This window comes from Vigna umbellata, chromosome 3, assembly GCF_029865625.1.
Source record: "Vigna umbellata cultivar VRB3 chromosome 3, Vumbellata_1.0, whole genome shotgun sequence".
NCBI lineage: Eukaryota > Viridiplantae > Streptophyta > Magnoliopsida > Fabales > Fabaceae > Vigna > Vigna umbellata.
The window spans coordinates 43,137,774-43,209,862 of record NC_142167.1 but is presented as its reverse complement, the minus strand read 5'-3'; the positions used below and the strand labels follow the sequence as shown (position 1 = coordinate 43,209,862).

General features: G+C 33.0%; 7 protein-coding genes and 1 non-coding gene across 9 annotated transcripts; 7 read left to right on the top strand and 1 right to left on the bottom strand.

Moving 5' to 3' along the window:
* Nucleotides 1-4,651: 4,651 nt before the first annotated feature.
* Nucleotides 4,652-7,646, top strand: LOC148202561 (aspartyl protease AED3-like). Its single transcript, XM_088110894.1, has 3 exons — nt 4,652-5,185; nt 5,927-6,401; nt 6,995-7,646. Exons 1-3 carry the CDS (start codon nt 4,715-4,717, stop codon nt 7,357-7,359), a joined length of 1,311 nt encoding a protein of 436 aa, XP_087967020.1. The 5' UTR covers nt 4,652-4,714; the 3' UTR covers nt 7,360-7,646.
* Nucleotides 7,647-20,274: 12,628 nt separating this feature from the next.
* LOC124837839 (U-box domain-containing protein 17-like) lies at nt 20,275-22,072 on the top strand. The gene has a single exon (XM_047313294.2). The coding sequence runs from the start codon at nt 20,474-20,476 to the stop codon at nt 21,455-21,457; it is 984 nt and encodes a 327-aa protein (XP_047169250.1). The 5' UTR covers nt 20,275-20,473; the 3' UTR covers nt 21,458-22,072.
* A 6,214-nt stretch (nt 22,073-28,286) lies between these two features.
* On the top strand, nt 28,287-28,360 carry TRNAN-GUU (transfer RNA asparagine (anticodon GUU)). The gene has a single exon. It is a non-coding gene; the product is annotated as a tRNA-Asn (tRNA).
* A 2,213-nt stretch (nt 28,361-30,573) lies between these two features.
* LOC148202560 (uncharacterized) lies at nt 30,574-31,389 on the bottom strand. Its single transcript, XM_088109655.1, has 2 exons — nt 31,190-31,389; nt 30,574-31,087 (listed from the first exon to the last, which is right to left on the bottom strand). Exons 1-2 carry the CDS (start codon nt 31,387-31,389, stop codon nt 30,574-30,576), a joined length of 714 nt encoding a protein of 237 aa, XP_087965781.1.
* Nucleotides 31,390-33,871: 2,482 nt separating this feature from the next.
* LOC148202559 (uncharacterized) lies at nt 33,872-34,712 on the top strand. The gene is made up of 2 exons (XM_088109654.1): nt 33,872-33,948; nt 34,004-34,712. Exons 1-2 carry the CDS (start codon nt 33,872-33,874, stop codon nt 34,710-34,712), a joined length of 786 nt encoding a protein of 261 aa, XP_087965780.1.
* A 7,658-nt stretch (nt 34,713-42,370) lies between these two features.
* On the top strand, nt 42,371-44,631 carry LOC124837841 (uncharacterized). Its single transcript, XM_088108609.1, has 2 exons — nt 42,371-43,206; nt 44,038-44,631. The coding sequence occupies exons 1-2, from the start codon at nt 42,598-42,600 to the stop codon at nt 44,428-44,430; spliced, it is 1,002 nt and encodes a 333-aa protein (XP_087964735.1). The 5' UTR covers nt 42,371-42,597; the 3' UTR covers nt 44,431-44,631.
* Nucleotides 44,632-58,126: 13,495 nt separating this feature from the next.
* On the top strand, nt 58,127-62,482 carry NUDT16 (nudix hydrolase homolog 16). The gene is made up of 4 exons (XM_047313298.2): nt 58,127-58,498; nt 59,998-60,106; nt 60,958-61,041; nt 61,997-62,482. Exons 1-4 carry the CDS (start codon nt 58,428-58,430, stop codon nt 62,249-62,251), a joined length of 519 nt encoding a protein of 172 aa, XP_047169254.1. The 5' UTR covers nt 58,127-58,427; the 3' UTR covers nt 62,252-62,482.
* Nucleotides 62,483-65,222: 2,740 nt separating this feature from the next.
* LOC124837844 (mitochondrial ATP-independent inner membrane protease subunit 1b-like) lies at nt 65,223-67,520 on the top strand. Of its 2 annotated transcripts, XM_047313301.2 has the most exons (5): nt 65,223-65,473; nt 65,986-66,125; nt 66,192-66,464; nt 66,983-67,093; nt 67,200-67,520. In XM_047313301.2, exons 2-5 carry the CDS (start codon nt 66,051-66,053, stop codon nt 67,239-67,241), a joined length of 501 nt encoding a protein of 166 aa, XP_047169257.1. In that variant the 5' UTR covers nt 65,223-65,473; nt 65,986-66,050; the 3' UTR covers nt 67,242-67,520. The 2 variants fall into 2 exon arrangements, with proteins under 2 accessions (XP_047169257.1, XP_087964890.1); XM_088108764.1 differs by lacking the exon at nt 65,223-65,473 and having other exon boundaries at nt 65,989-66,125; nt 66,206-66,464.
* Nucleotides 67,521-72,089: the final 4,569 nt, after the last annotated feature.

The following is a 72,089-nucleotide window of genomic DNA, read 5'->3' as shown; positions in this document are numbered from 1 at the left end:
AAAATATCCATATTTAATCTCAATTATATCACTTCCACTCTTAAATAATTAACTATTAACCAGGTCCTCAACTTTTACGGGCCAATATCTTGCATAAGGTTCACAATTTAACTTATCACATATATAAATATGAACATATTCAATTCTCAAATAATTAAATAACTATAAAAATATTGTTAATAAAATGTGTAAACAATGTTACTTATAACATTTAAAATAATAATGAAAAATGATGAAAACTATTATTCAATATTAAGATATACGTTTTTTTTTTAGAAAAGAATAAAACAATTATCTTTATAATATATAACATGAAAGATAAATAAAACAAATGTTCAAAACTAGAGCTGTGAAAACGGATAATCTGGCTCGACCCACCACGGGTTGGCCACTTAGTGAGCCAACCCAGTCCGACTCATTTATTAGCGAGCCAAAAAAATTCGATCTTGACTCGACCCACCACGGGTTGGTGGGTTAAACGGGTTGGCTCATTGGCTCACTTAATTAACTTTTTTTTCACCCTCTTTTTCTGAAATTCTTATAACATGTTACTCTGATCGATCAAATTGAAACAATAATAATTGGACCAATTGATATAAAAGAAAATGAAACAAATGAAATATATTGTTATATATATTCTAAGCTATCAAGCATAAAATTTTGCCAATTTAGTTTAATGAGACATAAACAACCGTTTGGCCAAGAAACTACATATAGTAATTAACAAAAATATATAGCACAAGATAAAACTGTCATGCTTGTAGATAGGTCTAAAAACAAGATAAAACAAATGATATATTCCTGAATTATCCAATCTATAATATTATCCATCTATTAAATTGGAGTCCTGAATGGATAAATTCATATTATTATGCTCTCTTGAAGCATTTTCTTCTTTATCTCCATCTATAATATTATTTAATCTATAATCTTAGGGTTTTATTTGTAGAGGATAACTTTTGGAAAAAGAGACATGTGAAAGGCTCTATTGTTAAGTAAATGTTGTGCGTTTTGAATAATTAATTTAATTAATTTGATTTCAATAAAAAAATAGGATTTGAATAATTAATTTAATTAAAAAAATAGGTGGGTTGGTGAGCCAACCCGACCCACCACGGGTTCAACCCATGTGAGCCGGGTCAAAATTGGCTTGCATCAAAATTTTTACATTTTTTTCCAACCCAACCCGGCTCAAACTCGTGGTGAGCCGGGTTGGCTCATGGGTTTCAACCCATTTTGACGGCATTATCCAAAACGTAAAGGATATAACTAATTTTATAATAAAAATTAACAAAAAAAATGTTCATAAATAAAGAATAAATAAAACTTAGATATTGTTGTCCAATTTTAAAATAGAAATAGTTACCCTATTGTTTTTTTCTTTTCATTAATTATCCAATTTTGAAAAGCAAAAATTGTAGGGCACCATGGCTCCCCAAAGGAGAACGTGCCTTATAGTCCCTTATTTCATTCATAAAAAAGTTTCGAATGAGACATTTATAAAAATACTCCTTCATTACCTTTTGCTGTTTTTTATTTTCATTTTTCTTGCAAATAAAATTCAATGTTCAGATCAAGATCTCACTTCAAATATTATATTAATGGGTTTTATAAAACAAACAAAACAGATTAAGAAACAGATCACCCAATGTTTTAATCTTGTCCTCTAAGTTGGTGTCTCATAGTGGGAACATGTGTAAGGTAGTAAATTCCATAAGATCACGAGAGAGACAATGAATCATTTAGCATTATGTTGAAATATTAATTAGCATTTGCGGAATTGATTTTAAATCTAAAATTATCGCTGAGTAAAATAACTTTAAGTAATCTCAATGTTAAATTGACAATTTTGTACTACTTTTTTTTAGTTTATTTTTTTAAAATAAAAGTATTCAAATACAAGTTATATTATTTTAAAATTCATTTAACTCGAAATTATTTTTTATAAACATTCATCCAAATATACATTTTTATTTTATTTTATTCTACCAAATGTAAACCTATAATCAGTCTCGGATAAAATTTGAGTAGTATACTGAAAAACTTAAGTAACCGAAATCTTTACAATTTTTTCATTTTGCTTTAATAATCTTGATACAAAATGACAATAAAAGTAAATAGAAAAGGATAAAGATAAATTGTTTTTAGAAATTAAACAATTAGCAGAAGATTTGAAAAAAGAACTCCAAAATTAAGCTATATAGTTTGGAGAAATTATTTAAAGTCTCATTCATGAGTATGCTCTTAGATCTATAGAACAAATTCAGATTTGTATTGAATGATTAAATCTTAATTTTTGGAGGGTCCTACATTGCAAATAATAGTGGTCTTTTGAATCGTATTACCACTTTTATTTAACCTAAAGCTATGATATATATAACTGAGATTCTTGTTCACTTTCTGAAACCAACCTCGTTCTTTGGCATAATATTTTTGGCTCTTAGGGTTTTCGATTTGGTTTCATTTTGCCAGCAATGGTGCACAACCCTAGGCATCACTTTATCCCTTTTGTTATGCAACTTTATTAAAATATTCCATGGCGTATACTCTCACTAAATAGAATATATTCTCACACCTTCCACAGCAAATGTAACTCAGATTTTTACACTAAATTAAACCCACTCATCTAGCTTCAGAACTTTATATTAATTTCAGTAATGATTTCTTATTATACTAATCCATCAAATGTTTAATTATGTGTAATAGATATTAATCGGCTTCCAACTCTTTCGTCAGATTGACTATTTTTTTAGTTTTTTCCTTGAAAATAAAGATAAGCATAAGTATTGTTGATGATTAAAAAGAATATAATTGTTTCATATATTTTATTTACGTATTTACATGTAAGGTAATAATGATTCAATATCCATGGTTTACAAAGGAAGATGTTATAAATGAGATCTGAATGTAACTATATAAGGTATTGACATTATTTTCTATGCAAAATAAGGTAATAGATTAATAAGTCTTCACTTTTATTTGCTGCTTCATTTTCTCATTTTTATCTGATGTAAGACTTGGACTCATGCTTGAATTCTCAATAGAAAATCATTTACAATGACTAAGACACTCAAATCAATAAAAGAGTTAAAATCTATAAGTGAAAGTGTAAGTAATTATGAAGTAAGTATTAATACTAATTGTTTTTGTATGATCAACACGAGATGTGATCTTATGTTAATATTAGAATAATACTTACCGATAAATAATAACTAACATACCAAACTTTACTAACATGTCAAACATTCGAGATTTAGTTATCACTCAAATATATAAATATTATCCTAATAAATGTAAGTTTGGGGTGTTCTATAATTGGAAAACGTCTTATTGAACTTTATTATTTAATATGTTTATTGAGTTGGATAGAAATATATATTAAAGTTATACTTAATTTTTGAATATATTAATTTGATCTTTCCAAAATTATTCATGTGATCTTATACAAAATATAAAAGCGATAGATTTAATAGTAAATACATAAAAAGTTAGACATGTGGAAAAAATGTTGAGTAATAAAAATTGTAAAATAATAGTTGTGTACTAAAATGCATTAACATGAAGTTAACATTAATGTGAAAGAAAGTTCATCATGCTAAAAAAAAAAGAGCTAATATAAGTAGTAAAAAAAACATAGAGCATTATGGTACTACATCCACAATCTCACATTTGCTCCATTGTTTCTGAGCACTTCATGATAACTCTTCCACAAGACAACACCACTTTAACCCATAACATGACAATACACAATGTCTTTTTCTTTTGAGTTCTTGAAACTGCAAATTCCAACAATATTATTTGCCATTACTTGCTTGATTTCTAGACAGAGAGATACCCAATGTGTGCCCTCAAATGATTCTGCTATTAGAAAGCATATTATTCATCAGTTTGAGGCATGCATTCAACTATTCATGCTTTAACCTCATAGTTGCCCACAACTCACCTTTTCTTTTCTCTCTTTAGTGCAAAACTCATGCATTATAAAATCACCTTTACCCAAAGTACTTTTTTTTATTCTTTAGCACAACCTCATGCAATATACAATCATATTTTACCCAAAATACATTCACTGAATTTATATTTATATTAGGGTTGCTCCAAGTTCAACCTTTTCTTACACACTCAAATTTGTTTAGCACAACCCTCCAAAACAATGGAATACAGTCTGTTATCCCCCACAGACTTCTATTTGTCACCCCACTACATTTTTGTACTTTTATATTATTAAGATTAATTATTATATTTAATATTTGTCTATTTTAAAATATGGAACTCCAATCAATAGATTAAAATGGTTTTATAAACTTAATTATGAGAATCTTATTTAGATTTTATATAGATAAAATGCCAACTAATTTTGTGCATGGATTAAAAAGATATATATGACTAATCACTTTAATAGAGTTTCATTTTTCTTACATTTGTTTTTTGTTCATAATATATAGAGCCTCTTTAAACAAGAACCTTGGTATATATGAAAGTGTGGTAATTTGCTAAATAAAATCTTTTTTGTTTTCATTTTTCATCACATTTTACCAAACTTTGTCTCTTTTTAAAGCTTTTATTTTTATCTTTCTCTCAATTCATCACACACCTCCAAAATCACATAAAAGTTTCCTAGAAATAAAAGCTGCCATAAGGTTTTTCACTATATATATACAAGACGGAGTCCATAGGCACCAACCACACAGCAGTCTCAACCTTAGCCATAACCATGAAAACCTCACCTATGCTCACTCCTCTGGTGCTCTTCCTCCTCTTCTCCCTAGCCAAAGGGCTGAACCCTAACTGTGATGTCCATGAGCATGGCTCAACCCTTAAAGTGTTCCATGTGTTCAGCCCTTGTTCCCCATTCAGGCCCTCAGAGGGTCTGTCATGGGAAGAGAGTGTCCTACAGCTAGAGGCCAAGGACCAGGCCAGGATGCAGTACCTTTCCAACTTGGTAGCTAGAAGGTCAATTGTCCCAGTTGCCTCGGGCAGACAAATCACACAGAGCCCTACATACATTGTTAAGGCCAAGATAGGTACCCCAGCTCAGACCCTTCTCTTGGCCATGGACACCAGCAATGATGCTGCTTGGGTCCCTTGCACTTCCTGTGTTGGTTGCTCTACACTCAAACCCTTTGCCCCTGCCAAATCCACCTCCTTCAAAAAACTTCCATGTTCTGCTCCTCAGTGCAAACAGGTGATCAGATCAACACAAACACTTTTCATCTCTACATTCTGTAAAATCACACACATTTTCTTATAACTCTCATCATACCAAACACTACTTTTTCTCATCATGAATTCTTTAGATCTCGTAGTTTTTTAAAGGATATTATTACAAGCTCAATTACGACTGTTATCAGTTTATTTTTACCATCATAATGTATTAGTTTTTCGAGTTAAAAAAACGATATTTTTGGTGGATGCAGCTATACGACATTTGAGTGTTTGTCCTGTTCAAAAGTGAGGTTTTTATTTGTAACAGACATTAATCAAATGTTTGGAATGATCGAAAAGAATGTATCTTTTCTTGGTCCGATAACGACAAAAGGTCACGTGAGCTACCACTAAACACTGCATTAACGAAAAATAATAAATATCTTTTTGTAGTGTTTTTTTATTTTAATCAAACTTTATATGGAGAATCAACGCAAAAAGATTCAGTATTAATTTAACTGATTTTCATTAAAATATTACGTACAATTGATGTTCTCAGCTTTATCAAAATTACTATTACAGGATTTTTCACGCGCCGTCCACGGCGCGTAGGAATAGCGTAGTCATGAATATTCCAATTGCATTAAAAGCTTTATCCTACAAGTAGGTGAATTAAGTTACCTTGGGAGGCAAAAATAAAGTTCACGAGACTTGCGAACGTGGGAGTTTCCAATCTTCTATGGTCCACTTCACATAACTCTTAAGTCTGTGAAATTTTCAGGTACCAAACCCCACTTGCGGTGGAAGCGCGTGTTCTTTCAACTTCACCTATGGCACTTCCTCTGTGGCAGCGGGTCTTGTCCAGGACACGGTTACCCTAGCCACCGACCCAGTTCCAGGCTACACCTTTGGATGCGTTCAAAAGGCAACAGGAAGCTCATTTCCAACACAGGGGCTATTGGGCCTGGGCCGAGGCCCATTGTCACTATTGGCCCAAACCCAAAATCTCTACCGATCCACATTCTCCTACTGCTTGCCCAGCTTCAAAACACTCAACTTCAGTGGGTCACTGAGACTTGGGCCTGTGGCCCAGCCCAAGAGGATCAAGTTCACCCCTCTTCTCAAAAACCCTAGAAGGTCATCACTGTATTATGTGAACTTGGTGGCTGTTAGAGTTGGCCGGAGAATTGTTGATATCCCGCCGGAGGCTTTGGCGTTCAACCCCGCCACCGGTGCCGGCACCATTTTCGATTCCGGTATGCACAATCAGTATATAAGTTTTACTTTTTTTTATATAATTATAATAAAATCAATAAATTTATCATATAGAATTAAATTTTAATTGTTCCACAATTTTTAAATAGGAAAAATGTACTGTGAGCTGTCATTCATTACAGTGGGGTTCTATTGTCTTAATCTAACACTATTATATTGACCAAAGTCATAGTGATATGATAGAGTGTCATCAAAGGTTCATATGATTACTTTTGTTTATTTTGGATATTTTCTCTCAGAGAGTCTCCTGAATAATTGAAGCCTTTTCTTTCCCATTTTTTAAGAATAAACATAATTATATGATGTTCACGTGAAGACAAGATGGTCAATTTTAAGACAAAATTGGAGTCAAAATGACATAAAAGTGATTTGACATGGTCACTTTCATTCATGCTCCACATGTCTTTGTTTTACATTTCTAATCTAATTTCACACTCTCTTTTTATCTAAAGGAGAAATTATAGTAAAACTTTATTACATATGTCACTCATTTTCATTATTATAAAATGCTACAAAAACAAATAAAACTTACGCTAATGTTTTTCCGTTTGATTTTCTAATTCAATACTACAAGGTACGGTGTTCACCCGGCTGGTTGAACCGGCCTACACCGCCGTCCGGAACGAGTTCCGGCGGCGAGTCAGCGTCGGGAAGAAACTCACCGTGACAAGGCTAGGAGGGTTTGACACATGCTACACGGTCCCCATAGTTGCGCCAACCATAACGTTCATGTTCTCCGGCATGAACGTGACACTCCCGCCGGACAATACCCTCATACACAGCACCGCCGGCAGCATCACGTGCTTGGCCATGGCGGCGGCGCCCGACAACGTGAATTCGGTGCTGAACGTGATCGCCAACATGCAGCAACAAAACCACCGTGTGCTCTACGACGTGCCCAACTCAAGGATCGGTGTTGCTCGTGAACTTTGCACCTAATATGCATGCATGACGATGAGTGGTTCTAGGTCAAAAAAATTTCATGATTTGTGGGAACAATAATAACGATAATAGTGTTGCATTGAAATTTGAAGTTACTCCTATGTTGGTGTTTGATCTATATATGATATGGGTAGGGTTTTGGCATATCACTTTATTGCTAAGTATATTTATAGGCATTGCAAAGTTATATTTGTAGCATGAAAAATGGTTATGTTTGGAGCTTTGTAATGGTACGTGTCACGGGTTCATATATATATGTAGCAATTAATTTCTTGTGTCGTTTATTGAGGTTGATTGAACTGATAATGACTTCATATTTGGTACAAGTTCACGGGCTGTGCCATTATCATTTTACGAATACGGTCTCACTCTTTTCATGTCTTTACCAATATCAACATCATTTTGTATTTTTATTTACTCATTCGAAGTAAAATTTCTATGTATTATTAAACTAATCAAGAAACAAATTTTCAACACATAAATTAGTTTTATTTTCAATTCTATGTTTTTAACCCTTTTTTGTTCTAACATCAATTGAACTTCATAACTTCTAGGTAAGTTCCATGAGAAAAGTTCATGATTGAATTCAAAATTGTATCCCAAAAACGAAATGATGGTTTTTCAATGGACAAATATAACCCAAATTTAAAAGATAATGAACTAAACAAATTTGAAAGATTTAAAAATCAAAACGAATCTTAAAAAAATAATATAAGGAATAAAAGTACAATCTAACGTTAATTGAATATAATATAAAGTTTTTTGTTTTTTTCACTAATTATGCAAATGCGGGCAAAAGTGTAGCTAACTTGGAGCAATTTCTCGCCCAATTATTAAGTGGGTGTTACTCCCTCCACCCCCACACGTCTCTTCCTCCACCTCCCCAATTTTCTAAAATGCCAATTATATCCTTCTAAAATGACAATTATATCCTCAAAAGTTAAAATTTTTTATTTTTATTATTTTAATATTTTAATTTATTTAAAACTTCTGATTTACTTCCCTCTGCACCTCTTCCTCTCTTTCATTTTCGTTTACCTTTCTCTCTTCCGTTAAGCTTCTTCTCCACCTATAACAAATTCATATTTTAACAAATTCATATTTTAACAAAATTATTACGTTTAAAAACTAACCATATATAACATTTAAAATTATAAATTTAAATATAAATTACTGTAAATAAAATAAACAAATAAAATAAAAACGAAACGTAAAAGGAACACTGCCTCTGGACGGATGACATCCTTCAACGGATGTCAACATCCGTTGAAGGCAAAACGGATGTCGACATCCGTTTTGCCTTAAACGGATGTCGACATCCGTTTTGCCTTCAACGGATGTTGACATCCGTTGAAGGATGTCATCCGTCCATAGGCAGTGTTCCTTTTACGTTTTGTTTTTATTTTACTACGTTTTGCGGCTCATGCAAGGATTATAGGCTTGGATATTAAAAGGATTATTGGAAGTATGGGAAGGATTTAGGGTTTAGGATTATTGGAAAGATTATGACTACGTACCTAGAGAGGAACCACGACAAGGACACTACACCATAAACGCACTGCACCACGTACTGCACCGAGAACAAGAAGAAGATTGTTTGATAATTCTTTTCACGATCACCAAGCTTTGTAGAAAAATATTTTACTCATACAAGAAACTACGTAGGTTAACAGTGAAATATGTTATAAATGAATAAAATTAAAAAACAACAATTTTAAAAATAAAATTTTACTGAGGGGCAAAATAGTAAAGGAAAGGTGGAGGAAGGGGCAAAATAGTAAAGGGGAGGTGGAGGAAGAGATGTGTGGGGGTGGAGGGAGCAACACCCTTATTAAGTTGGACCAACAATTTACTGGCCCAAATTGTATTCGGCCTATCTGTATCAACTCGTGGATTAGTTCTTCCCGCACCACCATAATTTGATCCTTCACCCCCATACAGACAAAATTTTCAAATTTATCCTTTTAGTTTAGGGTTTTTATTTTAAATTTCAGAATATATAATCTACAGACATTCCAAAATATACAAAATAAAATTTTTTGTATTTCAGATTGTATATTGTACTGGAATATAAAATAAAAAAAAATACATTTTAAATTACACAATCTAAAATATAAATTTTATATTCTAAATTCTGTATTTCAAAATAAAAAATTTCATATTTCAAATTGTACACTGAAATAACATGTTTAAGAAGAGGAGGCATTAAAGAAAAATAAAAAAGAGGAATCCTGGGCGAAGAGAGAAGAGAAGGATAAATTAAGTTATTTCATATCCTATTTAATTATTCACCTCAAAAAGTAAGTAAACGGGTACTCTCAAAATATAAAAGTTATTAATATTTATGTTTTAAGTGATTAAATAGTATTTGTTTTGGGTATAGAGTCGAGGATTACCACAAAACACTCATTCACATTTTACTTTAAATCAGCTTAGGTGACTCTAAATGTTCTTAGTCAAAATCATTCTTTATTCACGTTCCAAATTGTCTGGTGTACCGGTTAAAGACATTTCGACACTTAAGTTAGTAATTAATCCGATCGAGGGCACAGTAAAATCTTAAATTCACAACACATACCTTCTTACCTTTGATATCTATTTATAAGTTTCATAATGAGCCTGTGATTAGTGGAATTCTAGTCATGGTCGAATTACGGCTCATTATCTACTAACTAGTTCTTACCAGTAATCTTGATTAGAAGAGATGTTTAGGGATAGTTGTTGTTGGAGGTCGTCCGTTCAGTCTCTCATTCTTCCATAATGAGCTTGTGATTAGTGGAATCCTAGTCACGGCCTAATTACGGCTCATTACCTACTAAGTAGTTCTTACCAATAATCTTGATTAGAAGAGATGTTTAGGGATAATTATTGTTGGAGGTCGTCCGTTCAGTCTCTCATTCTTTCATAACCGTGTGATCAATTAATAAATAACGTTTATTTATATTGGTTGTCTGACATATGATGGTGCTAACTTCACCCTATTCGGTCGGTCGCTCCTTGGTGGTCCTATCTGGTAGACTCCTATAGTCCATAGAGTACGATATTTAATATTAAAAAGAAATTACCAAATAGTGTTTAAATATTTTAACTTGACTACTATTTAAACTTGTATTTTAAAATGAAGTTTTATCGTAGACAAAAATTGGATTCCTTTTTTTTGTCAAAATAACAATCTTATAATATAAAACACTTGAAATTGAAATCCATGTCCATGTCTTTAACCATGCCCACGGAATTAGGTAAATATATTAATAGGAAAACTACGTGCAACATTGACCTATTATAAAAAGGGAAAATGAAGATTATTAAGAAGGTTCCTTGCAGCCAGAATGAAAATATTGAAAGATAAAATGGAACACTCATCGTGTTTCTTCACTTGTATAAAACTATAAACAAATTTGGACATGTCGGTCTAATAGAGTATATCATTTTCATTAAAATATGCATTTACATGTATTGTTGACTATTTTGTATACAACTAACCAAATCTTCCACCTTCATTAAAGACTCTTTTTATCCACTTTAATGTTTGGGTGTTATTTAAATGTCCTTTTGATGTGACACAAAAGTTCAACAACTACTTGATTATTTTAAAAGTAAAATATTTATGTTTCTACGAGTAATCAAGTTTTAGTTATGGTTAACTTAAAAAAAGTAACTTATATATTTGTAAAATAATTTTTTTAACACATTTTAAAATATTAAGGTCCATCAATATATCTTAAAACCTCAGTCCATGACAACATAAAACTCACCAAAAGAAAACTTAACTAAAAGGTTTAATCCTTTTTGACGTCCTTATTTGTGTAGGAATGTCTCAGATAGGTTCTCGTTTTCTAAAGTGTATCAAAATGGTCCTTAATTTTGAAAATTGATATCAATTGAGTCCTTTCCGTTAAGTTGGCTGGACGGCGTTAAAAAAATTGATGAGTGGGATGCTGAGATGACGAACGAACGCTCGTCCACCACCGAACGAACGCTCGTCCACCAGCGAACGAACGCTCGGCGACCAGCGAACGAACGCTCGGCGACCACCGAACGAACGGTCGTCCAGTGTGGAACGAACGGTCGTCCAGCGGTAAGAGGTCGACGAGCGTTCGTTCGCTGGTGGACGAGCGTTCGTTCGTCATCTCAGCATCTCACTCATCAATTTTTTTAACGCCGTCCATCCAACTTAACGGAAAGACTCAATTGATATAAATTTTCAAAATTAAGGACCATTTTGATACACTTTAGAAAACGAGGACCTATCTGAGACATTCCTACACAAATAGGGACGTAAAAAAGGATTAAACCTAACTAAAAAGTCAAATGCATTATCCAAACACTGTTACAAAATTAATCATAAAAAAGTGTTATATTGGTGTCTCACAATAAATAACACTTATTTAAATAAATATTATTTATTAGTGTTTGATAATATATAACAGTTATTTAAATAAGTATTATGAATGTTCGATTATTAATAGAAAACTTTTTTTAGACAGCATTCACATAAATAGTGATTATTAAGTGTTATTTATGATAAAAAATGTTATTTATGTATTTTTTTAGTAATAAAAATTTTTATTTAGTATAAATTTTAATTACATGTGAAAAACGCCAAATGAAAAAAAAAACTTCCTCCAATCAAAGTTTTATTTATTTAGATTCAACCACCAAAAATGATCTTGTAAGGAGACTTAAGAGATTTTTGTAAAAAATTAAATAAATGATTATTTTTAAAGATGTAGAATAAAATGTTTAATGCTTAATTATATATTTTTAAAGGGATAAATTATATTAAATTAAACTTTAAATACATTTTTTTTTAGTTTTCAAACATTTGAACACGAATTTAAATCTCATGTCCTAGATATTAAAATTAAAAGTCTGGTTCAGGTATTATTTCTGGACTCAAATATACACATCATACATTTTTCACCTAGTTCATGAGTTAGATTACTTTAAAAGTAGTGTTTTCTACCTAACAAGAATGCATAATTTTCATCATGAAAATCATACAAAGCCAAAACTTGGGTTTATATCAAACCAAGTTTATAACACAATAAAATAATAAAGAGTACACAAGCTTCCAAAGACTTTGGCAAAGCTATTACCAATCTTCCAAGTTTTAACATTTTTTTTCTCCAAAGATTGGCAAATTCCAAACTTGATAGTTCTTAAACTATTTATAAATCACGATTAAATTTTATAACTAATATTTAACACAATCTTACTAAATTAATTTATAAAGTAATATTTGCATTTCCATTATCTATTCCGATTTAACTATATTAATAATTAATGTAAGATACTAATAAATTTAATAAAGATTATCGAAACCGAAATATTTTACAGTTATTTTATATTAATAAAGAGTGACTGCTACCAAATTGTTGATCTAAGTCTTAGCAAGCTCACTTTTCTTCAATTAAGATATAAAAATAAAGTTTAATAAGTAGAAAAAGAAAATGGAATGATCAGTCAAATTCTTCAATAGAAATTAATTATCAACGGAAGAAATATTTTGAATCACTATTAACAAGTTAATCAATATTGTGACTTTTGAATAAATTTTAGATTAAAACCAACTTATTTTCCTACATACCCTACCTAATACCATGAATATATATTGAGATATTGTTAATTATTAAGCTATATTAATTCATCATCTTGTGGTATAGTTGAAAAAGAAAACATTAATTATCATTTTTACAACTATTTAGTCGTTATCAATTGCACGGTGTGTGAACTTATTTGAAAAGTGATAATCAAATTTAAATTATGTTTACATCATAATTTATTTAAATGTGTATTTAAGACATGTGTAGGTTGGTTTTAGGTTTGACGTAATGTTTAGGATAGTTTAGGAGTAAAGGTGATTTTTTAGCTTGATTTTGGGCCGCTGTATGGCTATGATTCCAATCTTTAACATAAAGGATTTTTTAAATGATTGTCTTTTACTTTGCATTCCTTAGGGTACAAAGGGAACATAAAATGATGTAACTTAAGGAAGAGTTGTTTAAGTAAGGATATTATGTATTACAATTGATGATCCAATAGACTCCATCAAACAGTTTAATTATAAGAATATTATAATGTTTTGCAGAAATTTTCTATAGGACTCATTTAGAGTGTTTATAAAACTGAGAGTGTGAAAATCATTGTAGTATTTTTCAGTGGAGTTTTTCCTTTAAGCTCTTTTCAAAGAGTACTTTTTTTTTTTCAGTATTTGTACCAGATAACCCCCGGACGGTTTCAGACAAAGCACGTTGGACGTCCGGTTGGACTCGAGCACTCAGTCGGACGGTCATGACAGGTAGGTTTGTAAATGTGATTAAGGTAAAACACTGATTAGAGGGTTGGGCTCGAGATTGGGCCGTGATTAAGGCCCTGCTAATCATAGGTCCATGACCAAAACTATAAATACAAGTCAAAGGTAAGAGGTAGGCAGATTCATTAATTGCACATTTATTGCAGTACTAAAACAACCGATCGGACCTTTTACTGACTTAAGCATCGGAACACCTTTAACAAGTACCCTCCTAGGCGCACAGGACGGATGAACATCGACCTACAGAAGGAAGGACCACGAGAAAGACTAGACGGACGTATAAGAAAACGTGCGGATTTAGGACCCCATATAGGAACAATACTTAAACTCAATAAGAGATTAAGAAGATGTTATTTTAAGAGGTGTGACTATTTGTTATCATCTAAAGAGATTTATGTATTCATTATAATTTGAAGAGATTGGTGTATTTATTGTAATTTAGAGAGGTTTGTGTACTTATTCTTTTATCGGTAGAACTCTTAATCTATGTATTTGAGAGAGAACTGAAAGAAAAAAAAAATCTTTTGTATACTTAATCTTTCTGAAAATAGACTATCTAATTTAGTATTGTGCTAAAAAAGTTTAAGGTTTTATTCATTCCCTTTCCAAAATCTACTCTTTCTAACATCATGATATTGATTTTTGCATAATTGATTGAAAAATTAAAGGATTCAAAATATATAAATGAAGATAGTACTATGAATTGGACAAACATCTCATGTCACCTAAACTCTAAGATAAACAAGATTTTGATTTACTACTTGTGTTGTGATAATTATCATTATCATTGTTTTTATTATGTTTATTTTCATTTTTTATTAATATTATTATTATTATTATTATTATTATTTAGATAATCAAGATTTTATTAGATAACTTTGGAAAAGATAAGTAATTGGCTTTTATTTGTGAGATATTGTGTAGATAAGTGGAAATATCATAAGATTGAGGAATATATTAAGATAAGTAAAATTCATTCAAATACAAAATTCATACTCAGTCTAGTTCGATCCATTCGTCCAATGAGCAAGGTTAATTCGCCCAATGAGAAGACCCAAGTTGCTTAACAACTTTAGCTCACCCAACGACCTACGCGTTACAAAAATCTTTAAATAAAAAGTGTTAGAGAAGAAAATTATCTTTTGGAAAATAGGGAACAAACCTTAAGGGAGAGATGACAGAGACACATTCTGAAGGCTAGAGACACTCATCATTACCATTATTTTCATCATCTATCCCTTTTCTAGTGCTTAAAATGTCTAGGAGTAACTAACTCCCTTACTCATTGGGGTTGGATGTAATGTATATTCACTCTTTGTGATTTCTGTTATTCAATATACTTCTTTTCCATTACTCGTGTTCTATTCTCGTTCCTAATTGCATGATTTATTGATTTCTTATTTATGGTATCTGATTATTAGAAAATATATTAGAACCTTGATTTGGATAGAACAACTAATAAATTTTTCCTCTAACCATAAAGTTTTATTAATTAGGCAATTTAAACATCTTTACTTAATGTGAGCTTTTAGTAAAAGTATCTAAGAGATTATAGTTTTTATTAGTAAGGTTAGATTTGCCTATGAGGTATTAGTGCTTGTTAGCTTCTGGTGTAATTGTTAGAGAAAAATTTGGAAGTATATTGTTTAATGTTTTTACATTGAATTGGAACATAAAATCCAACCCCGGATGAAGTCTCTACCGCATTTAATTTCATAAACTTAATTACTTTCTAGAATTTATAATTATCTTATTAAAAATCAATCATTTTCATTATTTTAAACTTTTTAGCTTTGATTATTAAATAGTTATAGTTTTTTTGAAAGTCTTTTTAGAAAACAATATCTGAATTTTTTACTTTATTACGTACATTTGTTAATATAATAACATGTTGCAAGATAATAATTAATAATGCTAGTTGTACCAAAGCGAGTTGATTGTCGACTCGCTTGGTAACGACAGAAGTTACAAACAATAAAGACTAATTAAGAGTCATTAATGGATGGTTAACACACATCTTAACGGCTTGTAATAATCAATTAATAGGTTTGATTACTATAAACTCTATAAATAAATGTTTAATGTCGAGGTACAGACATATTTTGACATTTTCTCATTACATTTTAGACCTTCATGAGAGACATATCTGACTTGAGTGTCAGAGTACTTTTTGTAGGTCAACCCCCAATCAACAGTAGGAAGAGTGAAGGACAAGCAAACGATTGAATGCAGACAGAACTGGAGTAAACGATCGTCCATCGACCCCATACATCGAAACACTAGTAATTAGGAAGAATATTGTTCAACTTAGCTTTATAAAATAATACAATATTGAAAATAATTATATATGATATAACTTACAAAAATATGTAGAATCGTCATTTATGATATAACTCACAAAATATAAAGAATAGTCACCTATGATATAACTCAAAATTAAAAAAAAAAAAACAATATAAGAAAGAAAGCTCTATATTTTTTGAACATTGATTAACCACCAATATGTCACACAAGATATAAACTAATAAGTGTCACTTTAAGATAAAGAAAAGAAGGAGTAATAAGATATGTTATGTTATAATAACCAATAAGTATTTTCGTTCAACAAAATCTTATAAAAATAAGTACATAAGTTCTATTTTATAATGTGACGAGAAGGGATTAAATAAACACTTGATATTATATAAAGAATATTTTACTGTATAACCATACAGTCGTACCATGGGGTCGACCGAATGAAGCCACTGAGAAGGGACGACCGACTAAATAGGTTAAAGTCTACCACCACGCGCCAGACAATCCAGATAAATAGTGTATTAACCGCACGACCATAGAAGATGGGAGACTGAACGGATGACATCCAATAATAATCATCCCTAAACATCATCTTTAATCAAGAGTACTGGTAAGCATTACTTAGTAGGTAATGAGCCATGATTGGGTCAGAATTAGGTTTTCATTAATCTCATTCCCATCTCGAAACCTATAAATAGAGGTCAAAGGTAAGAATGTAGATGATTTTATTTATTACAGATTTAAGATTTTACTGTGACTTCCCGATCGGATTAATCACTGACTTGAGCATCAAAATGTCTTTGACAGGTACACTAGAACAATTTGGAAGACAAGTGGAGAAGGACTTTGAATAAGAACATTTAAAAATACCTAAGTGAATTTGGAATAAAGTTTGAAGGAGTGTTTTGTGGAGATATTTGACTCTACACCCGAAACAAATATATTTAAGTTACTATAAGCAATTCAATTAGAAATATTACATTAAATATAAAATATAAAATATAATGAACATGTATCTTTGACATTTATTTAAGTATTTATTTATGCATGTTAATTATATATTGATTATATTATTTATGGTTCTTTAGTAAGTATTAATGTATATGTAATACTTATTAACTTATCTTATTTATTTGTATTTGTTACATAAATATATTATTATGTTTTGACACAACATTACCATCTAATCTTGTCCAAAAATGATAATTCTATTTAAATAACAAATACAATTATTTTATATAACAAATAAAGATAAATAAGATAAGTTAATAAGAATAAATGTAAGAGCTTAGAAAATTGTTTTAAGTTTGGTAGTATGTTTTGAATAATGAGATTTGATTAGTTTAATATTAAATGTTTAAAGTATAAATAGGATTTCTGTAAATGAGTTTTATTGTCCCAAATCACATTTTAAAACTCTTTTCCTCTATAGCTCCCTCACTTCTTTCTAGAGTTTCTAACTTCCTGTTTGGTTGTTTGAGGATCAGAGGCCGCTAGAGTGATCTTTGAGGTGAGCTCTCCACTTCTATCCAATCACTTTTCTCAATAGAGTAAGTTAGTTTATTTGAATTGTTTACTCTTCTTATACATGTGAACCATCTAGGATCGCATGTGGTGTACCTTGATAATGTTTGTGTTGTTCATAGAGGTAGATAGAGATTTTGAGTTTCTAAAGGTGTTTTGGGTTTATTTTTTAGCTAGTTGGTCATCTTTTATGTAAGGAAACATATTTACCTTGTTTTAAAGCTATAAATTCCTTGAGAATGTTAATTTGCATGTTTAGTTTGTACGAAATTGGTTTATTTGCTTATATTGGTGTTTAAGCGGCTGAAATCTCGATGTTTGTGTGTGTGTTTGTACTATTTGAGTTGGTGTTGAATTGAGAAACTTGGGATTTGATCATTTGAGCAATTTTTGTAGGGTGAAACCCATTGACTATAACTCTGCAGAGCAATAGAGACCACTACAAATGCATAACTTGCTAGAGTCTAATATTAATACATGTATTTAGATGATCGAGGCTAGTATAAATGATTGCATGTATTAGGAATTGTTGATGTTAATGTTTATATGTGTTAATACCTCTCTACATGTTGTGTGATTGTTCTTTTTGGTATATTAGCTTACCTTTTTCTTTTTTGTTCATTTGTTTATTCATTATTCCTATTTGCAATGATCACCTTAGTGGTGTCAGCAAATAAAGATATTTCTGTAGATCCAGTGCAGGACGAGAATTGTGCTGAAGTGTAAATTTAAGATGTTTAATTCTTATTTATACCAAATTTTGAAAAACTTTATTATGCTTTTTAATTAGTATAATAATACTTTTTAGAATTATATAACATTCATACATATATTTTTAGTGTTATAATTATATTTGAGATGTATTGGATATATGATTTTTCTTTTAATAGTTACACAATTATCGAGATCTCACAATAAAAATAGAAACTATAATCTCATCTAATAAATTCATATAACACTTTAATTTAATAAATTTTATTAATATTTGGTAAAATGAAATAGGAGATTTTGTTTATGATTAATTTAAATTTTTAGGTTTAATAAGTAATTCTTGTTGAGAAATCAGATTTCTAACCGGCTAAGCATATTAATGCTCAAATAAATTTTTCTTTAATTATTTATATGATAACGCACTCTCGGAACCTAAAAGCTATTATGTATGAAAGGAATTTGCACCAAAAAAAAAAAACTCTTAAAAGGTTAAAATCTTATTGTTCAAACAGTAAACTAAAAAAGTCAGTATGAAAGGAATTTACACAAAAAAAAAAAAGAGTGAAAAAGGATCTTAAAATCAGATTAAAAAAATATAAGCTTGTGATCCTCATTTGGTTAGTATAAGGTGTTTTTTTACAATATAAGTATTAATGTTTGCTGGTATAACATATTGTGATTAATATGACAAACTGAAATTTGACATCTTTAATATTTTACAAGTTTGTATTTTAGTATGCGCACTTCAACTAATCTTAATTTCGTGAGTCTTCGGTATGATGCTTACAAAGTTATTCTACACTAAGAATACATCGTAAATAATAAATATTAAAATAATGGAATTATATGTCACACTTCGTGAGTAAATAATGTCTATTTACAGTATTTATTATTTATATGAACTTTGATCTTTTATACACTTAAAATTCATAGAAATATCTAATCTTAGGGTTTAGTTATCTTAATTATTTGTTAGTTACTCTAAATCGTGCTTACATCAGAAGTCCCTTATCTCATAACCTGTTTCTGTATGGATGTGGAAACCCAGATAGGAACCTAATAAACCTCAGCTGCTCCTTCCTGTGATGCCGCTACTATGATATCTCCCTTCCTGCGCTATACTCTCTGATGGGAAAATGGGCTGGGTACCTGCAAAGGCACTCCGACGCTCAAGTCAAAAAGGGATCTACTGAATCTTTTCAGTTCAAAGTGATGAAGAAAAAGAATAATTTCTCTCTCTTAATTTCTCTAAGGGGAAAAACGTACCTTTTTTCTAGTGTGATCTTCATATTTAAAATAGTAAAATAAACCGTATACCTGAAAATCCGGTCAGTTATCGAAGTTGGTTACCTGGAATGTTGTAACTGTTGGATCGTGTTTGACACTGGGTCAATTATTCTCGTGATTCGTGGCATTGACTGATCTTTGTAACTGTTTACTCTTAACTGCTAAATTAGGAATTGCTCACTGATTGTCGAGCGCCTGGTGAATCGACACAGACTTGTGAGTGTTCTGTGTCGTGTGTTATATGTCGTGACACCGCTGTTGTGTCGTGTGTTATATGTCGAGACACCGCTGCTGGCTTATCGACTACCAGTGTGTCGACATCAACAAACGATTGACGTTAAGAAACGTTCGACACTCCTGCGATCGTGACATTACGATCGTAAGATGGATCGACAAGCTGTCGTCCGTGGTAATCGTCGACCGTTGGTGAATTCAGGTATCCTACGGTACATAACCCATAAATTCTAAATCTTAATTTGATATATCATGCATGCATGGAAATTTATATTTTATTTTAAACATAAAATAAAAATCTTTTAAACTAAAACAAATTATGGCATTTATAAGAGATGCGAACTTTTTCTATATATTTATTGTTTAAAAAGAAAAATCCTTTAAATAACATAAATATTACATGTGATATATAACTTTTCTTTTAATTAAAAGGTGTATGAAAGGAATTTACAGAGAGAAAACCGTTCTCCAAACCCGATCAAACCATTGAATAAAAAAGCCGGTGTGAAAGGAATCAAATCAAAATTTGTGTAAACCCAAAATATAATTACCCACTTGTCCACGCCACCCTCACAACGAGTCAACACCGTGCGAAACCGCCAGGACCGAATAATCTCCTCCGAGTCCTACTCCCTCACGCCTCCAAGCATCCAAACACGCCCTTACTTATATTCCTCCCACGCGCTTTTCCCTCTCCCTTTCGTTTCTTTTCTCCTTATCCCCCGAACCTCCCTCCGAACCACCATGGACTCTCAGCGCCGCACCGTCCGCACCCTAGTCTCCAAGCTCAGCTCCGTCTCCGAAGCCGCTCGCGTCGACGCCCTCTGCCAGCTTCGCCTCATGTCCAAGCAGGACCCGATAACCCGACCCGTAATCTCCGAAGCTGGCGCAATCCCTTATATAGCGGAAACCCTCTACTCTTCCTCTCACACTTCCCAAGAGAACGCAGCGGCCACGCTGCTCAACCTCTCCATCACTGAAAAGGAGCCTCTCATGTCGACGCGTGGCGTCCTCGACGCGATCGCACACGTGATCTCTCACCACGCCACCGCCTCATCACCCGCCGCCGTACAGTCCGCTGCCGCCACCATACATAGCCTCCTCTCATCCGTCGACGCCTACCGTCCCGTCGTCGGCTCGAAGCGAGAGATCGTGTACTCGCTCGTCGATATCCTCCGTTGCCACGTGTCCTCGCCTCCGCGCACCATCAAGGACGCGCTCAAGGCGCTCTTCGCCATCGCGCTCCACCCGCTCAACCGCGCCACCATGATCAACCTCGGCGTGGTTCCCGCGCTTTTTTCGCTCGTCGTTAAGGATGGTAGGGTCGGCATCGTGGAGGACGCGACGGCGGTGGTTGCGCAGGTTGCGGGATGTGAGGATGCCGCCGAGGCCTTCCGTAAAGCATCTGGCGGCCTCGGCGTGCTCGCCGACCTTCTTGACCTCGCCACTGCCGCCAGCATGCGCACCAAGGAGAATGCCGTCTCGGCTCTCCTCAATCTTGTGCGCTGTGGTGGGGAGAAGGTCGCCGCAGATGTGCGCGACGCGGTGGCGTTCGGAGCGCTGGACGGAATTAGGGACGTTAGGGATGGCGGTAGTGGCAAGGGGAGGACAAAGGCGGCGGAATTGTTGAAGGTCTTGCTCGGTGAGAGCAATGGCACTGTCGATGTGGCGTTGAGTAGTGATAACTGTTCTTCCTTTGGTTCCTCGAGGAATCATGATTCGGATTGAGTTTGGTGACCCTTGTGCTGATACGGTTTCATGATTCTTTTTGTTCTTTGTAGACCGGAAATGGGTTCTCTCTGTATTTACACATTCTTCGCGCATTCGTGAATTGGAACCAATGGATGAAGATAAGATGGTTCACTTTTGGATATGTTTAGGATGAAACTCAGATGCAGTTACTTATGTGATTTTTGGCTATGTTTCTTAGTCAGAATTGGAGTTTTACTTAGAAAATTTATGTTGACAAGTAACTAGAATCTAGACTGTGCAAATTACCAAAAGAAATCTTCAATTCTGATATTAGAACATAGCCCATAATAGCATTTAAAGATTTTTGTATCCAAGTCTGTTGGTGTATTTGTTGAGAGAAATATGAGTTGTGAGATATTCATTCAGTGGTTCTGATTAGCTGAATGCGTGAATGCAAGGATGTGGGATTGTCCTGATCAGAGAGAATCCCGGTCGAACTAGGGTTTAGACTGGCACATTTGGTGTACAAATTAGGTGATAAGTTTGTTTTTTATATCATATTCTATTCATTATTATGTTATGATATGAACAATATCATGATGTGTTGTACATTTTTACAGTGTTGAGTAATGGATAACAACTTTCGGGTTATTTAGTTCTGCTGAGGAGTACTTTTGTTTTTTCATTGGTTCTGATTGGATTTGAGTTTTAGCCTTTAATCTGTTAAACTAATGACTAGTGAAGGTTGCATATGATGTGTCTCAAAGTACATCAGCTAAGTACACTTGGTGGTAAATACAATGATTTTGGTTTTATCTCTGATAATTTAGATGCAACTGTTAGCAGTCATGTGCATGCTGTAAGGTGATTTCTTTTAGGTGGGTGGGTGTGATCAATTGGTTGTTGATGAAACAGTGTAGCTTTGTTTCTGGTGGTAATAGAAGCCAAAAATGGAGGTTGGTCTGTACAGCAGCACTAGTTGTTGTGATAGTCCTATTTATAGATTCATTCCTCATTTGCATCACATGTTCTATGTTTTTATTTCCACCCATAATGTATATTATGTTCGTCTTTACTGGAAAGGTTTGATGTTGTATGCTAAGTGCATTCTGTGATAGAAAAAGAAAACGGAGTTGGGCCCTAGAGAACATGTATCTACATTTGAAGGATTTAGTATTTGATTTTAGATTCTGTAAACTACTGAATATGCATCTCCATTCATGAAGTAGGTGGAGTCCTTTTTTGTTATGGATTAGATTAGTCTCATTGAAAATTAAAGCGTATGTCCGTTTGAATATGGGAAGACCATCTTAGTTGTGATCTTCTATGATTTAAGTAAGAAATTTTTCATTGTGTAGGAATATATAGTCAATATTTATGTTGGTTAGATTAAAAGTTCATTCAGCAAGTTCAATTCTTTTCACTGTGACTGTGCAATAGCATCATCACCAGTCTATTTTAACATGCAGCATGGTTCACAGCACATGTTTTTAGTTCACATCTGGTTTGGCATTTTAAAAATTTGTTGTTGCTGTTGCTGCATCTGAATGATGTTGCTAATGCTATCAGCAGAATTCTATATTGTTTAAAAGTATTTAGACTTATTGATGGAGAAAGATTAGCTATTACTGAATATAAAATGATTACTGATGGCTTCTATAACATGCTAACCTTGATTCTATGAATCTTCCTAGTTTAAATATTTTTGTTACACCAACCTGTTGAGTCACTTGAATGAGAATTGAGGATTAGATATCTGCGTGAGCCTTTTCTTTCTGTACAAGTATTACATTGCAAGATGTGTAAGTTTTCTTTTGAATGGCAGAGGTGAAGAAGGAATAATCATCTGAATTCAAAGTTACAACTTTCTACAACATTGTCTTACCTTTTTCATCTTTCCGATTTCTTTTGGTTTAACTCTGACTATAGGAGTAGTTCTAAAATAGTTGCACTTTTGGTTTAACTCTGACTATAGGAGTAGTTCTATAATAGTTGCATTTTTTTAAACTTTAGTACACGCTCAAATTAATTTTCACCTACTGTTTTGTTTTAAGAAAAAATTATTATATTGCTTTAGTTTATGCTTAAATGACTTTTTCTGTTCCCAAGTAAATTTGAAAATTTTGCATATATAATTTTGCTCCTTTCGGTAGATATTCTGTAAGACTTAGAGACTAACCTTTCTGACGTGTCTTCCTTCCGAAAGTTGGAATCGCTTGAGCTGCTTGCCTTTCTTCTGTCTGAGCCGTTCGATTGACTTTACTCTAGATCTTTCGGTTGCCTTCTTGCTCCAGAGGGGAGGTATCTGCAAAAGATACTCCGACGCTCAAGTTATGCGTGAATTTGAAGAACCTTGGTTCTTAGTTGAGTATTTAGTGAAGAATTATCACTATTGAATGTTTGGGTGTTATGAAGTATGAGTTGAACGTAACTGGAACGTACCTGACTTTTAGCCTTGGCCCTGTATGTATAGGTTATCACAAGCCTAATAAAATATAAACAGACTTACCTTAAAATTCGAGCGGTTGCTCATAAACAGCTTTATGAATATCTTTAATCAGATATCTTTTATTATTTTAATTTATGCTGGACCTTTGGCCTCATAACAACTAAAGCGTTGGTTCAAATACCATTTGAAGCAGCTGATTAGCGATGTGGGCCCAATTACGACCCAATGACCTTGAAAACCATTTGACCAGGTTGACTGTAGTGGATGAACCAAACGATCCTGAGTGGATGGATCAAACGGTGCTGAATGTTAACCGTTCGGTCTCCACTAGGTACGACACATTATGCCCCCCAAAACCCTAGAGTAACTCATTTTATAAGGTTGAATGGCCAAGCAGGCGAGAGTGCTTTATTGAAGACGCTTGATTGAGAATGACTGTTCCTCAGCTCTTGGTGTTCGACCTAGGAGTTCCTGGAGAACTTCCTAGTGAAAGGGCTTTACCTCTCAGCTTTGTGACTTTGACCTAGGAGTTCTTCCTAAGGAACGGGCTTCACCATTCGGCTTTACACTAAGAGTTCTTGGAGAACTTTCTAATGGGAGGGCTTTACCTCTTTACCGAGAAGGATTTATCTCTCGATCTTCAACATCCTCGAGAGGGATTTACCTCTCTGCTGAGAAGGATTTATCTCTCGGTCTTCAACATCCTCGAGAGGGATTTACCTCTCGACCGAGAGGTATTTACTTCTCGACCGAGAGGTATTTACCTCTCGGTCTTTGAGCTAGGAGTTCTTCCTAGTGAACGGGCTTTACCGTTCGGCTTTGTGACTTTAACCTAAGAGTTCTTCCTAGGGAACATGCTTTACCGTTCAGCTTTGCATTAGGAGTTCATGGAGAACTTCCTAGTGAGAGGGCTTTACCTCTCAGCGTTATGACTTTGACCTAGGAGTTCTTCTTAGGGAACGAGCTTTATCGTTCGACTTTGCACTAGGAGTTCCTGAAGAACTTCCTAGTGAGAGGGCTTTACCTCTTGGCGTTGTGATTTGCAAGATCCTATCACCTGCACTGAAGAAATATAACAACTCATATTTTACATGGTGAGAAAAATAGTAGCATAACAAACCAATGCATTAATGTCAAAATAGGTTGTTATAAGACTGGTCGACCAAGCAAATAAGACCGTTCAGTCTTTTGTTGAATGTTTGATGGTCAACGACGACGAATTCGTATTAAGATGTCTTGAATGAGCTGTGTGTGCTTTATGCTTTTTGACCGAACGAGAGAGAGAGAAAGACCAAGGTCTGCTCGAGCTATACCTTGAGGCCATGGAAGGCCGAATGGTCGAATTCCTGATGGTCGAATGGCCGAATACATGTGAAGTCGAATGGCCGAGGACCTGTAAGGTCGAATGGCCGAGTATGTGCGAGGCCGAATGGCTAAATACCTGAGGCCGAATGGCCGATTACCTGTATGGCTGAATGACCAAGTACGTGCGAGGCTGAATGACCGAGTACGTGCAAGGCCGAATGACCGAGTACGTGCAAGGCCGAATGACCAAATACCTGAGGCCGAATGGCCGATTACCTGTATGGCCGAATGGCCGAATGTCTATGAGGTCGAATGGTTGTAAATTTGTAAGAGCTTTTTGACGTTGATGGTTTCTTCTATCAGGATCAATATGTGGGGGTGTGGTTGACAAGATGATGCTGAGAGTGCATCCTTGTCTGGTTCCTTGTGGTTACAGGGAATGCCTCCTGAGTCCCACGGTGGGCGCCAAAATGTTTCAGTAGATATTTTGTAGGACCGAAAGACTAAACTTTCTGACGTGTCTTCCTTCCTTTCGAAAGCTGGGATCGCCTAAGCTGCTTGCCTTTCTTATGTCTGAGTCGTTCGGTTGACTTTAGTCTAGATTGTTCGGTTGCCTTGTTGCTCTAGGAGGGGAGGTACCTGCAAAAGATACTTTGACGCTCAAGTTAGGCGTGAATTTGAGGAACCTTGATTCTTAGTTGAGTATTTAGTGAAGGATTATCACTCTTGAATGTTTGGGTGTTATGAAGTGTGAGTTGAACGTAAGTGGAACGTATCTGACTTTTAGCCTTAGCCCTGTATTTATAGGTTATTATAAGCCTAATAAAATATAAACAGACTTTCCTTAAAATTTGTGCGGTTGCTCATAAACAGCTTTATGAATATCTTTAATCAGATATCTTTGATTATTTTAATTTATGTTGGGCCTTTGGCTCAATAACAACTAAAGCGTTGGTCCAAATACCATTTGAAGCAGCTGATTAGCGTTGTGGGCCCAATCACGACCCAATGTCCTTGAAAATCATTTGATTAGGTTGACTGTAGCAGCAGATGAACCAAACGGTCATGAATGTATGGACCAAACGGTGCTAAATGTTAACTATTCGATCTTCACTAGCTACGATACACTCCTGTTTTTGATCATTGATAAAATTTTATTTCAATTATTGATAAAATTTTTATTTTTGTTTTGATCATCAATCATTTTTTTTAATTTATGATTTGCTTAAATTTATGATTTGCTTAAATTTATGATTATATTTTTATTATTAATAAAAGCTTATTTTTTTTATTTTGATCTTTAGGATTTATAGCCATTTGAAAAGTGACAAGATGATTTATTTATTGTGACATGTGAACAATTAAGAACTCAATATATTTTTAATATATTGTCTTTATTAAATTTTGTGTTTTTCATTTGGTTCACATTTTTGCTAGTCTTCAATATGTTTTTCTTTTAGTCTTTTTGTTGTTTATTAGTTTTTTTAAAAAGAGTTAAATATGTTTTTAGTTTTTAAATTTTAAAATGAAATTAATTTTTTTTTATTTTTATGGGATGGTAGATTTATGAGTTTTTCTTCTGAAAAAAGTCTTATAACTTTTAGTTAATTTTTATTTATTCTAGGACTAATTTTGATATTTTTTTAAAATAAAAAGAAACATGTTAACAATTGAATAAAATGTAACTTTTTTTAGAAAATTGTTAATTAATATATTTTTTACTTTTGTTTTTAAATTTAAAAAATAATAGATATAATTTTTTAACATAATTATTTTAAATCTTTTAACGTGTCAAACATGTTTAATACTAGTTTTTAAATTGTTGATTTCATTTGATATTTTTGTTCCAATGTGAATTAAAAGGATTATATTTATTTATTTTTAAAATTTCAAAATCAAAATATATTTAAGTTTCAAATAAAAATAAATTTTATTTTAACGTTAAAGTTTAAAGACAAAAAATCATATTTAATCCGTTTTAGAATGATGGGAATTTTGTTTCAATATCTTTTATTTGTATAATGTTGGAAGAAGAAAAAAGAAAGAAAGGATATAAACTTAGCTTAAGGAAAACAACATTTGTGTCATATGACTATTTATTTTCTTTCAATCAAATTAAAAAAAACACTTGTTAATTTAAATTAAATATTGACATAATTAAATAGTAAAAAATGAAATAAAAAGTTTGTAAGAGAGATGAAATAAAAAAATTTTGAAAACAAGAACTAAAGTTGGTTTTTATTTATAATGATTTTTTTCAAATAAGTTTCTCAATTATTTTGTTTTAATGGACCTCACTCGTTAAATTAACATAATGTCAAATGACATGATTTAATTAAAAAAAGTGACAGACATGGTGATCTTGTTAGACTCATATGAGTTAATTAGATGTCGTCAAATTATCATCATCTCCATCTTCGTAATTAGAAACCAATCTCTAATGAACTCGTTGCTGGCCATTATTAACCACTACTCAAACTACACCAAATTGTGTTACATCTTCCTTAAATTGAATATGTAATATTTGCTTAAATATATTTAAACTATTGAAATGGGATATTATAAATAATAAATAACAATTTCAATGAACTTTATCATATACAAAACATTTCCATCCAAAAATAAGGTAAAATGAAAAGAATGTGATAAATCAATAAATAATAATAAATTTATACTAAAATATAATATAATAAGTATAATGATTATGATAGTTTTTTCTTTCTCTTCTACAAATTTTCACACATTTAAACAAGCAAAGAAAATTAAGCTTGTCTATTTTTTTTTTTCTGTTATTCGTATCTATTGAAATAATATTTATTTTTCATTTTACCTTTTATTATACACGTAACATTTATTTTTAATTTTTTTATGTTATTTTTTTATTCAGATGGAAAGGATACGCGTGTTTATATTTTCAGTAACACTTACACTTCAATACAAACAATTAAAACTGTACAAAAGAAAAGAATTTAAAGTATTTGTAAAATAACATTTCAATATAATCAGCGATAGTAGCACGTGGAAATAATTTTCACAAAATAAATATCAACAAATATGTATATATATATATATATATAAATATAAAACAAACAATGTTCAAATAGCCAATAAGCTGGAATAGCTCAGTTGGTTAGAGCGTGTGGCTGTTAACCACAAGGTCGGAGGTTCAAGCCCTCCTTCTAGCGTTTTACTTTTTCATATTTTATTTTATTAAATTGAAAATTTTATTGTATAATTTATAATCATCTTATATTATAAATTAAAAAGTTGCTTTTTCTTTTCTTTTCCAAATTTCCTTTACTACACTGTCAAATATGGAGCATCACCATAAAATAAGGGTAATTAATTGTTTTAAAATATATTTGTTAATAGTAAAATATGTTATGAAATTAAAATTGTATTATATTCTATGATATAACCATTTGGCTGTAAAAAAAATAATACTATAAAAATAATTTATTTAAAACTTTAAATTAAATTGATATTTTATAAAATTAACATAATTCAAAACCAAGATTTTTTCAAATTTCATCCCAAATTCCAAATTATTTAATTTATTATATATTTTTAAAAATACATAAACTAAATTTTTTAATATATGTATTTAATGAAATTGAAAGTTTTTAATTACATAATATTTATAGGTAAACGAAAGTTAAAAATTTATATTCTTAAATTCATAAATTTGTTTACTTGATACATACATTCAGATAAATAACAATAAAATATAAAGCATGAAGGAATATTTGAATAATTGAACAGATATTTGATCGAAATATTGTTTATATAACAGCTGGGAGTGTATATATAACAGCTGTAATAGCAGAATAATATTCTTTGCACAGTAATATTGTATACATAACATCCCAAAATAGAAATATGATATTAGTATAAGAAAGATTATAAAAGGTAAATAAAAATAGATAAATGTAGTTATGCTTTCATATTTAATTCATGTAAATTAATATATTAATAACACATTTTCTAACCCTTCATTTCAAAAGTAATTTTTATTAGATTACGTAGACCTAACTAAATTTCAGTTCTCATTTTCAAAAGATAAGACTCACGTAAATTAATTTCAACTCAATATTACATAAAAAAAAAAATCAAACTTTGTATTATTAGCTGGATCTATATCAATTCACAGACTGACACAGACTGATCACATTAACTAATGCAAAAATAGATTTCAATAATAGTGACTGATATAAAAAATGGTGATGATAGAAAGGGAACATTATAAAACAAAGGTGTAACTATTACTCTTTCAAACGAGGAACACTCTTTTAAAATAAAAGTTTAATGTCTCCGTATTCCTATCTTGGTCATGAATTTCAAATAGGTCCTCTTTCTTTTCGGCGTATCAATTGAGTCCTTGTTTTTGTAAAATTGAATCAATTACAGGTCTGCCGTTAAATTGGACAAACGGCCGTTACAGTATTGGTTACGTGGCATGGTTCAGTGCAGTTACTAATCAGACGTGGCATTTAAGGCCTTTTGAAAATTGTTTAATGTTTATTTTATTCACAGCAATGTTACATAATAATTAACGCTTGGTCCGGTCGTCCTACCGTGTCTATCGCTCGTCCTCCCTCGTGTACCGCTCGTCCAACTACGTCCGTGCTCAAGACCGTTCGATCTGGTCGTCCACCCTCCTGCATCGCTCTTCCAACTACCTCCGTGCTGAAGACCGTTCGGTCTGGTCGTCCTCCCTTGTCTACCGCTCGTCCAACTACGTCCGTGCTCAAGACCGTTCGGTCTGGTCGTCCACCCTCCTGTATCGCTCTTCCAACTACCTCTATGGTGAAGACCGTTCGGTCTGGTCGTCCACCCTCCTGTATCGCTCTTCCAACTACCTCCGTGGTGAAGACCGTTCGGTCTGGTCGTCCACCCTCATGTATCGCTCTTCCAACTACCTCCGTGGTGAAGACCGTTCGGTCTGGTCGTCCACCCTCCTGTATCGCTCTTCCAACTACCTCCGTGTTCCCAAACGTTCGGTCTGGTCGTCCTCCCTCTAGCGTTCGGTCCCCCTCTCTCTCCCTCCCACACCTTCTTCTCTTGTACACTTTCCAGCCCCTAACATGTGCTCCCTGCCTTCCAACGTTCGACCTTTACGATCGATACCGTTCGGCCTCACTTCTATATAAGACGTCAAAGAAGGAAATTGTAATATATCCAAAACATTGTAATACATCCAAAACAGTTCCTGGTCATTGACAAAATAGTTCCTGGTCATTGTAATACATCCAAAACATTGTAATACATCGAAAACCATACATAGTTGGCATCATTGTCATTCATTAAATTACATAGCAGTAAAACCATAAACCTTGTTCCTTAGACTATTACATAATAAGATCCTTAAATTTGGCATCATTGTCATTTATACACACATCTATAGTTGAGCTTCCTGGTCATTCATACACACTTCAGATAACTGTGATGATGGCATGATTGGTTCTTGGGTTGCTTTGGGGCAACGACTCCTGTTGTGCCCAACCTCCCTACATAGCCCGCATCTCTTCCGCAAACCACCCTTGCTCACTCGTGAATCATCCTTTCTGATCTCCCACTGCTCCAGTCTTCTTTTCCTTTTAGGTCTTCCAGGCATAACCTTTTTCCTAGGAGGCATGACATCCAGATATGGTGTTAGGTCCCACATGTTGTTTCCGTTGATGGGATATACGATTGATGCATAGGTTTCTTCATAGGTGGACTTTAGAAAGCAAGCCGGAATGAACTGCTGGCCATCAATATTAAGAAACTTCATTGCGGCTAGGGAGTGACAACATGGAATTCCTGTGATGCTCCATCTCCTGCACGAGCATGAGAACTCGTCTATGTTTACAACAAATTTTTCTCCACTTTGGGAGACGTGTCTTACTTCAAAGAGTTTGTGTGCTGACCAGCTATAAAGAAATAAAAAAAAAAAATAAACAACACATTTAAGTGTCTGACATAAAGTTTACCAAGGAATGAATAAACATTTATGAAGTTATGAAGAAAGTTACCTAGGTATCCAGTTCTTGGTTGCTTGGGATTCCTTTGTAAATCTGGCCTGGATCTTTGGACAAATTGGTCCTGAAAATGATTGTATCTTAGACCTATTTTTTGCCCATCTTTGCATTATGTATACCCTAATTTCTTCCAGCATTGTTATGATTGGTTTAGTCCTGGTGTGAACCAAGACACTGTTGAAAGCCTCACTCATATTGTTGACCAATGTGTCACATTTTGGTGTTGGACTGAATCTAGACCTTGACCAATATCTGGACCTTGACCAATGTGTCACTCTTCATCACTATCTGTTGCACTAAGAAATTCCTCAGATTTCCACTCAAAATCTAACAATCCTCTATCGTCATGATCATGACATTCAACACTGACATTATCACGATCATCATCACTGTCATAAAGACTTTCTAATTCTACTTCTACTTCGACATTACCATCTACATCACCATCTATATCACATTCAACACTCACATCTACTAGGCCCTCTAAGCACTCATTATTTCCATGTACATCACCTTCTTCAGTAGATGTACTCCAACTACAAAGATAAACTTCATCCTCCACAACTCCTTCACACACATTCAACTCTTGCTCTTCTTCAACCTCATGCAACTCTTGTACGTGACCATGACCTTCAACCTCTACTTCAACAGCACCGCCATCTTCTTCACCCTCGTTCACCTCTTCTAAGTCACCATCAACTACACCATTTACTTCAACACCGTCACCATCTTCTTCACAAACATTCACCTCTTGTAAGTCACCATCAACTACACCATTTACTTCAACACCGTCACCATCTTCTTAACAAACATTCACCTCTTGTAAGTCACCATCACCTTCACCATTCACTTGAACAGAATCACCATCTTCTTCACCCTCTTTTTGTACTGTACCATTACCTTCAACTTCTCCTTCATCATTAGTAATGTCTTCAAGCATATGAATGACTTCGGGATCAGAAACTACATGGACAACGTATAAATGAACTTCACCATTAAGCCTAGCTAAGTTAGCCATATGCATGGCACCTCTGTCATCAATCAATTGTTCCAATCTATTTTCCAACACTAAACCCCCTCCTAAACAGTACCATAAATCTTTAAAATTCTCATATCCTAAACTTTTGACTACACTGACAACCACAAAAAAACTCCACATGTCAGGGTCAAAGGACAAAGTTGTTGTCTCCCCTTCATACTTTAGGGTACTATCATTAATGAACTTTCCTCCATGGTGGAAGACACACACAATAGCGTCCTCCATTACGCACAACACAACATAAATATATCTACAGACCTATTATGAAAACATATCACGACAACAAAAGGACCCACACCTGACCTACCGAGACACGAACCCCTGCATGCACTCTGTCGCTTCAGCTCGAACCTAGGATCGCGATTTTTGGCCTCTCACGCGAACCCTAATAATAAAAACCCTCAATTTCTTTCCCCAATCTCAGTTGCATTCCTCAATTAAAACGTCTTGCCCTTTAATTTTTTCAAATTTCCTTGTTTGTCCTTACCCAAAACTTAATATACATCTGTGCATACCAATTATTTAATACAAAAATCATTTTAAATGCCACGTCTGATTAGTAACTGCACTGAACCATGCCACGTAACCAATACTGTAACGGTCGTTTGTCCAATTTAACGGCAGGCCTGTAATTGATTCAATTTTACAAAAACAAGGACTCAATTGATACGCCGAAAAGAAAGAGGACCTATTTGAAATTCATGACCAAAATAGGGACCTACGGAGACATTAAACCTAAAATAAATAGCAATGATGATGAATTCATATCCTATGATTTGTAAATAATATTAAATGATCGATCGTTGATCGATTTATCGGACGATCAATGTTCCAAGAGTACCCATTAATTGGGATTAACATTTTCGTTCCCTTACTATTTGTATACAGGACAATTCTACTAAATAGTAAGCAATCAATTAGTTAAATATATATTAATTGATCACGTTATACAGGACACTTTTATATATATATATATATATATATATATATATATATATATATATTATTTATTAGTTTTTAGGTTGTAGTTAGGTTAATCTTAATTAAATTTCATTTCTAAATTATATAAATATAAGTGATTAAGAGATAAGTGATTATATTTCTTGTAAATTGAAGATTTTGTTATGTTAATCGACTTAATGATATTATTGATTTGAGTATTAAAATGTTTTTAATAGATATTTATTCGTACGGTATGGAGTTGGAACATTAATGATTTAGGAAAATTTTATAACGAAAACGACATTAGAAAATATTAATGTTTTTATATATTACTTCTTAGAGCAATAATATGACTCATGAAGCTTCGAATGAGACTCTTGTCTCACGCATCGTGGGCCATCATTTTTGAGTTTTTGTGTTGTTTCGGTTAGGGAATTTTGTAAACTTTCTTCTTCTTCTTCTTCTTAATGCAGCCATGGAGACTTCATGCTCTTTCTTTCTCATGAAGCTTCGAATGAGACTCTTGTCTCACGCATCGTGGGCCATCAGTTTTGGGCCTCTATTATAGACAACAATGGACCTTATTTTAATATGGTACCAGAGCATGTATTGTACCTGTTTTGCCTCTACCTCTGCTTCGTTTAATTTTCTTGGTTTCTTGGTGTTAATCCTTTCTTTTAGTTTTTCTTGTTATCATGGAGAACATAAATCAACTCAATAACCCTTCCAGACCCTTCCAGCCCCTTCTATCTTCATCATGGAGAGAACCCAGGTATCTCCCTTATTTCTCAAGTTCTTAATGAATCCAATTATACTTCTTGGAGCAGAAATATGAGAAGAGCTCTCCTCTCCAAGAAAAAGTTAAAATTCATAGATGGAGGGATCAAGAAACCTCAAAGAGATGATCCTATTTTTGATTCTTGGGAAAGGAGCAACATGATGGTGTTGTCCTGGATCATCAAAACCCTTTCATCCCAAATAGCAGAAACTGTTATATATGTGAAAGATACTCAAGAACTATGGGAAGAATTGAAAGAAAGGTTTTCCAAAGGTGATTACTTCAAGTTTTCTGATTTGCTTCAAGAAATCCATTTCATTAGACAAGGAGAAAGGAGCGTGAGTCAATATTTTACAGATTTGAAGATCCTATGGGAAGAATTAGAACTTCTTAGACCCATTCCGTGCTGTAGTTGCAAGATTCCTTGCAGTTGTGACTTGTCTAAGGTTTCTCATAAATACGGAGAAATGGAACATGTTATTTGCTTCTTGAAAGTTCTAAATGAGTGCTATAATATTGTGAGAACACATATATTATTAATGGAACCTCTACCCAGCATTAACCGTGTCTTTTCGCTTATTATGCAGCAAGAAAGGCAAGAAAAACATGTCTTTAGCCCCACCAATCAAAATGAAATCAAGGTTTTGGCCAATAAAATTGAAAGGCTCATGGACGTGGTTTTGGACCTCGTAGCCAAGGGAGAGGTTGAGGAAGAAACCCCAATTATGGGAAACAATGTTCCTATTGCCATAAAATGAACCACACAGTTAATGAGTGTTACTCTAAGCATGATTATTCACCATGGTATAAAAAGAGTGATAGTAATAGTTAAGATAAGATGGGACACAGTGAATGGGGTTCTGCCAATGCATGCACTGCCTCTATTGAACCACAGACCAGCCAACATAATAACATCAATTCTGTTGAAAATTCTTTCACCCCATAACAAATGTAGAAACTATTGCAAATAATAGAAGAGGTTGACAATCCTGCTCATAGCATTAGCCAAATACATAAAGGCACTACAAAGGATAGACAAGGTATGTTTTCCTGGATTATAGACACATGGGTCACTGATCATGTGACCCATGACAAGAATCAGTTCATTACATTTTATAAAATCAAGCCTATATCTGTTAGATTACCAAACAATTCTATTGTTACAACCTACTATGCAGGAACCATACAGTTTTCTAAAATCTTCATTATCTTTAATATTTTATACATTCCTGATTTTACTTTCAAACTTATATCTGCCCAAAGTTTAACTAGAGATATAAACTGCACACTAACTTTTTCCTCTAAGATGTGTCAAATCCAGGACAAATCCACATTGAAGATGATTGGATGTGCTAATGTCTACAAGGGACTTTACTACCTGCAATCTTTTGGAAGAAATCTCACACCTAGCTTTGTTTTCTCTTATGGGCATGTAAATATAAACTTGTGGCATTATAGGTTAGGCCATCCTGGATACAAAATTGTTGAAAGAATATGCAAGACCTTTCCTTATGTTCAAACTACTTCTAATGATACTTGTGATATCTGTCATTATGCCAAACAATACAAATTGCCCTTTCCTAAGAGTAATTCTTTGTCTGCTAACTGTTTTGATATCATACACTGTGATATATGGGGTCTTATCTCCATTCCATCTGTCCATGGGCATGAATATTTTCTCACTATTGTTGATGATTGTAGTAGACATACTTGGGCTTTTCTTATGCATAATTAAAGTCAGACTAGAGAATTACTACAGACCTTTATTATAAAAATTAAGACTTAATTTAATAAAATTGTTAAAATCATTAGGACTGACAATGGACCTAAATTTAATTGTTCCAACATATATGACTCTTATGGCATTGAACATCAAAGAAGCTGCGTTGAAACTCCACAACAAAATTCTGTTGTGGAACGTAAGCATCAACATATATTGAATATAACCCATAGCTTACTCTTTCAATCTAACATTCCCTATGCTTATTGGTCTTATGCCTTATCTCATGCCATATACTTGATAAATAGACTTCCTTCTCCTGTTATTAAAGATAAAACTCCTTATGATGTTCTACACAATAATCTTCCTACTTATCTTAACCTAAAAGTTTTTGGTTGCGTGTGTTTTGCTTCTACTTTAGAAAGTAATAGGAATAAGCTTGACTCTAGAGCTAGAAAGAGTATTTTTCTAGGCTACAAAAACGGAGTGAAGGGTTACTTTATTCTTGACATCAACAATAGGGAAATCTTCATTAGTAGAAATGTTATTTTTTATGAAGACATTTTTCCCTACAAAAATGAGCAAAACAATAAAGCTAATTGTAATGATAGTGAAGACAATATATTTTTTCTTGATAATCTGTCTTGAAGCTATGAGAAGAGCTTGGTTGAGGGTAGAAGAAATGATCAAACCCCTGCTGAGAACACCAATATTAGTACTGATAGCACTGATCTCATAGAAGAAGAAGAAGTTCACAATCAAAGAAGGTCGAACAAAGTTAAGAGGACTCCTGAATGCTTAAAGGACTACATACATCAAGCTAACCAGTCCTCATTTACGTCCCTATGCATCAAAAATAGTTTGAAAACTCCTTATCCTATCACTAATGCACTATCTTATGAATCTTTATATAATAAACACTTAAAATACACTCTTGCCATAACTGGTAGCAAAGAACCCAGCTCCTATGATGAGGCTAGAAACGGTCCTGAATGGAAAGATGCTATGCATAAGGAAATCAAGACCCTACAGGACAATAGTACTTGGTTTCTAACCCAACTTCCACTTAGTTGGTAATTGAGATTAAGTAAAGAGATATAAATTATACAAAAGTTTGGTTGAATTTAAAACAAGTGTACAAATAATAATTTTTAAATATCCACTTATGTTTTTTAAAACAAAGTAGAATTTATGCATTGGAAGGAATAAATAAATAAAATCTTTCCTTTTTAAAATAATCTGATTAGAAAAATTCATATAGAAAATCTAAAATTAGCCTATTTTCTTCAAAAATATATTTCAAAAGAATATCATAATTACTTGCAAAGTTGAAATGACTGAGTCCGAAAGTGTAAAATCCTCCTTTGAAGATAGAGATTTTCACCCATATTTTTTCTCTAAACTTTTGTTAAAAAAGAGAATTTTTAAAGTTTTTTTTTTCTCTCTTTCAATGGCTCAAAAGCATAGAATATGATCTGATCGGATACCAAACACCCAAAGTCAATGTATTCGGCTGACGTATAAAAGAAAAGTGATAATATCTTTTTATTTATGATGCAAATTTGAAAGACCCATCTTTAACCATAGAAAGATCCATCTTTAACCTTTGTTAAAAAGAACTTTTGACACCGGTTGACAATTACGTTAAACTTATATTTATATAAAGGTAAAATAGTTAAAAAAATTAAATTTGTTTTATTTATAAAAAAAATAAAAAACAGTGAAAAGTAACATTTGAAGTAAAAAAAGTGTGGATGTTAAAATGTCATTTATCTTTAAAAAAGAGAGTAGAAAAATAGTTAGGTTTAGTGTTGGTGTGGCCTACTATGATTCCTTAGGACTATGAGAGTCGTTATTAGGAAGGCATTAGGGCGTAACTTTAGGGGTAGTGGGTGAGTGTGCATCACCAAAAGACCTTTCAAAAGACACATAAAAGCATATGCATACGTGAGAGAGACAAAGAGAAGAAAGGACGTTGAAGGAACCAAAGCTACTCATTTTTTAGTGAAGCTTGCACATTGGCCGGTGCTCCTCAGGGGATCAACACTTTCCAATATACTCTTTATATTTCAAACTTTAGGGATTATATTTCGTTTATCTAATATATTTATTTTTATCACGTCCAATAATATTATATTGTTTAGAAGTTAAGGTTAAATTAAGGTTTAATCTCATCAGAAGTCTCTATTTTTTTTTCTTCTGAAATCTTAAATAGGTCCCTTTTCTTTTTGGCGTATCAATTGAGTCCCTATTATTGTAAATTTGATTCAATTAGAGATCTGTCGTCAAATTCACTAAACGGTCGTTTAATATTTGGTGACGTAGCATCCTCAGTTGAATGAATAATGACATGTGGCATTAAAATTGAATTATTTAAAAAAAAAATTTATGAAGAAAGGTGATATCAGATTGTAGGAAGGGCAAAGCTGGAAAAATCAAAAATTTTAAGGGCTGCCTTTTTAATTGATATGCAACTAAAACGGAAAAAAAATTGGGGATTCTTATGATTAGGGTTCTTAGATGGTGGGGTTCTTCTTCTATCTATAAAGCAAAGGGAGAAGAAATTACAGATTATTCATCGTTCCAGAACCGTAATCTTCAAACCTCTCATCGAAATGCGTTTTTTTTCTTCTGGGTTTTCAATTTTCTTCTCTGGGTTTTAAGAATTATGCGTTTATGCTTGAAATCGCTAGATCGTGTGTTGGGTTCTTATGATTAAGGTTCCTTTGAAGGGAAAAATCACATTCTTTATTCGATTCCAAGAGATCGATAATGAATTGCATAACCTTGGTTCTTTCTTCGATTTCACACTTTATTTCTCTGAATCGTAGAAAAGGCGTTACCCGAACGACTCGATCGCGAGGTTTGAAGGGTTGGCAATCGAAGGGCGAATCGATTTCCACGTTATCCGCCATGAGGGAGCGCCAAAACCGAAGGAGGCAACAACACAAGGAGCAAGGATCAAACCCTGAACCTTCACTCCCCAGGTTTGATTTTTGTTCACTTTAATAAAACGAGAAATTGAACGGTGAGGAGAATGCAGAGACAATACGTGCCGGTTAAAACCCTAATGGAATTTTCAGAAAGCCCCAAATCTTCAGAATGCAGCAACAACTCACACTTTATTGTGATGACGACGATGACATATTTTATATAGATATGAACACTGTGTAAGAAGGTTTTCATGAAGACGGTGGTTGTGATTTTCTGGAGAAAGTTCCCGATGATTCTTCATCAAAAGATGTTTCACCTAGTGAATCTGGAACTCATGACTCATTTCAGATATAAATATCGAAGGTTATGTTGAAGACACCACTGGAGGAGTTTCTAGGCAACAGGAAAATGGTTCATGTACATCTTTTGAAACATCCATAATTTATGGATGCTGATAGATTTTTGCATGTTGCAACTTCACCTGATTCTACTATTGGTCAAGGTTCTCGTGGTTCCAGTGATTTCATTGATTACCATTGACTACCATGGATTTTCAACTTATCACCTACCCCATTTTCAAAGATGGATAAAGACAGACAACCCTTAAAATTTTTAATCTTTCCAGCTTTGCCCTTTCTACAATCTGATATCACCTCTTTCCATAAACTTTTTTTTAAATAATTCAATTTTAATGCCACATGTCATTATTCATTCAACTGAGGATGCTACGTCACCAAATATTAAATGACCGTTTAGTGAATTTGACGGCAGATCTCTAATTGAATCAAATTTACAATAATAGGGACCCAATTGATACGCCAAAAAGAAGAGAGACCTATTTAAGATTTCAGAAAAAAATAAGGACTTCTGATGAGATTAAACCTTAAATTAATTTAAACATTTTCTTCTTCTTTCATTTTCTTTTATTATGTTAAGAATAATATCTCAAATATATAATGATTGGATTATAATATACAAAAGTAATAAATTTTAATATAAAATTAAATATTTCTGGGTTGTTTAATATAATTTTGATGATAATGACATAAAACTTAAAAAATGTAAACAACATAATATCATAAAATCAATAAATATTACATTAATTTTACTTATAAATTATAGGCTTAATATTTATTTTTGTCCCTCGAACCAGGATGTTTGTTCAAAATGATATTATCTTTTACAAAAAGTTTAAAAATGTATGAATTTGTGTAAAAATAGTTCAAGTTAGCCTTTTTGCTTACATCATTAAAAAGTTAATGGTGTAGCTGCCTCGCTGGCAAAAACTTAATGAATTGTCCACTTTTTCATTTGAGTGGCATGCTTAGAAAAAATGACGTGTCAATTTTGAATTTAAAAAAAAAAGTTGATGAGGTGGAAATGTTATGACGCGAGCACATCAACAACCAGGAGGAAGAACCCCCAAATCGCGAAACCCACAACCAGAAAACAGAACGTAACTGCGACTTGTCTACATCAACCATCAAATTCTGTCAAACCAGAATCACGCTTTCATCGCAAGCCGCCACATCGCCAACCTCCAAGTTTGTCTCCATGGTGCAACCTCTTCCTCACCATCTTCGTTAACCTGTAGACGGAACCAAATCATAGATACCAACAAAGATCCTAGCACCAAATCAAAACCCAATCGAGACCAGCGTTCCTCCACGCGAAACAAAACCCTAATCGTGTCTCGCACCTACAGAAGAACATAACCTAGTCTCGTGCAGTTCGTCTCTTGCGCCACCATGTCATCGTAAGCTTTGATGCAGCCACCACAAGAGTTCATCCTGCCACTGTGAGCTTCAAGACACCAGATGCAGTGCCTCTACTAATTCGCAGAAATCCCTTCGCGGTGCAGGCAACCAACTTTTCCCTTTACAATTTTGAAACCCTAATTGGGATATAAAGGGGATGCCACATGTCAAACCTTCATTGGCACGTTCATCTTGATTCAACTACTTTTCTTGTAACCCTATGTCAAAATATTTCCACCTCATCAACTTTTTTTTTAAATTCAAAATTGACAATTCATTTTTCCTCAACATGCCATGCAAATGAAGAAGTGGACAACTCATTAAGTTTTGGCTAGCAAGACAGTTGCACAATTAACTTTTTAACGTCGTAAACAAAAATGATTAACTTGAACCGTTTTTAATAAATTAGGACATTTTTAAACTTTTTTTAAAAGATAGGTCAACTTTGAACATGTTAGAAGTGAACTTTAAGCCTAACTCAACCCCACAAAACCGGCTTGTAGGGTGAGGTTTGCACCCACTTACAAAGTATGAATTGGCCTTATCTCTAATAGATATGAGACTTCTAACACACCCCCTCACGCCGATGTATATACATCTCGAGCGTGGGATTAGACATTTTTAATGGGTGGTCCGATAGCGGCCCAATAGCGAGTGGAACAATATGTCCAACAAACAACAAATATCACTAGGATAGGCTCTAACTTGGCTCTGATACCATACGAAAAGGTTTAAAGAATAATTCTGATGATTATTTCAAAAAGTAGAGTACCATATATATACACAAGGATTCTATAATCCTTCATCTATTAAAGGAATAACAGGTGCACAAATATGCACAAATTATAATAATATCTAAATTATAACTAACACAATATTTGATTGTCTAATATCCGTTAATAGAATATTTGACATATCTTAACAAAAACGTCCTGAAGGGACAAAAGTAGTTATTAAGCCTAAATTAAAATACAATATTATTTTCATTTAAGGTGAAATCTCTAACATTCATTTCTTTTAGTTGTAAAAAAAAATTATTATATGATAAATTGCATCAAGTCTCTTTGAAATTGTGATAATTTATTATTTGTGAACAAATAATTCTAAATTAATTTTTACTATCCGTAAAACGTTATCCATGTAGAAATTATTAAGTCTCAATGATTTTGTATGAAAAAAACGTCATAAGCACAATACAATGTAAACAAAATTCCACAAAAGCAAGCAAATAATAAGATTTTCTTAAAAGAAAATTTAATTCACTTTTCAAACGTTTTTTTATCATGTTTAATTGATATATCAATAAATAAGTGATAAAATATTTTTGTAGTAAAAAGGAGTATATTTATATAAGTAAAAGAGTTATATAAGAATTGGGTGAACAGGATTGTAGAGAGAGAAAGGGTGACAGAGGCACGTGAATGACCCACCACCACCACTCTTCCTACCATCTCTCGTGTCTTTGGTTGGCTTCATGTCAACGCTAACAGCCAAACAACTCAACCCAAGCAATAAAAACCCTACATTTCCCACTAACTTCACCCACAAAGTAAGAAAACAAAAAAACCCCCCAAACAAAAAAAAAATAAAGGTTAACAAGTTAACATCATTAACTCTTTTGACAAAAGTGTATCCTTTTTCTCCCTTTGCCATTCTCCCACTAATCCTCATTTTTCCTCCCACTATCTTTCAACTCTCAATATTTGCAATTGCATCAACTATATTTATTTATATTTTTAATTTTTAAACTTTGAAGTAAAATTAAAAAAATTTCAATTGTAAATTTATAAACATTAAAAATAAATAAATATGATTTTCCTAATTCAAATATTATTACTTTTTTTTATGCATTGACCTAAAAAAATATTAATTTTAAGTCAAAATTTAGAATTAAAAACATTTAAATTTTTGTTCTATCCCATTCAAGATTTCAAATACCCATAAATCTAATTTCTTAAAACTCACAAACATGACTTCATTCCAACCCAACATTACATTCTTAATGAATTAGGATAATTTTCTTTAATACCATATTTTTGTACAATTTCTGATGATCATTCAAAACCAACCACTCTATAATTTATATGACTAATTTATAACCTTCCTATATGGTAACACTATATGTTGATCCTTAGATTCGAATGCTAGTGGTTTCCCTTACCCATTTGCAAATAGGGTGATGATGATGTTGTGGGATAAAAATAAAAATAAAAAGTTGTAGACTTTTAGTAGATGGGAGTGAAACAGCAAGGGATGATGGAGGAGGAGAAAGAAGAAACAACCAACCACAACCTAGAACAAAACAAAAACCAAAACCTTAACCTAGACCACAACAACCATCCTTCTAACACTCTCCCAATCAAGGAAGAGAGTGGTTTTAGATCAAAGGGTTTTGGAAGTGGTGACAGAGTGAAGAGAGATGAATGGAGTGAAGGAGCAGTGTCAACCCTTCTTGAAGCCTATGAAGCCAAATGGGTGCTCAGAAACAGAGCCAAACTCAAGGGCCATGACTGGGAGGACGTGGCTCGACACGTGTCAGCACGTGCCAACTGCACCAAGTCACCCAAAACCTCCACACAGTGCAAGAACAAGGTGGAGTCCATGAAGAAGAGGTACAGATCAGAGTCGGCAACTGCAGAACATCCCTCCTCCTGGCCTCTCTATTCGCGCCTCGATCTTCTTCTCAGGGGAACTGGCCCTCTCCTCTCTTCGCCACCGCCACCGCCGCTCGCGGTGCCACCCTCGTCGGCAGAACCGCCGCAACAGTCGCCGCCGTCAGAGCCACTTGCAGTTGTGCAGAACTCGAATGGATCCAATGGGGTTGATGATAAGCTTGTCAAGGTAAATTTTCAACGCAGTTTTCTTTTGTTTTATTTTAAGGGATTGAACATATTGAATAAGATTGTGATCATACGTAATAGAGAAAAAAAAAAAGAATTTCGTTGTTTAAAAATTAGCTTGTGGTTTTGTTTAATTTTATTTGGATAAATTTCTCATGAACCAAGACAAAAAAAAAAAAAAAAAAAAATATATATATATATATATATATATATATATATATATATATATATATATATATATAATTGATGTTTTTCTTATAATTTCTTTAAATTCCTATGCTTTTAGTTTATTTTGATAAGAGATTATTTTTTAATTTTGCAGAAATATTTATGGAAGAGAAATTTTATTAAGAAATATTGATATTGACTGTAAAATTCTGATTCTAGATTCTCGATTGAGTTTTTTTATTATTTATCTAAGCTTTTATAATATATTGATGTTGATGTATAAAAAGATTTTTAATATATTTTAAACCATATTCATAAATGTATTTTAAAAACACGACGGAAAAACAACATAAAATATTTAGTGAAAATACCAAATATCTAATAGAAAATAGAAATTAATAAAACTCCTCATGCTATCAATTAATAGAAGTTATAAATAGTATACTTCTTGTTTGCGATTTTTCACGTAATTTGTGAAAAGATGTATTTCCTTTTGTGGGATTATGACTGATTTAATTAGATTGATGTTTTGGCATTAATGTGACTTGTTTATTAAATAAATTGATAACTTTATCATACACAATGATTTTTATCAAACAGTATAAAATGAACATTATTATGATAGATATATAATGATGTATAGATACAAATTGATGATTAACAGGAAGATGTGTTAGGAGAAAAGTGTTGTGAAGAAGTATGTAGGAAGAATCCATTGGAGACAGATAGCAGCACTCCAGCAGTATACAGCAATAAGAAGGAAAAGAGGAAGAAGAAGGTGAATGATGAGAAGAGAAGAGGGAGAAGAAGGAAAGAGTATATGGAGATAGGAGAAAGCTTAAGATGGTTAGCAGAAGCCATGATAAGGTCAGAAGAAGGAAGAATGGAGACAATGAAGGAGATAGAGAGAATGAGAGTTGAAGCTGAGGCCAAGAGAGGGGAAATGGATCTCAAGAGAACTGAAATAATTGCCAACACACAGTTAGAGATTGCTAGGATCTTTGCTACTGTCAACAACAAACCTCTTGATTCTTCTCTAAGAATTGGAAGGAATTAAGATCTTAAATAAATCATGTTTTTTCTTGTAACTGCACATAAACATAACGAATAATAATGTTATGAAATAGTTTAGAGGGAAAAAGTATTCTCAAATTGGTGGGGAATGTTTTTCCAGAATGCATATTGGGGGATTACGATTCCGAATGTCTCTCACACTATTATCAATTAACTGTATTATATTGAGTAAAATTTTTTTGAACTGTTTCCAATACAAATTTTAATTGAAAACTGTGATAGAATTAATGGATAATGATACATGTTCTTCTTCAACCTGCAATGGGTGGTGGAAACGTTGCCACTACGATGGTGGAAATCATTGCAGTAACGGCAATGCCCTCACTTCCTCCTCTAACGGCGTTGGCGGCGGTGCTGCCTCTTCCCACACACCCCATGGGTTCGACCTAAACCTTCCGGCGCTGCTCACGGAGTTCTCCTATTCCAAGTTGAGTTCACGGTGGACACTCAGAATGTGCTCGGGAAGTTGCGACATCGACATCGGAATGTTGGTGGCTCCTTCATAGTGGCATATAGATTAATTAATATGTGATTTATGTCATGCAATCTGCACTGGGTTGTGCTCTGTACATCGTTGTTCTTCAACCATTTTATAACAATAATGAGGAGGAAACAAAAATTTGTATGTTTCTTTGTGTGTTATTCAATTAATTGTTGATTTTGATACATAGATTTTGGGTGCACTTGGAGACTGGGTATATATGGACTAAATTTTGTTGTTGTTGTTTCTGGTTTGCCCAAAGTATGGTCAATTCATATAATTTCAAACCCTAATACGTAAAATTGGGAATTTTGATTGATTATTGTTTACTAAGAAGGATAAAATTAGGAATTTCCATATAGAATTTTTTTGGCCAAAATCTGTTGCCAAAAATCTCTTAGCAAGTGTCAGACCCTGGAAAATAACGTACATTCGCTGGAGTCCGCGTGGCAGTCTGAGAACGAGACACCTCAGCAACGCACGTGGCGACCGCAGGACGAGACACTTCATTAACGGACACCGGGTGTCATGCTGAGGGGAGTCGGGAATCGGTAGTGGGAAGTAGGTGTCGACTGCAGAGTGGACGTGCGTTCGGCGGGGGAAGCAAAACTGAAGTTTTCAGAAAACGCTCCACTCTCTGCACGCACCTTCTTTTCTCGTTTCTGAAGAACCCTGTCAGACCTCGTAAATATGCACCCATAACCCACCTGTCTAATCTCATTAAAACGCACTCAAAACCCCTCTGCGCTGACACCAAGTGTCAAGAAACGAGAATCTGAAATCAGATAGTGGAATGCAGGTGTCAGCAGGAGAGCGGACGTTCGTTTTACATGGGAAGAAAAATGATTTTCTGAAACCTTCTTCCTACTCTCTCTGCATGCACCCTTCATCTTCCAAAAAAATCTGATCTTTCATTTTTCTCCTCCTTCTCACTAGAATTCCTACCTTCTCTCTAGGAAAACTAACCTTTCCTCTTCTCCGATCATCATTCAGAAACCGTAGAAGTGCTTCCGGCAACTCAAGCTTCATCTTGAACCGAACAAGTTTCAAGTTTGAGCCGATAAGTTTTCTCCCCTTAGTCGTTCGTTCTTTTATTACATGCAAACCAAGTTCTGGTTGCATGCGGGGGTATAGTTTAAGTGATTTTTGGTTCTTTGTGATTGTTCGGTTTAGTTTGGAGAAGTGTTGATCGTTGAGGGTAGAAGTTGTAGATTTGGACGAACCAAAAACCCACTCTTAGACCATTTCCATCACGTATCCAGGTAAGGGAAGCTTATTTGATTTAATTCGTATGTTGTGCCTTGTATGAACGTTTGTTATTTGACTGCATGAGTATAATGCATGATGTTTGACGTGATTGAATTGCATGAACGTTCGTGATTTATGAGTGGGAATGAAATACATGACTTTACATGATATGGATTGTATGAAATATGGAAGTTGATGTTGATATGAATGCATGAAACTATGAGATTGCATAATGAGAAAAGAACTGGAATGTAAATGGACTTGAAAATGAATTCCCCATGACAATATACGTTCGTTACTGAACGGTCATTGACCGTTCGGTTTTCCCTTGTAACATAGTTGAAATGTCGATTCTTTCATTTGGATAGAACCCTAGTTGAGGACGAGCGTCCTCGTGTTATAATACTATGCTTGAGCGTTCGGCCAAGCACTGTTGTATCTGGTATTCTTTGATAAACTCTATTCTTTTATATATATGAATAGTATATTCTTCTGTTCGTAAACACTACTTCGAAAGTCCCTTAGTATAATTATCAAGTCTACTGTTATAAGTTAAATGGTGCTCGGTCTTATACCAAGCGCTCGTACGGAGAAGTGCTCGGTCTTACACCTAGCGCTCGTACGGAGAAGTGCTCGGTCTTACACCTAGCGCTCGCTCTAAGTGGTGCTCGGTCTTATACTGAGCGCTCGTACTCATTCTTGTAAAATTAGTCTAAATGAAATTGTGTACGTCCAATTTCAGAAGGACTTTCCTTTACCACGTTCGGTCATTTACTGGCAGTGGATTTCAGTATGAGAACTATCCTAAATATGGTTCGTTAACGTCTTGATGCGTCTACCCTTGAAGTATTTGGCGCAAAGCCTCCACACTCGGTTTATTTCTTGAAGTATTGGTTTGAACTCATGAGAGTCAGTTCATTCAACTGATTCACATGATAAACAACGTTCGTCATTTGGAACCTGATATTACTCAAATCTGATCGTAACTCTGTCGTTCGTACTTTGATATAGAACGGACGTCTTTCTGGTCCCGTCCACAGTGTTCGTCCTCGTTCTTATTGAGGACAGAACGTTCGGTATTTGATGGTTTTCCTATTGATGATGAAAATGGTTATGGAATGATGAATAATAAATGATGATGAGTATATGAGATGAAAAGAAAGTTGTGAGTTTTGAACGAGCGTTCCGGGAAGGAACGACTCTTGGATGATTATGAGAATTGTAAAGTATGACTGTGGGCATGCTAGTGCTGGCTGTTCATCCTGATGTTTCGTGGGTACTCGTCCTCACGTAGAGAAGGGTAGGTCATGTGTGGAAACGGCAGGAGGTCCCGTCCTTAGGGGTACTTTGGATGAATAGGACTAACCTCGGGTGGCAGCTGATGAGAGTATTCCAGTTACTACATCACCCGGGTGCACGAACGCCTGTAGCTACACAGATTTCATACAGTCCGGACCGTCGGTCTAGTATCAGGGTTTTGATTGAATTGTTGATTGGAATGAAATTGAATGTGCTTACATATGAAAATGTATGTTATTACTTGAATTAAATTACATAAGCTTACCCTGTGTATTTTCCTTGTGTTGTCTTGTCCTTGTACGTTTGTCCTGTCATTGCAATGATCATCCGTGTGGATGTGAGCAGAAGGCGAGGCTTTGTTGGAGGACGTTATTAAAGAGGAGAACTTGGTGGATGTTGAAGTTAAGGCCGAGCCTTAGGTCATCCAGCTGATTTTATAACTTTAGTATTTTGTAATGGTCGTTCGGTATTGAAGTTTTGTACACCGTTCGTTCCTATCTTCTCTTATTATTCGATCTTATTGTAATCAACTCTGTACTTAATGACTGTTCGGTTTATGAACGTTGTGTTTAGTGTAAAGACTGCACTGTTTGATTATGCAATGTAATTAATTCTAATTTATGGTTATTACTGTATTTTGGGATGTTACAGCAAGTCACCCCATATTTCGCAGTAAAAATGTTTGGAATTTTGATGACAAAAATCACGATGTGTGCTCACACCAAAACTCCAATTTGAAGCGGTTACGTCTAGTTGAGATAGTGGTCTTCCAGTTATGAACACAATCTTTATGTCAAGAGACATCAATTTTTTGTACAATTTCGGATTCCTATGGAGTCTTTAGGAACACTCGAGAATTTGATGATGTTATGTGCTTCCACACCAAGCATCCAACTTTGGTAGGACATCGAACCCAGATTTCATTCGGAGTGGGAAAACTTGGAAGTTTACATTGGAAGTTTACGTTGGCGCATAGACTGTGAAAATGGGTCTATGAAACCCTAAACTTTCTCAAACCAAATCTTTAATTTCCAGAAACAATTCAGTTTGTCATTCTAGTGGGTAAAGACGAGTTTGACAGCGGCTTCTTGATTTTCTGGGTTTTTGCAATTCTGGTTTTGAGGGTGATGAAGATGGTTATTGAACGGTGTTAATACCAAGCCTCAATCATACTTTTCCCAATTTGCTTTCGATTTCTCAATTGTAGAGAAAGCGGTTGCCCTTAATTTAATTTCTTTTTCGTAATTTGTTCTCAAATTTTTAATTCAGAAATTACAAAATACACTTCACAATCGAGTTTTTTCTGCCACGTCAATTTAAAGAATATTGTCAACATACAACGTAAGGAATCTTAAACGCAATTTGTCCCATTTGACTGCAAGCCTCTATTTGTTTCAATTTTTCAAAAATAAGAATCCAATTGAGATATCAAATAAGTAGGGGACCAATTTATATTCTAGACTAAAAAAGAGACCTACAAAAACATTAAACCTTTAGTTTTAAAAAATTAAACCTATAAAGTTAGAGTTGAGTTAACTATTCATTATCTTAAAATAAATTTGTTTTATACTTTTCATTTGTTTGAAAATTTCTAAAGTTGTAGTTCAATTTAACTATTTCAATTCGACAAAACATTAGTTGGAGCTAACTTTCCAAATTTGGTCAATTTTCAAAAGAGGCATACTACCAAATTTAATCAATTTTTAGCTGGAACTGACCCATTCAATCAATTTTCAATCAGGATCATCTCAATCATTTGTGGTTGTCTTAGCCGAATTCTATTGACTTTCAATTAGGACCGACTCAATCAAATTTAGTCAATTTTAATATCTAATATATTTTTAATAAAAAAATAAAATTATTTGTTCTATTAGATTAACCAAAATATCTATTTATAGTAATCATATCCCTTCCTTGACTCATAAGAACAAGTAAATAAAACAATGAGACAATATAAAAAATTTTAGTACTAAATAAAGTTCACTTAAATATCATCTTTGAGCAACTTAAAACTTACTTAATTTTTTTTATACATATAAAAATTATATAAGTTTTGTAAAACTAAGAATTACACAATTATAGAATTATTCTTGATAGAATATTCTCATATAAGAAGATCATACAATAATATATTTCATTAAGCAATACAATTGCTTTAATTAAATAAAGGTAAGACGATATATTTTAAACTATCACCAAAAGCTATTTAAAAAAAGAATAAATCATTATAATTAAAACCAAAAGTGTTTAAAAAAAACTTTACCATCTTTATTTAATAATGGTATTCATAACCGGGTTTAGAACATATAACCCCTTTTTTTAAATAATTAAAACTGACTTTTCCAAACCAAAACTTGTTATGATTTCATAATAAAAATAACTAACATATCTACCAGCAGTTCTGCATATCTCAAATGAGTGCGGAAATCACAGTTGGACTATTGTCCATAATGATAAGTGTTTCACCTTTTTCTGCTTAGAAGAACACTTCAGAGATTATTCATCTAATTTGTACCTTGCTAAGTAATCATTGTCCCATCCAAGGGAACCACGTCAGATTCTTCTGAGTAGTTTTTTCAGACCTATTATTTGAGGACACTAAACAATAGAGGTGGGATCCGATTATAGAAAAACGAAAATAGCCTTATTCCAATACAGAAGATAATCTTTGTTGTGGAGTACTCTTGACACTTCCTATTCTTTGAGGAGGCCACACAACATGGGTAACCCTTCCCCGAATTAGGGCCAAAGGAATCTGCAAATTCATTAGGTCACACCAAAATTATAAGAAAAATCATTAACCATAATCCACGTTACAGGATAAACAAAGTCCTCAACAGCCAACTAGAAAATATTTTCTGTCAACATTGTAACTTCCTAACTACAAAGACTTTGGTAATTTGACCGCTATACTAGTTTAGTGTCAAGGTTTGCCTAGGTGCACCAAAAGACACAGTTACTAGGCAAGCTGAGACAGTGGAATGTAAACTATTAACTTGATCTGGTGGTGAAACTATAGTAAATAGCATTTTTATTGAAAACATTAAGCAATGTAACGTGATCTAATCTAATTTAATGACCCTGAATTAATCAGAAAGACTCATCGGCTGTACTATGCTTTGAAATAAGTGAACACAATTGCAATTGATACATAATAAATCTTCATTCTTTTTCTAGCAAAAGAAGCCAGCTAGTCAGGCCTTACCCCGTAATTATTATAAACCATAATTTCTTCTGCTCATCTGTTAACAGAAATCTTAAGGTTTTTCTCGAAATGTAATATTAAACTAAGTACGATTCAGAAGTCCTCTCAATTTTGTATTCTCTCATTTCAAGCATTGACCCTTTACACGAGACTTATTTTTCTTGCTTCATTTTGCACATCATAACAGTACTATCATGCCAGAAACTCAGTGATAATAGCAACTTACCGGTCCAAATGACTTTGAATCAATGCTAGAGGCTGAGTTGTCTCCCTCAACCCAACAATGTCCTGATGGGATCTTAATCACATCGTTGTTATGATGAGTGCCATACCATTCACCAGGTAATGCAGCTATTGTTTTTATGTGTGTCTCCTTGTGATTCGTTGGGGAGCTACAAAAGTTTCAGAATGGCAATTAAAACTTACAAAAAAAATACAAATAGGTGTCAAATATAGATTCTAATGAAATATAAAGTGCCATAATAGTATAGATCAAGATCTAAAATTAGCATCATTTTTAGCAAGAGCCAACCAACGAATATAAGTTACATCACAATAATCTATTAATGTTAATAAGCCCGGTAGTATACAGTGTAAACCAACAACTGCCAACGATTTTGGCTGTGAAGCAGTATTAATCCAAAGACATGATAATTCACAAGACTCTATAGTCACTTGGTAAATTACCAGACATCTTATAAAAGAAAGGAAGATACGCATATAAACATATAATTTAAGCATACAATACTTGGAAAAGGATGGACAAAAAACAGTACCGGAAGACTACCACATCGCCATTTGAAAATTTATAGTCCAAAAGGCAAAATTGCTAAAAAAAACATAGTCATCTACAGTGTAATTAATGGTCAAACAACAAAATCTGCAATTGTAAAAGTAATATTTTATTATGAACTCCTTCAGCAAGAAAAATACCAAAAACATTTCCCATCAGAGAACCAGTTTTAGGATTTAATGTGGGAGACATAGAGGCACCTCGAACAGGAACAACTGTGGCAAAAGAATCAAACGCAGTCACAGCCATGACAGCAGGTGTGACAAATTTTTTAGTGCAGTTCCATAGAAAACTTTTTGATGACCCCATGTGTTTTGGTGCTCATCTATGTCAAAAATCCACAGTCAGCAATCAGCTTTCCACAGAACATAAAAAAAAAGAGCAATTGAAAGCGAAACACACTAGAAAATTGCAAACTACCAGAAAATATTGTACTGTTTCAAATATAAAAAAATAAATAAATAAACTGACATGAACAAGAAAAATTCGCACATAAAACTCAAGAAAGCAAGCCACTAATTTACTCATAACGAGAAAACCTAAGTTCAACTATATCAGAAGAATTGCTATCTTCAACATGTTCAATGCCGAATCAATCCACCAAATTGGCAAGTTTCCAGAGCATTAAAGCTTAGAGGTCCGCATTCCCTTGCTTCTGCATGTAGCGGATTCCTTTGTTAACCCTGCTAAATGTGATACGATAGGGACCCCTACAGTGTTGGAAGAAAATGGAACGAGTTCATCAACTGAGCATTCTGAAAATGCCGGAATTGCAAGATCCGCATTGAAGAGCCAGTGAAAGTAGCAATATTTATTATCACTTGTAAACTTCAGAAAACACGACATTGATTGAGGCATTTAATCAAACGCTTTACGAGCACATAGACATAAGGGCAAGTACAAAATCAAATACGAAAATTCGGTGACAAAATGGTGAGAATGAAACTTCAGATTCAATGGTTTTCTTTTGTTGAAACGAGGTGTCTGGGCCTGGTGGTAAAAAAAAAAGTAAAAAATGAGAAAAAAAAAGTGTCAAATTAACGTAAAAATGTGGATATTATTTTTCTTCGAAATCATAACGGATTTCTTTAATTAGAGTTGATTTATGTAGCATCTAAAAATTAATTTTGAAAAATTGAGGGTGTTATTTCCGAGGCCTCTCCACCTATGGGTTCTTCTCTTCATATGCATCTTCCCATCATTTTCATAGTTGATTCTAGTGATGATGTTGTTGTTACTCATCAACTTCGAGGATTAAAACGTAAGAAAACGAGAGTAAAGAACAAGAGTGCCTTGTGATTGCATACTCTATTTGAATATCCAAAATGTTGTATAATAATATTAAATTATTATGTAGAACAGAGAGTAACTTGATCTATTTTTACACTTTACGATCCAAAATAAATAAACTGTTATGTTTTTAAAGTGGTTTTTAATATCATTAAAATAAATGAACGATTTTTGTAAAACTGTATTTGTTATCTACAAATATTTTAAATGAACAATTAATTTATCATAAAATCTTATTTACTTTAACAACCAAAGGAAGAAACTTATGAAAAGAAGAAAAAGAAAAAGAAAGATAGTTTGTTCATTCTTACATTATAAATGTCCATAAAAAATTAATTATCAACGTCGAATTTACCTTTAATGATTTTTTTTGTCATTATTTTCAATAAAAAAAAGTATCTTCATAATAATTTAGGAGCATATAAGGAAAAAAAAAATACAAGATTTAGAAACTATATGTCACATCCCAAAATTTATATACCTGAATAATAATAAAGTCTTTACAAGAATACTCAAAATCAATTTTCTACTCTATACCTTAATTCTATAATGTCCTATCACATCTTTATTCTTGACGTTTTTCTAAAGTCAGTCTTAAATGTAATTATTACAAAAGAGAAAACAAACGCAAACATATAACAATTACAAGGGTAAGCTAATGCTAAAAGAAACAAACATAGAATATCAAGATTTATCATATATTACATTTGATACAAAGTTAAGCAAATATCCTAAGCATACAATGAACCTAGATCTAACCATTCAGATACAAGTATGAATATCAAACTATGGCAGGTCATGCACTTGTGGTGGCCTCTATTGCTTTGCAGAGTCATTATCAATGGGTTTCACCCTACCACACACAAGGTTAGCCCATTCCACTTCTTAGGCCAAGATGGAGCACGTAGACTAGGATCTCCTACTACTTTCACCACATGCATCACCCCTTTCCAATTGAGAATGAGTAATCATTAAAGTGTTAGGATAACTTCCAAGACTAAGCTTCCTACATTCATACATACAATACTTGAAACAATCATTAAGAATTTCACCTTAGAAACCCTTACTTAACCATACCTTGATACATATATAACATCATGCATAAACCTGCATAACATTCCATATAATATAACAAACAAGCATTATATTATTAATATAGCATTTATCCACGAGAAAACAAAAGAAAAGAATCAAAAGAACCTAACTCATTAACAGGGCGCTCAACGTAACTACCTTACGCTTAGCCCTAGTGCTACTAAAAAATGGTAACTAACTTGACGCTCAACCCTAGCGCTATTAAAAATAATGGTGCTCAGCACAACTACTCTGGGGCTCAGTGTCAGCGAGAGCAATTGCTCTTAGGTTTTGCATCGCTCAACGCCCAAAGAGAGCGCTCAGTGTCTTGGAGTCCATGAGCTTTTGGGCTTGGTAGCGCTAAGCGTCATACATGACCCCTCAACACTATACTAGAAAACAACAACCTATTTTTCAAGTCTTGGTGCACCTTGGACCTATCCAAATGTCTAATATGGGTTCTTTATCACTAGGATTGATACAAAAACATGTTTATATATGAAAATAGAGTATCACATTACTCATTAGATCAGAAACTAGGTGTACTAAACCAACTCAACAACTCAAAGGTACCTATACTCAATTCCACAACTTCTAACACAAAACTTGGCAAACTAGGGATCTAAATGAGTCTTAACTGACCCAAAAATAGACCTCAAACCCTCACTTTCATCACAAACCCTCTACTTTAGAATTTCACTAGTTAAAACCTCTAAAAATGAACAAAAAACCATATAAAACTCAACCTATCAACTACTAACCAATTTTACATCAAATTTTTTTAACTCAAGGCCTCAACAAGTTTCAAATGATTATAAATCATACTCAAAAACTCAGTTTCTGCTAATTATCCACTTTTTAAACTTTTCACCTATCAAACCTTCTTTTTAACTAAGATCAACTTACCATTTATCTTATTTTTTGATTCTCATTGCCACTACAATTTTCTACCCAAACAAACTCCAGAATAACCCCTTTCAAACACTTCAACAAATTTCAAACCACAAGTACAAATGACATATGCATCAGATTTCATAAAGTAACCATTTTGACACGTATCAATACCCACGTATCAATACCCAAAGACATAATTCATCATGCTAACTTTCAAATTTTCAGCACATTTCGAACACATATACATTAATCACTTTATTTACAACATCTAAAGTACTAATTAGTTTCACTTATTTGTTTGGAAAGCTACATTGACTCTACGAAGTACACTACCCGTGCCTCAACTTAAAGAACTCTAAAAGTACCTGTAAACCATAGAATCATGATCAGGGTAGGTCCTTAGGACCACTGATCAACGAAGAACCAACAAGAGAGGTTGAATGACACATGCATGAGATTCCCTTTTGCATGTGTCTTAAATCGAAAACCAAAGAAAAGTGAGTAGAAACTGATTACTCTATATAAAAGACTTATTGGTTGAAAATGAAGAGTTCATTATCGTGATCTCTTAGGTACCTCTTGATCGTCAAATAGATGCTTCAAGACTTACGATTCTTAATGACAAGAGAGAAAAAATTAAAAGAATAAATTTTAGAGAAATGACAAATGTTTTAGATAACAAAACATATTGTTTATATTATTGAATTATTTCAACAATAAAATATTCAATTTTATTATTTTAAAATACCTAGACACTTTAATATTCCATTTTATAGATTTTCACAAAATCTAACTCACGAAAATATCACTTTCTTATAAATCTCTTAATAAAATAAATAATATCCTTTCTTATACAATAGACTCTTTTTCTCCATATAAGAAAAGTAAAACATTAAGGTTGTGTTCGTTTGAACAGATTCTACTATTCATGCAGAATTGCGAGCGCGAATTCTAGATGAAATTGTTGTTCGTTTTTTATGATTTGAAAGCAATGAATTGCAGAGATTTGCGAGATGCAAGCTTTTTTCATCACCCTCTTATATGTAGAGATTTGAAGGGAAACATAGTGAAATTCTTGAGGTTGGAGATGAAAATGGAGTACCCATTGCAAGAAACAGTACACTATGAGACCTTGGTGGGATGATGGAAGTCAATGATGAAGGACGTTTGAAGAAGCCAGGGGCATCGATGTTGAAGAACCACCGTGAAGGAGGTTGAAGGAGCACCGTGGAGGGGTTGAAGAAGCTCGAAGTTGCAAACCAACATATTGCAGCAAAAGACTTGCACAGTGCACGTAACCGATTCCAATTTGTCTGGAATCGATTTCATGGCTAATGTATTTGATTCTAAGTCTTGTATCCGATTCCACTTTTCATGTATCCGATTCCGCTATTCATGTATTCAATTATGCTTGGCCATTAACCGATTCCAGCTGTTGTCATACACTTTGTTCTTGGTGACCAGCTTACGATGGTTAATGATTGCTTAAGTTGGCAGTCATGTCTAACTAGTTTGGTGTTTTGCAGGTGTAAGGGAAGGGAACATAAACGTGAACATGGTTTTGAAGGTGGTGAAGCTTTGGTGGAGTAGGTATTTGTGAAGATGAAGCTCGTTGTTTGGAGGTGTGGTGGAAGAGGTGATTCGGATAGTGCAACGAAGGCGGTGGAGGTACATAATGCAGGCAGTGGAGGTGCATCTATGCGTGGAGGACTTTGTGAAAATGACTTTGGTATTTGGATATGTGACAGCGCAATTTATGAAAGTGGTGATGGAGCATTTAATGGAATAGTTTGTTTCTTGTATACATGGATAAATAAAAATGTCAAAAATAGTTCCCTGTTATTGTCTTCTTTTTTGACAATTTTTTTTCTAACTTTGTTCTGAAAACAAATTATTTTAAAGTTGAATAAAATAGTTTTTTTTCAACCAAATATATGAGACCATATTTAGATTATCTAGCTGCTTTGTTAATTAATTTTTACCATTTTTTACATTTTAATAATTATTTTTTATTTTTTTCATTTTATAAATATTTTTACAATTAAATATAACATTAACAATTATCATTTTATATTACTTTAATAACTAGAGGCATTTTGATAATCTTTAATTACTATCAATTAAACAATTTTTTTTATCTGTCACATCAATCAAATCCTACACTAATTCTGATAAACTTTACTTCTAAATTCATCCTCAATTACCTCCAAATTCACTAAAACAAACAACAAAAAATTTACCCTCAGATTCATTCAATCACTCTCTCCCAAATCATCTCCTCCAAATACCCTCCATTGAACCAAACATTAGTATTTAGATTGTGCCTTTATTCAATTTCAAAACTATCCTCTACATCTATTACTAGAGTGGTTAATTCAACATTAATAAGCCAATTTGACTTTTATTTAACAGAAGTTTAGTATATTTTTGTAAATATAAATATATGGTATTATTATAATTTAAATCATTATCGATTAAATTATTATTATGAGTTATAATAAAATAATTTAACATGAAAATATAATAATTATTTTAATTTATTTAATTAAAAATATTTATATAATTAAATATGCTTTAAATATTAATTTATAAGTTATATAAACAAATTTTAAAAATAAAGTTAATTTTTTTTTTTAAAAAAATGATAGTCCAGTTTACGAGTCTATCCGGCAAAAGAGTCCAAACTGACCATTTTACAATCTCTAATTTTTTAAAAAAAAAACTAAGAAAATCTAATATATAAATAAACTAACATTTTAAGCATAGAAATATTTTATTTTGTTATGGTCAGTTTTTCATATTATGATATTCGTTTCGGAAATAAAAACATTTTTCACTTATTCTTCACACCATAATAAATAATATCTTGTATTTATTCATCAAGTGTTATATGATTGAAATTATGGTGATATCTTTTATAAATGCTTCTAACTATATGATTAAAAAAAATCTTATTTGACCGTCGCAATTTGTACTATACAAACTCAATTGTCAATTATTTTAATTAAAATAAAAGTATCATTTTGTTCAAAAATCCCATACATATTATTCCATGGTTCCACCAAGATTTTCATTTTTTTTCTTTTTTAATTTAAAAAAAATAAAAGGACAGAAAAGACGACCCTACAAAATCCTCTCACACTAATGCCAAAAACAAACATCCTTCTCCATCCGCTGACTTCTTCAACTTCATCCCAATCTGATGCCTCGCGGACTACACCCCACCGCAACACTCACCCAATCATGTTCAGCCCATCTGCTTTCTCAAACGATAAATGTCCACGTGTCGTTATTTTATTGAGAAAACAAATGGTCCCCGCAGCAGGGATACGCTGACACTGGCTACAAAAATAGGCCCCACATGTTGACCACGCTCCACGTGACTTTGACCCTCTGTATTGATCCGTTCGAAGCGCTTTTCGTTTCGTTTCGTTTCCGTTTTCTTCATTTGTATCAATTCATTTGCTTTTAGTTTTCATTTCCGTTTTCACTTTCTTTTTCGGATGCGTTTTTCACTCTCTCTTTCTCTCTCTCCCTCCGAAAACCAAACCCTAAGATTAGAAGAACAATAAGAGGCACGAACGATGCTTGGCGAATAGATCGTGATCTGGTGCGGGCGCGATCAGAGAAGAAACGGTGCGTTCTCATTGCAATGGCGAAGGAATTGTTCGGTAATTGATTGGGGGGATCGCTATTATGTCTGAATTGGTGGCGCGTACGGGGCGGCATCAGCAGCGCTACGAGAACGGTTATCGGCTTGTTGCTGGGTAAAACGACGCCGTTTCGTGTTCTTCCCCTTTGCATCGTCTTCTTGTTTCGTTTCGTTGAAAAAATTGTTGATGAAAAAATAAAAAATAAATGTCGTTTTCGAACGGACGCGCAAAAAGATTCTTATGTTTTTTTTTTTGTTTTGTTTGAGAAATTGCGATGGTGACCGGATGATCGTGATGCTCTGATGTTAATTTGTTTTTGTTAACACTGTTTTTGTTTATGTTTACTTTTTCTTTTGGATAGATTTTTATAATTATTTGTCTTTATTGATGTTGATATTCATGCATGTGGTTATTGCGCCATTTTTTGGGCATAACGTGGTTTTATTTGTGTATATTTATACATAAGTAACATTGTATGGTGAGTTGATCTTGATCACTTAAATTACGATCGCAGTTATGTGAAGTTTTTTCATATTGCAGCGAATTGCACACTTTGGCTACAATTGTTTTTCGAAAACCTTTTGACCGTTTTTAAAACCTGTTTTTTATTGATCATTCATGTGAGATATAGTAGAAAGAAAGTGGGTTTTAGTATAAAAAGAAATAATTTGTAATGACGGTGTTTTCTGTAATAGTGTTAAACTAATGGGAATATGGAAGATCTTTTATTAGATTGAGTCATGGGTCTTTTTATTCCGTTTTGGTCTGGATTGGCGTGTTTTTGTAGCAAAATACATTGATTTTGAAGGGATTGGTTATGAAGCACGTGGATTTAAAGACAGAAGTCTAGTTTTGCAACAGGGGATACCGAACTAATTTAAAAAAATAAACAAGCTTTATTTTCGTGCTTTGACTTCATGGGCCTGTCGTAGTACGCCAAAATTGTTTGGTAATTGTAGCTTGACTTTTGAGATACTTTTTAACTTTCTGAATTTGATACAATTAAACTTTGGTTTTCATAATGGTTTATTTTGTGCATTTTTTGGTGATTGCTTGCAAAAGTTAAGTTGAATATGGAGATAATGATAAATCATGAATCTCATGCATACTGAATTTTGCACATTAGAGATGCATGGAATCCTGGAAATTTGATAGGATGTAATGACGTTAATTTTTTGTTAACATTGAATGTTTATATTTTCCTTAGCAATTTAGTACTTTTTTAGTTTCGGCTGACAAAATCATTTTTCTGTTTGATTGAAATTTTTAATCTTGTCTCTTTCACATGAATGTTCTGGGTTTCAAGATTGCTTCTTGTTTGGTATCATGCAGGCTATCAGGTTGACTAATCCAAATAACTCATTGTAAAATAATTTAAAATTTTTAATGCAATCTGATAATGTAGTAGTAACAATATGAATTTGGTCTTCGTAAGCTTAATGTGGGAAAAATGTTGAAGATATCTGTTGACTAATAATTAGCCTTTTAATTGAGCAGCTTTGGTTACAGCAACGGACGATTTTGGACTAGGAATTGCTTTGTTTTTTATTCAATGTTCATGTGTTATAAAATATATATATATATATATATTGAAGATTCTCATTGGGTTGCAGGTGTGTTCCATTTAGATATAAAAGTTCTAATGGTGACTCCAGTTCCGAGAAGATTGTTCAAGTGCTTATGATTAATTCACCAAGTGGACCTGGGCTTTTATTTCCAAAGGTATATTGTTTTGATCAGGTCGATTAGTGTCTGCTACTAATCTCTTTTTCGGAATTGACTGATCGTAGGAGATTAAGGATTTTGGGGATTCTTTAAGATAAGGTTACAAAGTTTTGACAAAATGCATTATCTTCTGGCCTACATTTACTCTGGAGCTTTCCTCTGAAAAGATTTGTGTATAGAAAATATCGACATATGTATTAAAAAGCCATAATTTGAATTAGAGATTTGAATTTAATGTTATTATATGCATGATTGTTATGCAGATTATATATAGTCCAATTACAGTTCAGATTCCATAGAAGCTATATTCTAATACATACGTTTAATGGGGACATTTTTTTATCTCAGTGGGTCAGGTTCTGTTCCAATTTTTATGCACATTGTTCATTGTTGAATAAAATAATTTAAATAAATTTTTATCTGTTTTGGACGAGATGGTAAAATCACAAGGATTCCATTCTCAATATTGTATGAGAAATTGTTTCTCTATATTTCTCTATATTTCTCTGGATCTAAGTAATACAAAAAGTTAGGTACCATTTATTGAAGATACGACGGCTATTTTTCAGTCCCCTCTGTAAATTAGACCTATTGAAAAATTCTTATATATTCTGAACATGTTGATGAGACAACTTCTTCTAAATTGCAATATATGATAAATATATATTTAACTGTTTCTCAATAAATTGACTGCAAGTTAGCCGTCTGTTTAAAATGATTGCCGCTACTTAGTTTTGAATTGTTGTGTAACATAATCTGGTTGAGATCATTAATGCATTGCTTTCTGAAAGAGCACTTCATGGACATCTAGTTTCTGATTATTATGATATCCTTTTTTCCATTAAAAGGGAGGTTGGGAGAATGACGAAACTGTTGAGGAGGCAGCTGCAAGGGAAGCTGTAGAAGAAGCAGGAGTTCGAGGAGACCTAATGGTGAAAAACTTATCTACTGTTGAATATATATTTTTGAGCTTCTGTACAGTTACTGGGCTTATACAATATCTTAAAAAGACAGCTTCATCTGTATGCTTTAATGGTTTAATAGTGGGCATCTAGGATCACATAGTTTGATAAGGCCTTCTTGTTGTTTATGGTGGGACTCTAGGAAGCTTGTGTGTAAATCATATCATTTTGTGATGATTATGTTGCTATGAGTTGGAGTCTTGGTCACTGCTGTTAATATCAATGAAGGTTTTCTCTAAGTATAGTATGTTTGGACTTTTGCATCTGAGTGAGAACGGATGAGGCCAAACTATCATTTAAATTTGGATGAATGACTCTAAAATATGTTTAGATCAATTGCAATGTATGGACTTGAGTCCACTTGGAAGTGTGTGATGATGTGAGGTTTATAAGGCCCTGGGCTCTCCAATTACGATACCCAAGTTTTGTGGTGTGGTTCTCCCAAGGTTCCTATCAATGCTTTTAGAGTTGTCCTCCGTGTATCAAAGTGGTTTGGGTAGTGATATTGGCGTTGTTGTGTTCACCCAGGACTAGTGAAAGGGTCAATGTGGTGGGTGTAGGATTTAATTGCAAGGTTGGGGACTTGAGTGCCTCACCCTGGTCGGGGCCTTGGGCTCTCCACTACATTAGTTAGCTTTTGTGGTGTTTCTCCCAGGGTTCTTATCGTATTAGCATTTAATTTATGTATGGCTTAGAATTTAGTTGAAGTAGGTGATATTACATGGTTTTTTGGTTTCATGTATTTTTGTTTTGGTGTGCTGCTGATCCCGTAATTATCTTATTGTTGGCCCCTGATATTCGTAATTGGTTTTAATATTTTAACGGCAAACAATGCTGATTAATATTTATACAGTGGCTTGTGATCTTGTCATTTGGATGTATGTTGCAAAGCGATTGTTGATGCCGATGTTTATTTGAATGTCAGGATTTTCTTGGATATTATGAGTTTAGGAGTAAGACCCATCAAGATGAGTTTAGTCCAGAAGGTTTATGTAGAGCAGCAATGTTTGCCTTGTTTGTGAAGGAGGAACTGGAGTTTTGGCCTGAGCAAAGCACCAGAAATCGGAGTTGGCTAGATGTATCGGAGGCACTTGAAACCCTCCGCCATGCATGGATGAGGGATGCCCTGGAAGGCTTCTGTAAATGGCACGAGGATAAGTTGAATGAAACGACAGGATGAGATGAATTCGCTTATACGGCATTTGATGGATTGCATCATTGTGATAATAACATTTTCTCTTGGGGGTATCATTACTTTAGGACAGATAACTCTAAATCAGAATCGCATAGCTATAATTTCGGGTATGTGGATTGATCTCTGATTCTTTTATTTCAGAGATTCATAAAATTGGATTTTAGTTGATACTTGAGATGATTGTTCGCCTTGATTTGATTCTTTTACCTTTGCTCATATGGTTAGCCTCCACATCCTTTCTTCCCTAATATTGTTAACAACGAATATAATCTCTAGGTTTATGCACTTTTTTTCAAGCACCATTCTCAGGAAATTCATATAACATCGTAGTTAGTTTCATCCTCTATTTAGTGATGCATCTAAAATCTACTAGATTAGAATCACGATGAATGCTAGCAACACTTCTCTCAATACATTTTCTAATTATTTTACTAGAAACCATCAATTTTTAGAGATCTGTATGAGTGTTATTAGCATTTTTCTTAGACGACATTCAGAAAGGAATTTATTTAAAAAAGGATATGTTACTATATTGCTGTCAGGATAAGTAATAGAGCATTGCGATTGTGATTTATTACACTCATTGGTAACAATAATTTAAGGTTTAATTACTTGTTTGGTTTGTATTTTAATTAGAAAATTTGAAGTTGGTATTTGTTTAATTTTTTTTGTTTTAATAAAAAAATCTCTATTTTAAACTTATAAATTTTTTAAATATTAAAATTTAAATGTAAAATAAACTTGTAATTTTTATATTTTAATATTTTAAATAATTTAAAAAATGAATTTTTCTTTGATAGCTTATTATAAATTTAAAGTGACAAATGCATTTACATATTTTAACTTAATATATAATAAGTTTAAAATAGTAATTTTTTATTAAAATTAAAAGTGTATAAAACATTAGTTTTAATATATTTGATGTATAAATTCTAAAAGATTATTTTAATATATATATATATATATATATTTGTAATTAAGCTTAATTATTAATTTAGATTATTTTGAACAATGATAATATAGTTTATTTTATAAAAAAAAACTAAATTGACTCAAAATTATAAATACAGGATTTAAATTGAGTCAAAATTAGAAATACAGAAAATAAATTTTAAATTGAGTCAAAAATAGAAATATAGAAAATAAATTGAATATTATCGTGTGGTATTGATATTGATATCTAATACATAAAACAATGTCATTATACGGACTTGTGACATGATAATAACAATTCTTTTTAAAATAAAAATATATATTTTTTCTAAATATTTAAAAATATTATGAGTTGACATGCCATATGTTTGGATATAACTTAAGGACAATACAAGGTAAAAAAAAAAACCTAATTAGATAATTTTTAAAAATTAAAGAACTTAATTACATCAAATAAAAGTTAGGGTCTTTTTGAGTTTTCCAAATAAATTTAAAGTAAAATGTAATTAAGATTAAATGTAAAATCACATTAGTAGCAAAGATTCACTCAAACTTGAGAAAATGATCATAAGAAACATTTTCTTTTGTAGCAAAGAGAAATAAATTTTTGAGTTATATAGTATTTGGATGTAAAAATGTTTGTGTTATTTATTATTACAAGTTTTTAATTTTTTACACTCCTTCAAACTTTGTTCTATTTAAGTTTCTCTATTTAGAAAGTAATGAATTTAGTCTTCCATAACCAACTTCATTAGTCTTTTATTATTATTATGTTTTGATGTAGTAAACGATGTGTCACCATTTAAGAAACGTATACAGTGTCTCCAAGTCAATAATAAGATAGTTCAATGATAAACAGTGTGTCACGTCTCTAATTCGAGAATTTTTTTTTCATATATGAAAGATATAACTATTTGAATATGACTCAATAAAAATAAATTTAGAAAAAAAAATTGTGCGTTTAAATTGAAATGAAAAACTTGTAAATGGGTAAGTATTTTCTTAAAATAGAAATTTTTAATTTGTGAATGAAATCTTTGTTATCTAATCTAAAATAAGTTTTTATTGGACACAATCATAAAAGTAAAATAATAATTAAAAAAACATGTATTATAACTTTTATATAAATATTTACGTCTAAAATTAAAGTCATTTCTTAAATATTAATTAATTTTTAAGTACTTATATATATATATATATATATATATATATATATATATATATATATATATATATATATATATATATATAATATTTTTAATTCTTTTAAGAATACTAGTGTAAACCAGCTAGATAAACACTGTCTAAACAGCGTTTAGTCTCGAGATCAATCGAATCTTTATAAAAAATTAAAAACCTAAATTAAATTTAGAAAATAATAAAGAGACGAACCAATCTAATAAACTATAAGAACAAATGACCAATTAATACTATAGATTATGATTTAAAAAAATTGAGCACGCTCTTCCAACATCATTTATTATGTACGTTTTTCGAATTATTATGATTTAATTTAGTTATGCACGTTTATATGTTAACTTTTGAAAAATATGTTTCTGTTATATTATAAAGTTTTGAACTGTTTAAATTTTATAATAATTCGTAAAACTTTTTGAAATATGGAGTTATAGATAAGGTGTATAGAGAATTTAGTATGAAATTTAAATAGTTTGATAAATTGGATGGAGAATCCATATAGTTTCGTAGATAGTTTAAATAGCTTGGATAACATCTTACCAAGCTATCTAGATTACCGAGTTATTTGAATTCTTTATACAGTTTATCAAATTATCCTAATACCTATAATATTTCTGAGATATATATATATATATATATATATATATTTTTCCTTTTAAAAATATTAGTGTAAACCAGTTAGATGAATAGCAGAGATCAAATTGAATCTTTTTAAAAAATTAAGAAACTAAATTAAACTTAGAAAATTGAACCAATCTAATAAATTAGAAGAACAAAAGAGCAATTAATGATATAAATTATGATTTAAAAAAATTGAGCTGAGCCTTCCAGCACAATTTATTTTAGATTAGGTCTTGCAATTTAAGAGCCCTTTTCTCTCTTAGTCTTCTTCCCCTTTTGCATCTCCAATTGCAGCAATGGAGCATTGTGGTTCCAGCAGCTTCTTTTCATTTCCGATTCTCCCCAAATTGAAACCCTAACCTGGTTGTTCCGACAACTGCGCATTCAATTTCCCCGATCACGTCGCTGCTTTCATGCTCTCAAATTGAAACCCAACCCTTGCCACTCCCACACCAGGTCACTCCTTTCCCACTTTGTTGCGTGATTAATTTAATTCATATTTTATGCCTGATGGGATTGAAAGAGGATAGTGCTATTGTTCTGTTGTTTCTCCTCAAGAAGTCTTTCAACTAAGAATACTTTGTTACAATGTAGATTGTGAATCATTCGGGTTAATTTTTGAATCGTTAACTGTAGCATTCCGAAATATCATTCCAACAAACTCTTTAAATCCTTTTGAATTATGAAATTTTGAATTTATTTGGATAGTGAAAGAAAGGCAACATATTTTTTTAGTGGTAAAAGTGGTTATTTATCGTGATCTAAAAGTTAGAGTTAGATACTAGAAAGTAGAAACCAACAACCACACGGCATTACTGATCCAAGTTACCGAAAAGGGCTAAGAATATATTTTTCTGTTTGTACCCATCTTTGCTGAGCTTATTGCTTCTGGCCACTTCAACACCATGCTTTCAGGTTTTCCCCTTCACTCACATCTGACAACTATTTGGTTTACTAATGGTGAACAGAGCTCTTGCTTTCCACAAAGGGTGACAATATTTGGGTTCTGTACCTGAAGATTAAAAGTGCAGTGATGACATTGGGGACTATTTTTAAGAGCTTGTGTTATATACATGTTGTCAAGACCTATGTGATCGACCCTCTTGGGGTAAGCCTGATTTGTGTCTATCGTCTTAAATTCTATTTTTGTAAGTAACCATTTCTAATGCTGCAGACCTTTGGTCCCAGCATGCTTCCTACAATCGATTCGACAGCAAGTATCTTCTTGACTGAAAAGATCTCAACCCGATTTGGTAAAGTTGATCGTGAAGATATTATAGTCTTTTGCGACCCTCAAAAACCTGGGCGTTATCTGACCAAACGCGTGATTGGGTTGGAGGGTGATAGGATTACGTACAGTTCCAATCCTGAGACCAATGACTTGGTGGATGATAATTTTACACACATTTCCTATCCCGAGAACAATGATAAGCCTCAGACGGTTGTGGTATGCTCAATTTCTTCCTACAAATTAAATTCTTATTTTTATTTTATCATTTTGATTATGGATTCTGTTTTGCTAGTATTTTGAAGGTTTATTTTTCTGCGATGACTGCTAACTAGCATCTTGCTTTTGTTTAATTGTTAACGTTAGAATTAGTTTTAATTATTAGTTTCTGATGGTTTGACAAAAATCCCTGATTTTTAGTTGTTAGATAGTTGCTTGCATCCTAGTTTATCTCCTCGACAGTAGAGACTTATAGAACGTGGATTGCAATATGTTATTCTCCCTTGTACAGGCCAAACAAACCCATATCAGTTTTGTCAAATAAGAATGGATTTCTCTACTCTCAATAATACTATGATAGCTTTTTCTCATTAAGAATGGGCTTGATGTCTGATAACTTCTTTTCTATTTAGATATTTGATAGCTTTTGGTGTAGAGAATTTTGTCATTAATCCATATTTTCCATTGCTGTATGTGTTTTGGAGATTCCATTGTTAAATTATACCTTCCCTGTACAGGTTCCAAAGGGTAGCATTTGGGTAGAGGGAGATAACAAGTCTAATAGCCGTGATTCTAGAAAATTTGGTCCTGTTCCTTATGGCCTTGTTGACAGCAAGATATTTTGGAGGGTAAGTTTTTGTATGATATGATGACTCACCACACAGGCCTTCTCTTCCTGTTTCATCCTTTTTTCTTTTCACACTTTCCCCTAATCTTTTGATGTTTGGTATGTAGATATATCCATTTCAATATTTTGGACCTTTCTGGAATAAATGATATGAAGCAAAGCATTCAATCATGGAAGCTACGATCTTTTGCAACACGACTCTATTTAAATTTGAAAGGCAAAATCCTATCTATTTGGACTCTAGTTTATTCCCTAGAGGGGTGCATTTTACTCAGCAAAGATTCAAATTGCTTTTGCATTCTGTTGCTAGATCTACTGGTAATTCTATTGGAAACCTGTCTTTTTGAAGAAGGTTCTTCGACTAAGGATATCATATTATAATTGCCTAGCACATTGCTTATACATAAAGTGGTTGTTTCATGGATGAATACTTCTACCCATCACTTTTTTCTTATAAAATGTATCTTATATATTACACAATTTTAAAGTGTGAATGCCCAGTTACATAAAAGCTTGTAATATGTCTCATTTAAAAATAAAAAAAAATGAATTAACAAAAACTTAATATTATATATACACATAACTAGGATATTAAAAATAAAAGCCACCTGCAACAATTTACCTAATTTTAGCTTTCGAAAAAAAAAAGTCAAGTATCTAAATTTAAAACATGAATAAAGTTTCTAAATTTTAAAATCACCGTGCACATTTCCATAGTTTTAAAACTTAAACTATTTAGTAATAAGAGAATTATCGTGTTCTACAGTATTCAATTATGTGTATTTTTCTTTAAGATTGTAGTTAATTTTTACCACAGTTGTGACGTACCTGGCAAGTAATAACATGTTTTGAGATTGTCATTATTAAAATGGTAGTAGCGACATTTATGAAGGATAAAAGACAATTTTAAAGAAATTGTATTGGTAATTTTTTTAAAGATTTTATTTTTGTTTTATAAATATTTAGGAATTATATTTCTGTTTTGTAACTTTTATATATTTGATTATGCTTGTAAGTTTATATATTTGGGAAAAAGTATGGATTGATTATATCAATTTATCATGGATTCTAAGTTTTAAGGTTAAAGGTATTTTAATAATTTTCATTCTAAAAAATAAAAACTCAAACCCTTACTTACCTCTCTCATTCCTCTCAACTCTTTCTCTTTCATCTCTCTCACTCCAACCTTTTCTCTGTCATCCACTGTAGCTCCAATTGAAAAAATCAGAAACACTTGTCGTTAAATAATTTGTCTTTGTAAAGAGTTGAGTCATTGACATATTCACCTTTAGGCAAAAGGTTCATTCAAGATCTCTTCAATTTCACCATCTTCACTAACCTCTCTAATTCCATCATCTGCATATGTTGAATCATCATCTCTAAAAAAACCCTCTAGGCCAATTACCAATTCCTTCGGATGTCATTATGCTAGATAAAATTATATACCACAAAAATTATAAAATGAAAACTCATTATAAAATCATTTTTTGTAAGAAATTGTTTAACAACGAGTGTTTCTGATTTTTTTCCAGGTCAATTACCAATTCCTTTGATGTCATTATCCTTGTGAAAATTAGATAAGACAAAAATTATAAAATAAAAACTCATTATAAAATCATTTTTTGTAAGAAATTGTTTAACCAGCGAGTATTTCTGATTTTTTCCAGGTCAATTACCAATCCCTGCTTGTGAAAATTGGATAAAATTAGATAAGAAAAAAAATTATAAAATGAAAACTCATTAAAAAATCATTTTTTGTAAGATTGTTTAACGACAAATGTTTCTGATTTCTTTTCAATTGGGGCTACAGTAGGGATGACAGAGGAAAAGGTTGGAGTGAGAGAGATGAAAGAGAAAGGGTTGAAAGGAATCAGAGAGATGAGTAAGGGTTTGGGTTTTTTTTTTTAGTTTTGAGAATGAAAATTATTAAAATCCATGATATATAAGGGTATTTTTGTCTACTAAAACTCGGTACACATTGCTAAAATGTACCAACTGAAAAACAGGCGTACACGCGTTAGCAAACCCATATATATACATATATATATATATATATATATATATATATATATATGTATATATGTGTATATATACACATATATATACATATATATACATATATACATATATATACATATATATACATATATACATATATATACATATATATACATATATATACACATATATATACATATATATACACATATATATACATATATATACACATATATATACATATATATACACATATATATACATATATATACATATATATACATATATATATATATATATACATATATATGATCGGTTATCACAAGAAAATCTTGAATTTATCATAAATACAATTACTTATCTTTTTATTTATAGGTTTCAAAATAAGCTTTTAATTATCATTATTCTAATCACGACCCAACAGTTGATAAATGTGTTTTACTTGTAAATATGTCGGATTTATAATATGAATGCATAATAGATGCATGATTGATTGATATATTGAATAGTGATCTGGTTTGCATAAAATTGAGATTAGAAACTATTTCGGATGTGTATGGTTGTGTCATTCGGTATCTCCACGTCCTCCTCTTCTCCTACTCCGTATGTCCTGTCCTCTGTACTCGATCCTCAACTTCCTTTCCAGTCCTAGGGTGGGAGACCTGCAAAAGATTCTCCGATGCTAAAGTCAGTTGAGAGCAATAACTTTTCTCTATCGAATAGCAATAAATGTGCAGTAAATGCAACCTATCTACCACTCACCCTGGATCTGTATTTATAGTTTTCGCTATGGGCTTAGGATTAGTGAAAAGTTAATCACGGCCCAAGTCAGCCCAATAGCTTTTAAACCCCTACTTACCTTAAGCTAAGTTGATTAGTAACACGGGCGGCCGTCCTCGCGGGTTTTTATCCTCATGATCGACCGCCTTTGACGGGTCCCCGGCCTGGCCGGCCGACTTCGGGCGAGTTGTTTTTTCTCTAGTGTCAAGCGGTAAGGTTGCATGATTATGGGCATACGGGCGTCCAGCCCACCATGCCCAACTCTTCCCAACAGTAAGAAGGGTGGTTTCTTGGGTCCCATACGATGACGTGGGCGTCCGGTCCGTTTGGTAGTCCAATGATGTGGGTGTCCGTCCGTACGGCGTCCGGTACCTGCTGGTACAAAGACTTTAAATGAAATTGATTTTCACATTTGAAACATATTTACCCGATTAGGAAACTTATCTAATCAGTTATGTTCAACACTTAAGAAAATTTTCAAATCAATTTCTATTCCAAATATATCAATGCACTTATCAAACACAAATTGGCATAACAACGTGTTTTAATCAATTATACAACTTATATAATCGATTACCACACAATTGTTTTGCCCCTGTTAAGCAAATCATGATATCTGGAGAAATATAACAGATTATATACAATGTCTAATAAACTTATTATTCGTTTACAAACAATGAATGCATATATCAAGGATCTCAAGCATAAATACAATAAGGATAAACTAATTATTATGCCATTTGTTGTTGAAGAAACCATAAAAAATTATTTTATTCATCATAAAAAACATAGATATATAAGGTGGGTATAGCTAGATATAGCTCCCCTATCAATATTCTTGATGATAACAATTTTGTTGGCTAGGTTGGACCAAAACTAGAAGGATCCAATGGAGATGATCTCTTGGAGTTGGATGATGTGGAAAATGGTGGGAACAATGGCCCAAGGTTGCATAATGATGGTGAACAAGGATGAAGGCTTACGACCTAGGTGGTTTGGTGGAGATGATATGATGTTTGGTGGCTCAAAGAGAGGTTAGAAAAACTCAATGAGGAAGGTGATTAGAGTGGTCTCTAGGGTCGCTCTAGTCTTGATCAAGGAGAAGTATTATGGCCAAATTTGGGCAACATAATATTACATAACATCCAAGATGATTACAAGAGAGGAGACTCTCTATATATAGATAACGGTGTCTCCTAAAAACCCTAAAAGCATGATCTCCCACCTTTTCACTCATTGGTCGAAAATGAGGTCTTTTAAGGAATGAAAAGTGACACAAATCCTTTTCAATGAAAGGAGGACATGTGGTCCACTTATAAAGCAAAATCTTCTTCATTCCTAGAGTGACATGTGACCACTACTAAAGCTAATTCCTCATCATTGGAAGCATAACACATGAGGCATAGTTTTCACATGATTTGGATGTCTAGCTTAAGAAAAAAACCTATACTAATTAGGCCTTAATACAAACCTTAAACAAACCTATCTACTTAACCAAAATACATGGCCTAAAAAAGCTTACCTTGGTCCAAATACATGACCTAAAGAAACCTACACTACTCTTCAATCTCCATGATAGTCTAAGAGAAAGAGTTTACTTCACCTTACATAGATGACTCTAGCTTCTTGAAAGTGCTTAGGTCATGGCTAGGGTTATTCATCAAATACAATTATGAAAATTATCAAACAGTTTCAATTAATACTTCACAACCAGTGCTGGAAAACAACAAAACTAAAATGGTTTGATGTAGATGTCATTCGTAAAAATTGAAATTATCCAAGAGAGTGACTGATGCAGCGACAATCACGTGACTCGCACGGTGGCATATCAAACACTAAACAACTACCTGAACAGTCTGCTGCTTCTATCTTCTTCATCGGAAACATTACTAACAAACAAACGAACACGATATATAATTTTTTGTAGTTCTGAAACACATAACAAGAAATGATGAAAAAAAAGAAATGCTACGTACTGGAAGTGGCGAGCAAGTAGAGAGCCAAAGGAGCAAGCCTAGCATAAGCCATTCTTTAATTTTGCAGATTTTTTCTTATGAGTTTTGTGATGTGTTATAGACTCTTCATGCATGTAGCAATTTATAGGCATTACTGTGTTCTCTTCAACAAGATTTTTTATTATTAAAATATTGATTGTACGACACTCGAGCTGCATGCTAAAGCTTTGTCATCACTCTTCACGTCAAGTTATTACTTCTTAG

What these genes read in the sequence shown, in the direction of transcription:
- LOC148202559 (XM_088109654.1), top strand. Translation starts at nt 33,872, where the DNA reads ATGGAGAACATAAATCAACTCAATAACCCTTCCAGACCCTTCCAGCCC. An exon ending in TCATCATGGAGAGAACCCAG is followed by an intron (nt 33,949 to 34,003) that starts GTATCTCCCTTA and finishes TTCTTGGAGCAG; the next exon opens with AAATATGAGAAGAGCTCTCC.
- LOC124837839 (XM_047313294.2), top strand. Translation starts at nt 20,474, where the DNA reads ATGGACTCTCAGCGCCGCACCGTCCGCACCCTAGTCTCCAAGCTCAGC.
- LOC124837844 (XM_047313301.2), top strand. Translation starts at nt 66,051, where the DNA reads ATGACATTGGGGACTATTTTTAAGAGCTTGTGTTATATACATGTTGTC. An exon ending in ATGTGATCGACCCTCTTGGG is followed by an intron (nt 66,126 to 66,191) that starts GTAAGCCTGATT and finishes CTAATGCTGCAG; the next exon opens with ACCTTTGGTCCCAGCATGCT. An exon ending in ACAGCAAGATATTTTGGAGG is followed by an intron (nt 67,094 to 67,199) that starts GTAAGTTTTTGT and finishes TTTGGTATGTAG; the next exon opens with ATATATCCATTTCAATATTT.
- LOC148202560 (XM_088109655.1), bottom strand. Translation starts at nt 31,389, where the DNA reads ATGAGTGAGGCTTTCAACAGTGTCTTGGTTCACACCAGGACTAAACCA. An exon ending in ACCAAGAACTGGATACCTAG is followed by an intron (nt 31,088 to 31,189) that starts GTAACTTTCTTC and finishes ATTTCTTTATAG; the next exon opens with CTGGTCAGCACACAAACTCT.
- LOC148202561 (XM_088110894.1), top strand. Translation starts at nt 4,715, where the DNA reads ATGAAAACCTCACCTATGCTCACTCCTCTGGTGCTCTTCCTCCTCTTC. An exon ending in CTGCTCCTCAGTGCAAACAG is followed by an intron (nt 5,186 to 5,926) that starts GTGATCAGATCA and finishes TGAAATTTTCAG; the next exon opens with GTACCAAACCCCACTTGCGG. An exon ending in CGGCACCATTTTCGATTCCG is followed by an intron (nt 6,402 to 6,994) that starts GTATGCACAATC and finishes CAATACTACAAG; the next exon opens with GTACGGTGTTCACCCGGCTG.
- LOC124837841 (XM_088108609.1), top strand. Translation starts at nt 42,598, where the DNA reads ATGGGAGTGAAACAGCAAGGGATGATGGAGGAGGAGAAAGAAGAAACA. An exon ending in TTGATGATAAGCTTGTCAAG is followed by an intron (nt 43,207 to 44,037) that starts GTAAATTTTCAA and finishes GATGATTAACAG; the next exon opens with GAAGATGTGTTAGGAGAAAA.
- NUDT16 (XM_047313298.2), top strand. Translation starts at nt 58,428, where the DNA reads ATGTCTGAATTGGTGGCGCGTACGGGGCGGCATCAGCAGCGCTACGAG. An exon ending in GGTTATCGGCTTGTTGCTGG is followed by an intron (nt 58,499 to 59,997) that starts GTAAAACGACGC and finishes ATTGGGTTGCAG; the next exon opens with GTGTGTTCCATTTAGATATA. An exon ending in CTGGGCTTTTATTTCCAAAG is followed by an intron (nt 60,107 to 60,957) that starts GTATATTGTTTT and finishes TTCCATTAAAAG; the next exon opens with GGAGGTTGGGAGAATGACGA.